General features: G+C 32.2%; 2 protein-coding genes, 1 long non-coding RNA gene and 3 pseudogenes across 3 annotated transcripts; 2 read left to right on the forward strand and 4 right to left on the reverse strand.

Annotated features, from left to right (window-relative positions):
- Window positions 1–5315: 5315 nt before the first annotated feature.
- LOC120126400 lies at window positions 5316–7521 on the reverse strand (annotated as a pseudogene).
- A 3668-nt stretch (window positions 7522–11189) lies between these two features.
- On the reverse strand, window positions 11190–13280 carry LOC120126347 (annotated as a pseudogene).
- Window positions 11714–28907, forward strand: LOC120126348. The gene is made up of 3 exons (XR_005516453.1): window positions 11714–11846; window positions 22878–22880; window positions 28897–28907. It is a non-coding gene; the product is annotated as an uncharacterized LOC120126348 (long non-coding RNA).
- Window positions 28908–33229: 4322 nt separating this feature from the next.
- LOC120126345 lies at window positions 33230–35882 on the reverse strand (annotated as a pseudogene).
- An 8941-nt stretch (window positions 35883–44823) lies between these two features.
- Window positions 44824–45864, forward strand: LOC120126371 (zinc finger protein CONSTANS-LIKE 3-like). Its single transcript, XM_039144581.1, has 4 exons — window positions 44824–45203; window positions 45296–45436; window positions 45539–45697; window positions 45776–45864. The coding sequence occupies exons 1-4, from the start codon at window positions 44832–44834 to the stop codon at window positions 45800–45802; spliced, it is 699 nt and encodes a 232-aa protein (XP_039000512.1). The 5' UTR covers window positions 44824–44831; the 3' UTR covers window positions 45803–45864.
- A 2905-nt stretch (window positions 45865–48769) lies between these two features.
- Window positions 48770–52006, reverse strand: LOC120126372 (LOB domain-containing protein 4-like). Its single transcript, XM_039144582.1, has 2 exons — window positions 51772–52006; window positions 48770–49142 (listed from the first exon to the last, which is right to left on the reverse strand). The coding sequence occupies exons 1-2, from the start codon at window positions 51946–51948 to the stop codon at window positions 48828–48830; spliced, it is 492 nt and encodes a 163-aa protein (XP_039000513.1). The 5' UTR covers window positions 51949–52006; the 3' UTR covers window positions 48770–48827.
- Between the last annotated feature and the right edge of the window lie 20083 nt (window positions 52007–72089).

The following is a 72089-nucleotide window of genomic DNA, read 5'->3' on the forward strand; positions in this document are numbered from 1 at the left end:
CCAAAAACATTTTTGTTATTTTAAATAAAATTTAATTTTAATTAAAACAACAAGTTAAAGTTTGCGTTACCAAAATCGAGTTCGGGAGTCGGTTACGAGTGAGGAAGGATTAGCACCCCACAACGCCCTAAATCGGTACCTAGTCGATTAATTAACGTCTTTGCAATGAACTTTACAAATTCGAACTTAATTTGATTTTTGATCCCATAAAACAAATATGTGGATTTAATAATATTCAAAAGCACCCAAATAAATTAAATTAAAATTACCAAGTCGTTTTAGAAAGATAAAGAATGTTCGATTATTTACAAATATCGATACCAGATCTTAAAAGCTATAACAACCTTTTCTCTATAAATTTAAATAGCCGAACATTTCTTTTTCTTCTATTCCCAAATTTTAAAGTGATGGATCAATTTTTAGGCTTCACTAATGGGATACACTTTTATTTTAAAATCATTAAAAGCGGACCTCAAATGCATTATGACAACCCACTTAAAACAATTTTAAATTAAAAGTGTATTACCCCTAATCCAATTATGTAATATGTCGAGTTATGCACATGAGGATATCATACAAATTGTGAAAAAATGGATGTCATACCAAAATTAACTAAAAAATATTATAAATAGCATACAACGTGACATACAAAAAATTATATACATAAATTTTAATTAATAATCATAAATTATGCATATTGACATATAATGTACAAATGTGACTTAAATATAAAAATAAAACATGACATGCTAAACTACAAATGTTTTAGAAAATATATATACATCCATATTAAAGCAATGACTAAATTTAAACATACGTAAAATTAAACATGCTGACTAAAAATTAAAACAGAGACTTAAATAAAAACGAACATAAATATAAGGAATTTAAACCTAAATAACTCAAAATAGTAACTAAAACAAAAACTGGAAAATAACTAAATCGAGACAAATAAAAAAAATTCAAAAATTAAGCCCTGCATGTGACTAAATTATTAAAAAACGTTAAACTTAGGCGGATCTAAAGATACTTTACTCCTAAAGTTATAGTGACTAGACCCTAATTTACCCCAAAACATTTAATATATAAACTAACTTAAAAAAACCTAAGTTATTTGTTAAAACTAAATAACATAGCCACTTCCAGTACCCTTCTCCACTCTCCCTTTCTTCCACGCAAGGTGTTGCCTTACCCAAGCTACCATTACCGTCATTTTAGTCCCGATTGAAAACAAAAAGGATCCCAATACCACTATTTCAGCTATGGAAACCGTAAACCGCAACGTATAACTCACCAACAACTCAAAAGAAAACTATTAAATCATAAGAACACAATCCCTCAAATCACAGACAAATAGAAACGAAAAGGATTCGCATGTTACCTCCAATCATCGAGGCTCTCTTTCTGCCAGTGAGGAAAGTGAAGGGCTCTTTTAAAGGTGGGGTAAATCGTTTTGATTCGTTCTTTATTTTTGAATCGAAAATCCTCTATTTTTTGGTTCCTTAGCTGGTCGAATCGTTGGGTGCAAGGTTTGGCAAAAATGGCTTATTTCTCTCTTCTGTTTCGAATGGCTATGGATATGGGTTGTTGATGATTTTTTTTGGTCTGCTGATTCGAATGAAGGCTGATTTTTTTTACTGATGATGGTTGTTGTAAAGGATGAGGCTTTGGTGATGGAGGAAGCCCAAACAAACCCCTTTAACTCTAAAGTTTCAACCCCATTACTGCTAACAAAAAACCCTAAATGACTAAGGTGATGTCTTTAAAATCCTTACCCTCACTTCTCATTTCATTATTCTTTATAAACAACATATCAACAGAGAAAAAGAAATTAATACTGGAAATAACAATGAAACGGGAGTCGAAAAGAAATGAGAAAAAAAAACCTCTTGTATTGCTTCTACTATTTTTTTTCCGAAAATTAAGGTTGAATCCCTTTATTACACTGTTTGATCTTGTTGCTCTGTTGAGTAAAAAAACAATTGAAGAACAAACTCTTTCGTGCTTTTCTTACTTTTTCAAAAAACTGGCTTTTGTTTCCTCTCTTCGTTTTTCTCGTGTGAAATCTTTCTGGTTCTTTTTTTTATCCTCGCTGATAATCTCTCCCCTGTGCTAATGATCAGTTTTTTTCATAAAAAAATGCCTCTCCCTAAAACTGACCCTTTTCTATTTTTTTCCTTCCCCAATCATGCTCTTCTCCACTACCAAAATGGCTCCTAACTTGTTAACTCCTTCTAACCATTTTTGTTTTCCAGGCTTCACGTTGGCTAGTCTGCTCTGCTGAGGACTTGAATTGGGCCTTCAACTGGTTTGCAGTCGGGTTAAGTTTCCATTGCTTCGGGTCTGTTCCGACATAACCCCGGACAAATCGAATATCTACATACTGAAGATCTGTGTTTCTCTGCCTACAAGATTATCCAATACCTCTGAATAATATCTGTAAACACTAATGTGTTCCTTAATCACATGAATGTTTTATCTGATTTTCGATTTGAATTCTGTTCTGATACCTGACCTGAATTATGTTCTGATTTCTGATCTGGATTCTGTTATGATATTTGATCTGAATTCTTTTTGGATTTATGATATATCCATTTACTGATAGAAAAATGTTTTATTTAGGGGGTTATTGTTGGAGGAAGTATATATGCAGGCTCATCGGCTTTGTGCTTAGGGCCTTACTGGTTGTGTGGGTTGGGTGCATGGTTCTGGGGAACCTACACAAATAGATTGTGAAAGGATGGGGTTAGTGTTCATGTTTTTTTAATATGTTTAAAATATATATATATATGTATCTTTTCACTGGTTTTACGGGAACACACTAGATAACATATTCTGATCTCCTAAACCCAGTTATCCGAAATATTTCCATCTGAACTGAAAATTTTTGTCTGTTACTACCTGAGATATCAGTGAGACCTCATCTCAGTCTAAAAATTTGTATATGTCTGAACCAATAAGGAAATATATGCTTATAGGTTATATGCACGTTCTTCAGCATCATCTGGTAGTTCTGTATTACTAAGCTTTCCAAAGCTCACTCTGTTACTCACCTTTTCAGGTTAAAAGGATTGAACCAGTACAACTATCGACATCAGTAAGGGAGTTCTTCCAGTGTTGCTTGCAGAGTACGATACATGTGATTATGGGGCATGTAGGTTGTATTTTGTTTTATATACGAGTCTGAAAAATCTGTTTTATTTCTGAATACTGGTAAAGTTTACTTTTTTATTTATAAATGATTTTATGATTTTACATGTTTTAATAAAAGTTTTACATTTTCCGCTATTTTTACGGTGGGTCGCTCCTATGGTCCTAATGTGAAACCCCAGATAGGATCGAATTACCCTCATTGGTCTGAGGGGGTTATAGTAAAAACTTGTACAATGTAATCTTTTCCCTAACAGTGAATTTTTTTTAAAGAATTTTCACTCCAAACCCAATACATGAAACTTAAATGTGTCTATAGTTTTTTTTATATCTTTTTTTCCTAATAATGGAGTGTGTTTGTCTTGTTCCCAATACAATGAAAACTTGTACAATGAAATCTTTTCCCTAACAGTGAATTTGTTTAAAGAGTTTTCAATCCAAACCCAATATATGAAACTTAAATGTGTCTATAGTTTTTTTATATCTTTTTTCCTAATAATGGAGTGTGTTTGTCTCGTTTCCAATACAGTGAAAACTTGTACAATGTAATCTTTTCCCTGACAGTGAATTTTTTTTAAAGAGTTTTCAATCCAAACCCAATACATGAAACTTAAACGTGTCTATAGTTTTTTTTTATATATTTTTTCCTAATAATGGAGTGTGTTTGTCTCGTTCCCAATACAATGAAAACTTGTACAATGTAATCTTTTCCCTAACAGTGAATTTTTTTAAAGAGTTTTCAATCCAAACCCAATTCATGAAACTTAAATGTGTCTATAGTTTCTCTTTATATATATATATATATTTTTCCTAATAATGGAGTGTGTGTGTCTCGTTCCCAATACAATGAAAACTTGTACAATGTAATCTTTTCCCTAACAGTGAATTTTTTTAAAGAGTTTTCAATCCAAACCCAATACATGAAACTTAAATGTGTCTATAGTTTTTTTATATCTTTTTTTCCTAATAATGGAGTGTGTTTGTCTCATTCTCATTTTTGTTCAAAATTTTTTACCATTTTTTTCTATTTTTTAGCTTATCACTTTACTAACGTTGTCAGTTCATCGCCTAATCCATTAGCAAATCTATATCCCATAATTAAAAGATGTTTCAAAGTTAGATGGCTCAGTTTTAGATATGAAGATCACGTTATTAAACAACATATTAAATAAATATGTCATTTCAATCATCTCATAATTGATATTTAGACATATTTTATCATATTAAACATTTATTTACGATTTAGTATAATTCGATTAAACAATTTATAATTATAGATTTTGATTACAGAGTAAATTCACTTCAACTGTGTAATTTTTTGTTAACTTGTATGCACTCACTCTCAACCAAACTATATCTTTATATAAGGTGTGTAGCATGCCTATGTAGAGTTGATCCTTATTTCCTGAAGCCTTCTGATAATCATCAATGATCCGATCATAATCTCTAGATCAAAGTCAATAGAAAATCACCAAAGAATGAGCCAATAAAATTGCAAATTGCAATGTTAATTTATTTGAGAATTAATGAGATAGTTTCATAAATTATTAGGGCGTGATCTAGGTTAATTTCTCAAAATAAAAGTACATATCTGGAAAAAAAAAATTGAGTAAACCATGTCATTTTCAAAAGGGATCAATTGAGATTTTTAAACAAAGCACTCAGTTTAAATAAATTTACATCCATGAAAGGATCTTATTTGAAAGTAATTCCGAACACGTAAATTTCAATATCAAAACAACATATGATTGACAAGATATCAAGTTTGGACTTTGTAGCGTGAGTTATATTAATTCATAGAAAATTCTACCTCATGTCGATGTATAAAGATTATCTTAGATCATAGGGAAAAATGATAAGACATATAAAACAAAAAATCTACATCATGTTGATGTAGAAAGAAACTTAATTTTAGATCATTGCACTTGCCATTCACTCTCAAGTCTTCAAAAATCTCCAAATTGTAGAATTAAGTTTTAAAAAAACACCATTTATGACCGTAATACAAAAAGATCGTACATCATATATTACTCGAATATTCAACAACATAAATGGATCCTACGTCCAATTTATTCTAGTACCACACTAGTTGGTATCACATAGAACACATCGAATAAGATAATTTGAACACACTTAAATATGCATGGTCAAGCACAAGAAAGTAGGAAAATGATAGTCTTTAAATAGGTATTGGATCAACGAACAAAGCACGGATGTCATCTTTCACATATTCCGGATGTGTGTATCCATCTCCATGTTTGTAAAACAAATATGATGCTCGAGCGAAGTTCAAATGTCGTAAGAGCAGATCTCTTGGGATACATGTTGGTCTCATGCATTCTTCATTTACATCCTTCCATGCATCCTCCAGCAGTTTCTCAAATGCTTTAAGCGTAAGTTGCTCTGAAAGGTTGTGTTGCTTCATGTAGCATTCAACGCTGGAAGGTGCATGCTCTCTCAATTGCTCGAACTTCAATTAGAATGAGCCACCAAAATAATTGTTAAATTCTGTACAAGACATTCAAATAAATCTTTTTATTAAATGATTACCTTATGTGATACTATGTCATTCATGAGACGACCAATAACATTTGTAGCCTGCATAATTTTGGGATCGTTTCGCTGCCATTCAAATGCTTCTATCCCTGCAATTTTTCCCATTCCTATGAATGATATTGTTATTAAGGGATCAAAGGTAGACGTCTTCATTGCAACGCTCATATACTACTCAAATGTTGGTACATAACCATCATGGTACCATTTCACCTCAGCTTGATAGTTGGTCACCAGTCCAATGAACTAATTATGCGACCAATGTTAAAACATGAACAGATATAAGTTACAATTAAATACAAGAACCAGTTGATAGTTGATCTTACAGCATCTCTTGCATAAGGGACACCGTAAGATCTTCCTTCCTTCCTAGCCTCCTCAGCTATTTCATCAAAAACAACTAGCACAGTCTTGCAAATAACTTTGGTGTAATCATGCAACTCATCAAGAGCACTAATGTCCCATCTGAATATTAGAATGGATATGCATGAATATTAACTCTGGTATTATTGAGATGACTAACCATCGCATAGTAAGAATTAGAATCATATGCATCTCATTACATTTTTAACGCGTCTATAAGACGTTGAAGCTCTTGAGGTGTCCCATAAGCATCAAATGTGTCATCTAAAATTGATAGAAGTAAGATCATCTTAGTAAGAATTATCCGCCACTTTGTGTAGCAAGGTTCAAAAATAGGTAATTAATCCATGTGTAGATCTCCACATATCTCTCCCTTGCATAAGAAAGTTCAGAGGAAAACTTATTTTCCTCCCAAAACCTGCAACATAAAAGTCCCTTTAACATGCATGCAAAAAGTCATCAGGAATCAATCCTCAAAGTCATACAAAAAGATTTATATATATACCTTGTGATTTGGCTGACCTCCTGTTTATGAAGAATTTGTACTTGATTAAAGTCTAGCTTTGCAAACTTAAGAAGGGGCTCATCTCTGGACTCCTCTTCCTCATAGAAAGAGATATAGGTCCTTGCCGCTAGCCTTGGAGAGGATTTGTTCAATGGCTGATCAAGGGCGTTGGTTATTAGCTTGGCAACAAGCGGGGAAAATTTCTTTGCCGATGAGTTCAAGTTTGCAGTGGTGAATGCAAGGGCTTCCTCTAGTACACATTCCCCATGAACTCTCAGATGGCTAGCTTCGTACAGACTTAACATTCCCTTAGCATCATCGATCAGAATTTCTTTCAACTTACCATCAATGTCTTTGAATTTGTTGAAAACATCTGATATTCGCAAATTGGATTGGATAATAACATTCATAGTTATTTCAGTATTCACATGCGAATGTTGTTATTCTTACCGCAAGACATTTTGAAACCATATTGTCTGAAAACTCGAAAGACAATAGAAGTAGAGTTTAAGTCAAGGTCATTTCCTGCAACAAGAACACTTTGGAGGGAACTGAAAATGCTTTCCAATTGGTTTTGAATATCATTCTCAAAGTGATATGAAACACCAAGGCGGAGCAGAGTATCTATGAGTTTAACATTCTCAATGGGATCAGCCGTAGAAGCCTTCAGCATGTCCTTCACTTTCTCCTTCAATGGATCTATTTCTTTGGTGAAAGAATCAAAGACCTGAGACTGCTTGAAAAATTAAGTAGAATACACATCATAAATAAGAAGGTAAAGTACATGTGTTTGCAAAAATATGTAGAAGATTACCAAGTCGCCAGTTGGAGGAAATTGATCTCTCCATATGTTTTTGGAGAAAGATGGCATTGGACGGAGAACTTCGCCCTCCTCTACGGACTGCATATTTCCTAGGAATATAATTGATAAGTAGAAAATTCTTTATCTTTGTTTTTTCATCCTTCTTCCCAAAACCCGGGACATATTTATAGACATTTATATATATTTTAAAATGTTAACTACATCATTTATCATTCAACTTTAGACGACATATTGTTTATAACACTGAATTTTCAATTACTTTAATTATAACATTAAAATTTAATTTTCATTTCAATCAGTCTGTTTAATCATCTTTGAGTCGAATGTTCAATTTGCTTTGGGAGGAAGCTTTCCAACTGTAGAGCCAGTGGATTCTGTTTAATATATTCATAATATTATATTTTAAAGAAAGTATTTTGAGAGTAAAATATTGATGAGAGTATAAAGGAGCCAATGAATTGATGGGAATAAAAAAAATTACAAACAATTGTATTCAAAAGACCAAAATGAGTAAAATGCAAAGTTAAAGGACCAAAAAGGAGATTACAATTTTAGTAAAAACTTAATAATTGAAGTTACATACGTATTCTATTGTGGTATATGAGCATTTAGTTCAAATTTGGTAAAAACAAACTTAAAATAAAGGACGAATTGAAGAAATAAGGAAATTACGAAAAAATTGAGGGATTAAATTGAAAAATAAAAAATTTGTTATAAAAAGGAGGAATTGAAAGTACACATGTATTCTACGATAGTTTATGAGCATGTAGCTCAAATTTGGTAAAAAATAAAAATGGAGTTAAAATGGAGAAAATTAAGAAATAATGAAATCAAAAACTAAATCGTAAAACTATCAAAATACTTAATCAAATTTTTGATTTTCTGAGTAACTCAAAATTTCAAAATTTCAACTTGACTCGAACTTGAAAACCGAATTGACAATTATAGTTGAATTGAATAACACGAATAACTCAAAATTGAACAAAATCAATTTTTCGAGTCGAATTAAATCTTGATCAGCCCTAATTACTTATGCGTTTTCAATAGCAAAATATTTAATGCAAGAATAATTAACCCCAAAGTTTAATGCCAAACTATCTTTTGTGTGGTTTTGGGAACAGATTCCAAACTTTTACATAACATAAGTGAAACTTGTACGATATAATATTTTCCATTGTTTATTTATTTATTTCTCCGCATCTTCCTTCATTACCATTTTTAAAGAGTTTTTAATCCGAACCCAATAGCGGAAACTTAAGTGTGTCTATAGTTTTTTATATCTTTTTTTTTCCTAATAATGGAATGTGTTTGTCTCATTTCCAATATAGTGAAAATTTGTACAATGTAATCTTTTCCCTAACAGTGAATTTTTTTTAAAGAATTTTCAATCCAAACCCAATTCATGAAACTTAAACGTGTCTATAGTTTTTATATCTTTTTTCCCCTAATAATGGAATGTGTTTGTCTCATTTCCAATACAGTGAAAACTTGTACAATGTAATCTTTTCCCTAACAGTGAAGTTTTTTTAAAGAGTTTTCAATCCAAACCCAGTACCTAAAACTTAAACGTGTTTATAATTTTTTATATATTTTTCCTAATAATGGAGTGTTTGCCTCGTTCCCAATACAGTGAAAACGTGTACAATGTAATCTTTTCCATAACAATGATTTTTTTTTTTAATTCAATCCAAACCCAATACATGAAACTTAAACGTGTCTATAGTTTTTTTATATCTTTTTTTCCCTAATAATGGAGTGTGTTTGTCTCGTTCCCAATACAGTGAAAACTTGTACAATGTAATCTTTTCCCTGTGAATTTTTTTAAAGAGTTTTCAATCCAAACCCAATTCATGAAACTTAAACATGTCTATAGTTTTTTTATATCTTGTTTTTTCCTAATAATGGAGTGTGTTTGTCTCGTTCTCAATACACTGAAAGTTTGTACAATATAATCTTTTCCATAACAGTGAATTTTTTTTAAAGAGTTTTCAATCCAAACCTAATACATGAAACTTAAACGTGTCTCTAGTTTTTTTATATATTTTTTCCTAATAATGGAGTATGTTTGTCTCATTCTGAATACAGTGAAAACTTGTACAATGTAATCTTTTTCATAACAGCGAATTTTTTAAAGAGTTTTCAATCCAAACCCAATACATGAAACTTAAACGTGTCTATAGTTTTTTATATCTTTTTTTCCTAATAATGGAGTGTGTTTGTCTTGTTCCCAATACAGTGAAAACTTGTACAATGTAATATTTTCCCTAACAGTGAATTTGTTTTAAAGAGTTTTCAATTCAAACCCAATACATGAAACTTAAACGCGTCTATAGTTTTTTTATATCTTTTTTCCTAATAATGGAGTGTGTTTGTCTCGTTTCCAATACAGTAAAAATTTGTACAATGTAATCTTTTCCCTAACATTGATTTTTTTAAAGAGTTTTCAATCCAAACCCAATACATGAAATTTAAACGTGTCTATAGTTTTTTCTATATCTTTTTTTCCCCTAATAATGGTGTGTGTTTGTCTCGTTCCCAATACAGTGAAAACTTGTACAATGTAATCTTTTCCCTAACAGTGATTTTTTAAAGAGTTTTCAATCCAACCCCAATACATGAAACTTAAATGTGTCTATAGTTTTTCTTATATCTTTTTTCCCTAATAATGGAGTGTGTTTGTCTCGTTCTCATTTTAAAAAAAAAATCTATATCCCATAATTAAAAGATGTTTCAAAGTTAGATGGCTCAGTTTTAGATATGAAGATCACGTTATTAAACAACATATTAAATAAATATGTCATTTCAATCATCTCATAATTGATATTTAGACATATTTTATCATATTAAACATTTATTTACGATTTAGTATAATTCGTTAAACAATTTATAATTAGATTTTGATTACAGAGTAAATTCACTTCAACTGTGTAATTTTTTGTTAACTTGTATGCATCACTCTCAACCAAACTATATCTTTATATAAGGTGTGTAGCATGCCTATGTAGAGTTGATCCTTATTTCCTGAAGCCTTCTGATAATCATCAATGATCCGATCATAATCTCTAGATCAAAGTCAATAGAAAATCACCAAAGAATGAGCCAATAAAATTGCAAATTGCAATGTTAATTTATTTGAGAATTAATGAGATAGTTTCATAAATTATTAGGGCGTGATCTAGGTTAATTTCTCAAAATAAAAGTACATATCTGGAAAAAAAAAATTGAGTAAACCATGTCATTTTCAAAAGGGATCAATTGAGATTTTTAAACAAAGCACTCAGTTTAAATAAATTTACATCCATGAAAGGATCTTATTTGAAAGTAATTCCGAACACGTAAATTTCAATATCAAAACAACATATGATTGACAAGATATCAAGTTTGGACTTTGTAGCGTGAGTTATATTAATTCATAGAAAATTCTACCTCATGTCGATGTATAAAGATTATCTTAGATCATAGGGAAAAATGATAAGACATATAAAACAAAAAATCTACATCATGTTGATGTAGAAAGAAACTTAATTTTAGATCATTGCACTTGCCATTCACTCTCAAGTCTTCAAAAATCTCCAAATTGTAGAATTAAAGTTTTAAAAAAAACACCATTTATGACCGTAATACAAAAAGATCGTACATCATATATACTCGAATATTCAACAACATAATGGATCCTACGTCCAATTTATTCTAGTACCACACTAGTTGGTATCACATAGAACACATCGAATAAGATAATTTGAACACACTTAAATATGCATGGTCAAGCACAAGAAAGTAGGAAAATGATAGTCTTTAAATAGGTATTGGATCAACGAACAAAGCACGGATGTCATCTTCACATATTCCGGATGTGTGTATCCATCTCCATGTTTGTAAAACAAATATGATGCTCGAGCGAAGTTCAAATGTCGTAAGAGCAGATCTCTTGGGATACATGTTGGTCTCATGCATTCTTCATTTACATCCTTCCATGCATCCTCCAGCAGTTTCTCAAATGCTTTAAGCGTAAGTTGCTCTGAAAGGTTGTGTTGCTTCATGTAGCATTCAACGCTGGAAGGTGCATGCTCTCTCAATTGCTCGAACTTCAATTAGAATGAGCCACCAAAATAATTGTTAAATTCTGTACAAGACATTCAAATAAATCTTTTTATTAAATGATTACCTTATGTGATACTATGTCATCATGAGACGACCAATAACATTTGTAGCCTGCATAATTTTGGGATCGTTTCGCTGCCATTCAAATGCTTCTATCCCTGCAATTTTTCCCATTCCTATGAATGATATTGTTATTAAGGGATCAAAGGTAGACGTCTTCATTGCAACGCTCATATACTACTCAAATGTTGGTACATAACCATCATGGTACCATTTCACCTCAGCTTGATAGTTGGTCACCAGTCCAATGAACTAATTATGCGACCAATGTTAAAACATGAACAGATATAAGTTACAATTAAATACAAGAACCAGTTGATAGTTGATCTTACAGCATCTCTTGCATAAGGGACACCGTAAGATCTTCCTTCCTTCCTAGCCTCCTCAGCTATTTCATCAAAAACAACTAGCACAGTCTTGCAAATAACTTTGGTGTAATCATGCAACTCATCAAGAGCACTAATGTCCCATCTGAATATTAGAATGGATATGCATGAATATTAACTCTGGTATTATTGAGATGACTAACCATCGCATAGTAAGAATTAGAATCATATGCATCTCATTACATTTTTAACGCGTCTATAAGACGTTGAAGCTCTTGAGGTGTCCCATAAGCATCAAATGTGTCATCTAAAATTGATAGAAGTAAGATCATCTTAGTAAGAATTATCCGCCACTTTGTGTAGCAAGGTTCAAAAAATAGGTAATTAATCCATGTGTAGATCTCCACATATCTCTCCCTTGCATAAGAAAGTTCAGAGGAAAACTTATTTTCCTCCCAAAACCTGCAACATAAAAGTCCCTTTAACATGCATGCAAAAAGTCATCAGGAATCAATCCTCAAAGTCATACAAAAAGATTTATATATATACCTTGTGATTTGGCTGACCTCCTGTTTATGAAGAATTTGTACTTGATTAAAGTCTAGCTTTGCAAACTTAAGAAGGGGCTCATCTCTGGACTCCTCTTCCTCATAGAAAGAGATATAGGTCCTTGCCGCTAGCCTTGGAGAGGATTTGTTCAATGGCTGATCAAGGGCGTTGGTTATTAGCTTGGCAACAAGCGGGGAAAATTTCTTTGCCGATGAGTTCAAGTTTGCAGTGGTGAATGCAAGGGCTTCCTCTAGTACACATTCCCCATGAACTCTCAGATGGCTAGCTTCGTACAGACTTAACATTCCCTTAGCATCATCGATCAGAATTTCTTTCAACTTACCATCAATGTCTTTGAATTTGTTGAAAACATCTGATATTCGCAAATTGGATTGGATAATAACATTCATAGTTATTTCAGTATTCACATGCGAATGTTGTTATTCTTACCGCAAGACATTTTGAAACCATATTGTCTGAAAACTCGAAAGACAATAGAAGTAGAGTTTAAGTCAAGGTCATTTCCTGCAACAAGAACACTTTGGAGGGAACTGAAAATGCTTTCCAATTGGTTTTGAATATCATTCTCAAAGTGATATGAAACACCAAGGCGGAGCAGAGTATCTATGAGTTTAACATTCTCAATGGGATCAGCCGTAGAAGCCTTCAGCATGTCCTTCACTTTCTCCTTCAATGGATCTATTTCTTTGGTGAAAGAATCAAAGACCTGAGACTGCTTGAAAAATTAAGTAGAATACACATCATAAATAAGAAGGTAAAGTACATGTGTTTGCAAAAATATGTAGAAGATTACCAAGTCGCCAGTTGGAGGAAATGATCTCTCCATATGTTTTTGGAGAAAGATGGCATTGGACGGAGAACTTCGCCCTCCTCTACGGACTGCATATTTCCTAGGAATATAATTGATAAGTAGAAAATTCTTTATCTTTGTTTTTTCATCCTTCTTCCCAAAACCCGGGACATATTTATAGACATTTATATATATTTTAAAATGTTAACTACATCATTTATCATTCAACTTTAGACGACATATTGTTTATAACACTGAATTTTCAATTACTTTAATTATAACATTAAAATTTAATTTTCATTTCAATCAGTCTGTTTAATCATCTTTGAGTCGAATGTTCAATTTGCTTTGGGAGGAAGCTTTCCAACTGTAGAGCCAGTGGATTCTGTTTAATATATTCATAATATTATATTTTAAAGAAAGTATTTTGAGAGTAAAATATTGATGAGAGTATAAAGGAGCCAATGAATTGATGGGAATAAAAAAAATTACAAACAATTGTATTCAAAAGACCAAAATGAGTAAAATGCAAAGTTAAAGGACCAAAAAGGAGATTACAATTTTAGTAAAAACTTAATAATTGAAGTTACATACGTATTCTATTGTGGTATATGAGCATTAGTTCAAATTTGGTAAAAAAACAAACTTAAAATAAAGGACGAATTGAAGAAATAAGGAAATTACGAAAAAATTGAGGGATTAAATTGAAAAATAAAAAATTTGTTATAAAAAGGAGGAATTGAAAGTACACATGTATTCTACGATAGTTTAGGAGCATGTAGCTCAAATTTGGTAAAAAATAAAAATGGAGTTAAAATGGAGAAAATTAAGAAATAATGAAATCAAAAACTAAATCGTAAAACTATCAAAATACTTAATCAAATTTTTGATTTTCTGAGTAACTCAAAATTTCAAAATTTCAACTTGACTCGAACTTCAAAACCGAATTGACAATTATAGTTGAATTGAATAACACGAATAACTAAAAATTGAACAAAATCAATTTTTCAAGTTGAATTAAATTTTGCTCACCCCTATTTACTTCTGCGTCTTCAATAGAAAAATATTTAATGCAAGAATAATTAACCCAAAAGTTTAATGCCAAACTATCTTTTGGTGGTTTTGGGAACGGCTTCCAAACTTTTACATAATACACTACAAGAAATTTCTATTGTTATAATAAAATTATTTATCACTAAAAGTAATAAATTTGTCACGATATATTTATTTTGATGAATTTTATTGTTACCATGTTTGTTAGAATAACTTCGTTATGTAAAGTATATTGTGACGAAATTGTGTTTGTTACCATTTTATATTATTTATTGTAATGATGAAATTTTGTTACTATAATTAACTTATCATGACAAAGTATTTGTCACAATCAATTAACTATTTCGTTATGAGAAATACGTTTTGTCATAATTAACTTGCATTTTAACATCAAACGTGAGGGTTTTTGTGACAAAAATACATATTGCAATTAAAAATAATTTCTCATCATTTATATTTCGTCAATAAATATAATTTATAGAAATAACATATTTGTTAAATTAAAATATTTATTTTATTACAAAAATAAATTTTGTCAGAATTAACTTAAATTATAACATATAATAAAAAGGTTTTCGTGACAAAAAGACATATTACAGTAAAATTTAATTTCTCATTACTTTTATTTCGTGACGAAATAAATTTTACTTAATTTCTTATTTTGACTAAATTTAATAAGTTACTTTGACTAAATAATTTTTTACAGCTTATTATTGTGAAATAATATTATTTGTCATAATTTTATATTGATAAATTAATATGTGTTTAAATTGTTATTATGACAAAATAAATTTGTCATAATTTATTATTATGAGAAAATATTGTAACTAAATAAATTTGAAATATTTTTTATTTGGACTAAATTTGATATGTTATTCTAACTAAATAAATTTATCGTAATTTGTAAATGTTGCAAAAATAATTTATGGCATAATTTATTTATGTTACAAAATAGCATTAGTTAAAATTTATTATGATAACTAACAATATATTTAAAATATTATAATAATAAAATTAATACTGAATATTATTAGAATAAACATAAAATGTTTAGAATAAAATTTACTAAAAGCATAAAGTCATTTTCTAGAAATACAAATAAGTTAAATCCATCATGACGATCCATAAATTCTTCTGCACTTACATTTAAATAAAAAAATAAATTAAATTAGACTTTTAAAAAGTATTTTAAAATATCATATAGAATATATTTTATTATTAAAAAATAAATTATAATTTTTACCTTGAACTTTGATTGGGAAAAATATCAATATTTTGATTGCTGAAAATAACATTATTTGAACCTATCCATATTATAATAAATAAGTGTGAGAAAAGAAAATAAAAAAATTAATAAATTAATAAATCAATAATAATATTAATAATACTAATAAATTAATAAATAAATAATATTAGATTAGTCTAGAACTTTTTTATTATTATGAAAGGGATCGTATTTTATTAATACAGGAAATAAAGATATAACTAAGCCCTAAAGAAAAGGCAACCAGTGGACTCCAAAAAAAAAAAGATGAAAAAAAAATAGTTAGAGAAAATATAACACAAAAGAAAAAAAACTCTAATAGATGAAAGAAAGTTATAACTTCTTACTCTGAAAACTAAAACAAAGTAATCATACAATTACTTCTAGATTATGAAAAATATTTGTTGCAATTTGATCTACTAACTACCATTGATCTTGATGAGCTTAAATCTTTATATATGAGGTTCACACTATATTAATTATCTATTCTCAAAAACACCACAACAACGACTCCCTAAGAACATTAAAACCAAAATACAGTCCTAGGTCCAAAAAATAATTCACAAAAATAACCCTAAGAACATGCAAAGCAAAACACAATCTCAAACCAAATAAAATAATTCAAGTTATATTGAAGCTATATACTGTTTTTCCTTAATAAATATATTTGTTCTTTTGTCTTTATTCAGTTCACACTATACATTCATAAAATAAGAACAATTTGTTCTCATTCTCACCTCTCCTACCTTAATTGATCATTGACTCATCATTTGTATTGGATTTTGATTGTTTTTGTTGATTACGATCAATCATAATGAACGAGGTAACTTTCACTCTCTTGCTTTTATATATGATTTTCTAGAAAGAACACAAATATAAACTATAATTATGATTATAGATCAAATATAAAAAGAAAAGCAAAGAAGAATTTATTGTTTTTTCCCTTCACGTTGAAGAAGAAAGAAAAAAGATGAAGTAATGACCTAGAACGGTTAAACAAAAATATAATTAAGGTTTGAAAACATATTATTTATAAGATAAATATAAATAAAAGTTTCTCTAAAAATTAGTTTCCACTAAGAGAAAAAAGAGAAAAATTTACCTCTCAAATTACTTATTTATTTTTTTAAAAATATATTATTTAATAATATTATTAAGAAAAACTTCAAAATTCCTAAAAATCATATTTGAAATTCGTGAAAAAATTTATTATATATATAATATATATATATATATATAATATATATATATATTCTAAATCAAATAAACAAATAATAATAACAAAATTTATAAAAAAATAGTTTATTTAAAAATAAAAAAATAAAACTAAATTTATAAACCCTTGCAATTCAAAAAAATATTACAATTTTTTTATCATCTATATCAGTACATGATTTTTTTATCATTCATACTAAAATAAAATATATTAATATATATTAAAAAATACATAATCAATAATCCATATAAAAACTATATTTAAAACATAATTCAAATACATTATATGAAATTAGATCCGATAAACTTGATCCATATCGAATATTATATTTATAATTAAACATAATCATTAATTTATTATTTTTTCTTATTCAAGGAAAAATATTATATAGATAATTAAATATTAAGAACTAGTTAAAATTTAAATTTATAAATAAATTTTTCATTTTTCACCAAATAAATCAGATCGTAAATTTTTTGAACCAAAATGATATGAAAATGGTCACAAACTCTAACACGTCTTATAGGTCGGTTTAAGTTAAATTATTATCCCTGAATGATAATTTAATTTGAATGAGGTTGAGCCTAAATGATAATATATATTAATTAACCGTTACTTACGAATACAATTCTCCTATCCTCATTTTATACCCCTATATATGTGTTCATCACTCATTATAACACGTGTAATATAATTGTTCAATAACTTAATGAAGTTTGTCATTTTTATTTTTTATTTTTCATTTAATAATTTCTTTTGTCATGTAAAATAAAATTTTTAATAAATTTTTATCAATTGTATTAAATTTATTATATTTGATTTATCTATTATTTTATAAATTATATTCTTAATTTATAATTAAATTTGTTTTATAAAATGTTGAATATTTTATTATAATTCATTTGGATTAATTTTATTTTTTATTTTTATTTTAAATTTTAACTTTTTGTATTTTATTTTAAAAATATTTTGTTTTATGTTTTCCTGATATTACGTGATAAAATTTTAAGTTTTTTATAAATATTTTTCAAATAAATAGTTTTAAATTAAATAAAAACAATTAATAATTTTCATATATTATGTTAAGTTTATTTTGATTGTTTTAGATAGAAATACCTTTCTATCAAAAAAATAATTAAAAAGAAATAAAAACAAAATTTGATTTAATTTGTAGTGATTATTTTATGAGAAAATAACCTCACTGACCAAAAATGCCTTATAATATACTATTTTAATCAACTTTTTTTGTATTTGCCAAAATGACCAACTAAATCGCAATGCGATCGATAATTCGCAACGCGATCTCCGGTATCGCAAATCAGTTTCCAGATTCGCAACGCGAACTTCGACTATCGCATTGCGATTTACATATTCGCATTGCGATAGTCCAAGTGTTGCGATAGTCGAAGTTCGCGTTGCGATTTATTCCAAATTCGTTGCGATAGTCGAAGTTCGCGTTGCGATTTTCCAAATTCGTTGCGATAGTCGAAGTTCGCGTTGCGATTTACATATTCGCGTTGCGAAAGTCATACTCGCATTGCGATAGTCATACTCGCATTGCGATAGTCATACTCGCATTGCGATAGTCGGAAAATCACAACGCGAATTTGAAAAATCGCAATGCGATAGTCAGAATCGCGTTGCGAATCTTGAAACTGATTTGCGAATCTCATTATTTTTTGTGATAATTTTTTCTTGTCATAATTACTAAAACTTATAGTCACAAAATTTGTCACTATATGTCATATTTTTCTGCGCCAAAAAATGGAGGAAAATATTTGTGACAAAAAATAGTAACAAAATATATTTTGTCACCATATGCTACACAAGTTTACTAATTATGAAAAAAAATATTACAACGATTTTAGTTTTTTCACAATTATATATATTTTTCTTATTTTATGTGATGCTTATTTATTTTCTCACAAAAAATTATTAGTAGTGAAAAAAATAATTTTGACAAAATTAAATTTACACAATAATAGAAATTTTTTGTAGTGACAGTGAAAATTTGTACAATGTAATCTTTACCTTGTTTATTTATTTATTTATTTCTCTGTATATTCTTTCATTGCCATTTTTTAAAGAGTTTTTAATCCAAACCCAATACATGAAACTTAAACGTGTTTATTATTTTTTTATATCTTTTTTTTCCTAATAATGGAGTGTGTTTGTCTCGTTCTCATTTTTTAACCTTTTTTTCTATTTTTTTAGCTTGTCACTTTACTAACTTAGTCCGTTCATCATCACCTAATCCATTAACAAATCTATATCCCATAATTAAAAGATGTCTCAAAGTTAGATAGCTCAGTTTTAGATATGAAGATCTTGTTAGATCGCCGGTAACGGAAAAGTAATTATTGTTTAGAGGAATTGAACTGGCATTGAGTTGTGGAGGAATCTGCTGCGCTGTTATTTTCGCTGTTAGGGTTCTTGCATGAGCTCACGTTTTATGAGTGAAATGACTGTTATATAAGAGGGTCATCCCTATTCTCAAAATGAATGAACTCTTTTGTTTTAGCTTCACTATTCTATAAAACTCTCGTGCTCTCTAAATTCTATTTTATCAACAATGCAAGATTTCACACAAGGACTCGAGTCTGAGATATTGTTTAAGTGATATCAAATTGCTTACCACTTGAACCAACCCCTGTTAATAATAAATATAAACAATACATATATATTCTCTTATATTTTTTCATATGCTATATACATATATCATACAGAGTCGAGGGACTCGACTCAAACTTAAAAACCAATCCACTAATTACTAAAAATTTTGAGTTACTATTCGATTTGTATTTTACAACTCGATTTGAACTTGAAATTTTTTTAGTCGAGTCGAGTTTATGAAATTAAAACTCAAAGTTAATTCGAGTCAAATTTTCTCGAGTCGAATGGAATCAAAAATCAATTTTTCAGGTGAGTCGAGTTTTGTTTACCCCTAAAAAAGGCAACCGATGATAACAAATAAATAGAGAATAATAATTTTTTTATTAACTGTAGAAATGAATTACAATAGATGATCAACACATTACAATGATTGTGTATTTATAATATAATATTAACAAATCTAACAAATTCTTAATTAATTGCCAACTATCATCAAACTATTAACTGTCTAACATTTACCCTACTTCTTCGACCTTGTTGAGGTAAACATGAGAACTTAAGTTGGTTCTTGATATTGAAAAAAAATGTATTCTCTTCATTTACCATCCTATCATCGAGAATCGAAAGTACAATGTTTCAGTTCGTTCTACTTTAAACGAGAATCAAAAGTGTGACACTTCCTTCTATTCTACTTTATTCACCTTTTTTTCTTCTTTCATCTGGAAACTCCTTGTTGAATCAAAATTGTTTTTCCCTTGAAAACAACACAATTATGTTTCCAAAAACCAATAACTCAATTCATGTGTATCAAGCACTCAATAACCAACTTAGCATCAAGCCAACAACAACATCCAACAAAAACAAGTCATTTAAGAAGATTGAAGCAACTGAATTAAACTAACAAAGAGTAAACTAAGAACAACTCTCATGATAAAAACAACTTCCAGTAAACTATACCATGATTCAACAAAATGAAGAACCATAGAGTAATGTGGAGTAATCCAGATCCCTTACCAGAAACTGAAAACAAACACGTACAACTGATGAGAACAGATCCAATTTGAAGAGAATCACCATATCAATGGCTCAACAATCGAACCACAAACAACAGACTAATCTAACATTAATCTACTAACAGTATCTGTTGAAAAGTCTTAATGCACTTTCGGTGCATGTTGAAAAAAAATGAATTAAAAATGGGGCACCAAAAAATTAGTTGGGTTTTAGTTGAATTTGGACAATGGTAAAATCACAATTTAGTCATTGTGCTTTAGGGTATTTACAAGATTAGTTCTTAAGCTTCAACTATAAATACCCTAACCCATTTAACTTCAAAACCATCCCAAAGCATTCTAGCTTTCTCTCAATACTAGAGAATTTAGAGAGTTTCTTGAAAGTTATTTTCTCCTTTTCATCAAGATAGAATTATCATTGTTTTCGCCTTGTTAGATCGAGAGAAGTTGTAATTCCTATTTTCTCATAGTGAAATTCTTCTACCGGTGCCCATGGTTTTTACCCTATATTATTTAGGGGTTTTCCACGTAAAATTTGTGTCTTCTTTATCTTCATTTTTATTTTCTCAAATTATCAGTTACGATTTTGCTCTATCCGATAGTCGTATTCCATAATAATTGGCATCAGAGCCAGATTAGAGTGTGTAATATCTACTTATTATCTTTGTGGTTGCCACTAAAAGGTGGATCCTCCAACATAAGAAAGTAAGAAGGTATTACCCATTCTTTAAAGGTTCCAGAGAACTATTCACGATATTGAAATAGTGGGAGCTATCCGTAATAGAAGCTATGGCAACGAAATTTGATATTGAAAAGTTCAATGGGAGAAATTTCTCATTGTGGAAATTGAAGATGAAGGTCATCATGAGGAAAGACGGTTGTCTAGCAGCAATAAGTGAAAGGCTTGTAGATTTCACAAATGACAACAAATGGATCGAAATAGAGGGGAATGCTATGGCAAACTTTCATCTAGCATTAGCAGATGAAGTATTTTCAAGCATCGAGGAGAAGAAGACAGCTAAGGAGATATGGGATCATCTCACCAAATTGTATGAGGCCACATCGTTGCACAATAAAATTTTCCTTAAGAGGAAATTGTACACTCTCCGGATGCCAGAATCTACTTCAGTGACGGAGCATTTAAACACACTGAACACTTTATTTTCTTAGCTTACATCCGTAAGATGTATAATAGGAGAACAAGAATGGGTTGAACTTCTACTTCAAAGTCTACCTGATTCGTATAATCAACTCATCATCAACTTGACAAACAGTAATGTCACCAGTATAGTCTTCGATGACGTTGCAACTGTTGTTCTACAAGAAGAAAATCGGTGCAAGAACAAGGAAGAAAGACAAGTAAATCTGCAACAAGCAGAATCGTTGACAACGATGAGAGGGAGATCAACGGAACGTGGCCAAAGCAGCAGTCACAAACATGGTAGATCAAAGTCAAGAAGCAAGAAGAATTTAAAGTGCTACAACTGTGGAAAGAAGGGTCACTTGAAGAAGGATTGTTGGAGTCTAAATAAAAACTTCAATCCACAAGGCAATACCGCAAACACTTCAGATGATGAAGATGATCTGTGTTGTGAAGCGTCAACCACCGTGAAAGGTAGAAAAAGATTTACAGATATATGGCTCATTGATTCGAGAGCAACATATCACATGACCTCAAGAAGATAATAGTTTCATCATTATGAACCTTTCTCAGGAGGATCTGTGTATAGTTGCAATGATCATGCCTTAGAGATCGTTGGCGTGGGAACCATCAAATTGAATATGTATGATGAAACAATTAAAGTTGTTCAAGATGTGCGACACGTGAAAGGCCTGAAGAAAATTTTATTATCCTACGGATTGTTGGATAATAATGCAAGCAAGATTGAAACACGGAAAGGAATCATGAAGGTGTTCTGTGTTGCGCTTGTGGTGATGAAAGGCGAAAAGATAGCAACAAACTTGTACATGCTGAAAGGAGAGACTTTGCTAGAAGCAGAAGCCTCTGTTGCCTCATGTAGTTCAGATTCTACAATGCTATGACATCAGAAACTTGGACACATGTCAGAACAAGGAATAAAAGTCCTTGTAGAGAAAAAGCTACTTCCAAGCTTAACAAAGGTATCACTTACTTTGTGTGAGCATTGCATAACAAGTAAGCAGTACCGATTGAAATTCAACAAGTCAAATTCTAGAGGCAAAAGTGTTCTAGAATTGGTTCATTCTAATATATGGCAAGCACCAGTTACATCCCTAGGCGGAGCAAAATACTTTGTCTCATTTATTGATGACTACTCTAGGAGATATTGGGTGTACTCTATTAAGAAGAAGTCATACATGTTTTCAACTTTCAAAAACTTCAAAGCGCTGGTGGAACTTGATTCTGGAAATAATATCAAGTGTTTTAGAACATATAATGGAGGAGAATATACAAGTAAAGAATTTGATGACTTTTGTAGGAAAGAATGCATCAAAAGATAGTTCCCAGTGGCGAACACTCCTCAACAAAATGGAGTGTCAGAGCAGATGAACAGAACCTTGTTAGAAAGAACAAGAGCAATATTGAGAGATGCATGCCTAGAAAAATCATTCTGGGTAGAAGCAGTCAATACCGCCTGTTATTTGGTGAATCGAGCTCCATCAACTGCAATAGAGCTGAAGACACCAATGGAGATGTGGACTGGTAAACCATTTGATTATTCAAACCTCTATGTATTTGGAAGTATCGTGTAAGTGATGTACAACTCCCAATAAATTTCAAAGTTGGATCCAAAATCCAGGAAATGCAAATTCTTGGGGTATATTGATGGAGTAAAGGGGTATCAATTGTGGGATCTCACTATCCGCAAAGTGATCATCAGCAGGGATGTTATCTTTGTAGACGATAAACTACAAAGAAAAGAAGACGATGATAGTGCTAAAAATTCAGAGACTACACATATACATGTGGAAAAGAGGTTGAACAAGGATATTATTTTGAAGCAGAACCAACACATGATGAACAAGAACCAGAGAGTTCTGAAGCTCCAACAACTGGTCAATCAGATCATGTGAGAAGACGTCCCAATTGGCACTCAGATTATTTTATAGAAGGAAATATTGCATGATGCATTTTAACAGAGGACGGTGAGCCATCAACATACTAGAAGGCAATAAACAGCTCAGATGCTTCACTGTGGATGATGGCGATGCAAGAAGAAATTGAAGCCCTTCATAAAAATAATACATGGGACCTTGTGCCACTACCACGAGGAATGAAGCCAATTGGTAACAAATGAGTTTTCAAAATCAAGCGAAATGGTGACGATCAAGTGGAGAGGTATCATGCAAGACTGTTGGTCAAAAGACATGCTCAAAAAAAAGGTACTGATTTTAATGAAATATTTTCTCCTATGGTTCGACTAACAACAGTTCGAGTAGTTTTGGCAATGTGTGCTAAATTGAACTTACATCTAGAGCAGCTAGATGTTAAAACAACTTTTCTTCATAGAAATCTTGAAGAAGAGATTTATATGCTTCAGCCTGAGGGTTTTGAAAAAAAAGAAAAAAAGAACTTGGTTTGCATGTTGAACAAATCTCTGTACGGTCTAAAGCAGGTGCCAAGATGTTGGTATAAGAGATTTGATTCCTTCATTATGTTCCTTGGATACAACAAACTTAATGCAGACCCTTGTGCTTATTTCAAGAGGTTTGGTGATAGCGATTTTGTTATATTGATGTTGTATGTGGATGACATGTTGCTTGCAGGACTCAACAAAGATCATATTGAATAATTGAAGGCACAACTGGCTAGGGAATTTGAAATAAAGGACTTGGGATCAGCAAACAAGATTATATGGATGCAAATTTACCGAGACAGAAATAATAGGAATATTTGCCTCTTACAAAAGAATTATTTGAAGAAGATCTTGTCAAGATTCAACATGCAAGATTGTAATCCAATTTTTACCCATCTTCCTATCAACTTCAAATTATCCTCCAGTATGAGTCCTAGCAGTGAAGAAGAGAGGATGGAGATGTCTCGAGTACCGTATGCATCGGCAGTGAGAAGTTTAATGTTCGCTATGATATGCACAAGACCAGACATTGCACAAGTTGTGGGAATGGTTAGTCGGTACATTGTAAATCCAGGCAAAGAGCATTGTAATACAGTAAAGAGGATCCTGAGATACATCAAAGGGACCTCAAATGTTGCATTATGTTACAGAGGATCAAATTTCCTTATCAATTGGTATGTTGATTCTGACTATGCAAGGGATTTGGATAAAAGCAAATCTACTACATGATATGTGTTCAAAGTTGCTGGTGGAGCTGTAAGTTGGGTTTCAAAATTGCAATAAGTTGTGGCTACATCCACAACAGAGGTAGAATATGTAGCAGCTACACAAACCAGTAAATAAGCAATTTGGTTGAAGATGCTATTGAAGAAGCTTGATAGGGCCGGTTTTGGGACTGTGCGGGCTGCCCAACCGCACAGGGCCCAATTTTTGTAAGGGCCTCCAAAATTTTTTAAGTCTTTTGTATATATGTGTATTTAGGATGTTTGGCCCAAGAATTTTCAAGTCCAAGGCCTACATTATTACATGAAGATATTTTTTACTACTATTTAACGTTTTCTTATAGTTATAATAAATTTTAAAATATTAGTGAACTTCTTTATATACCTAATATTTTATTTTTAAAAGGCCTATTTTACTGTTATGGCATAGGGCCACCAAAATTTACAAGACGGCCCTGGAGCTTGGGCACAATCAAGAGTATGTCTCTCTCTTTTGTGACAGTCAACGCGCCATCTAGCAAGGAATCCAACATTTCATTCAAGGACAAAGCACATACGAGTTCAATATTATTTCATTCGTGAAAAGGTGGAAGAAGGGACGGTAGATATGCAGAAGATCCATACAAAAGACAATATGACAGATTTCATGACGAAGGCGATCAATGTTTATAAATTTACTTGGTGTCGATCCTCTTGTGACCTGTCAGAAACGTAAGCAACATGATGGTACAAGGTAGAAAAATGGTGTGAAGATGTGATTGTTTCAATCAAATCTTCAAGTGAGAGATTGTTGAAAAGTCTTAATGCACTTTCGGTGCATGTTGAAAAAAAAATGAATTAAAAATGGGGCAACGAAAATTAGTTGGGTTTTAGTTGAATTTGGACAATGGTAAAATCACAATTTAGTCATTATACTTTAGGGTATTTATAAGATTAGTCCTTAAGCTTCAACTATAAATACTCTAACCCATTTAGTTTTAAAACCATCCCAAAACATTCTAGTTTTCTTCCAATACTAGAGAATTTAAAGAGTTTCTTGAGAGTTGTTTTCTCCTTTTTATCAAGAGAGAATTATCATTGTTTTCTCCTTGTTAGATCGAGAGAAATTGTAATTCCTATTTTCTCATAGTGAAATTCTTCTACCGTTGTCCGTAATTTTTACCCTATATTATTTAGGGGTTTTCCACGTAAAATTTGTGTCGTATTTATCTTTATTTTTATTTTCTCATATTATCAGTTGCGATTTTGTTCTATTCGATAGACATATTCCGCAACAGTATCAACATATTCTTCTTGAAACAAAGATGTGTAACATCAAAGAAGAAAGCAACACTGTTGCACAATCTCGTATACACCTAAACGCTCATTCATGCATTTTGACAAACAGTTTACACGCAGTAAATGCTCAATTGAAACAATGTTAACTTTGATGAACAGAAACAGGCCAAGCAAGAGAGCAAAAAGATCTCATAACAGCACAAATGAACAACAAATTGGCGTTCGAGGAACAATCGGAGATAACATGGACACGACAACAAGACAGCGGTAAATCTGATATATGAGAGTAATCTGCAGCAGTGACTGCGAAGACATTATCAACAATAAGAGGGTGACTAACGGCAGTGGAAGCAGTCACGATGGCGCCAGCAAACTCCAAATAACGTAAGAAAAACAACGTTAGGGCCGTTTGTCGAATGATACCATGATGAAATCTTGATGATCCAGTACAAAAGTCGAGCATTACTAAACCACAGTACTTAATGAAGAAGAAAAAGGTAATCAATGATAACAAATAAATGGGGAGTAATAAGTTTTTTACTAATGGGATAAATGAATTACAATAAATGATTAACACATTCGAATAATTGAGTATTTATAACCAAATATTAATAATCTAACAAATTCTTAACTAATTATCAACAAACATCAAACTATTAACTGTGTAGCAATTGCTCACAATAAATATCGGTAATACAATAGATAAAAAATTGCGAAATAATATTGACAAAGATCAGCGAGGATATTTTAAAATGGCAAAAATATGATAAATTAATCTATGTTTAATTGATTGAACTCACGTGGTGAAATTTTAATTCAATGTTTTTGAATGACATCAATCACCATCAAATTAAGACCTAATTGACTATGAAATGTTAATTTTTATAGTATCATAACTATTATATGCGATTTGAGTTTCATACATATTATTATAATTTTTCTACCTGAGTTTTAGTATTGTTCGACTTTCATCATAAAAATAAAACGAAGAAATCATTTAGTGATTTTAGAGATAAAAGAAAAATTCATCTTCTTAGAAGTTCTGGATTTAAGTTGTGAAGTACATAGGATTTGGGTGCATTATTAATAAATTAAGAAAATTTTGAACAAATACTACGTTATAATCTTCATACTATTAAAAACAACTCTCTCATTCATTTTTTCTTCACACTCACAAACTCTCTTAACCTTTCTTTTTCTTTTTTCTCTCCACTCTTTCTCAAAAACCTTTTTTTCGAAGGGGGAATTTTTCTATGTTATTCATTGATTCGAATTGCATACAAAACAACATCAAATCGATCGGGGTCTCTTTAAAAAATCTCCTGAAACCTATGTAGAGGAAAAAGTGTGTCCACACTCCAATGACAAAAACCGAACGTGAGCAATACACTTACAACATTGAACCCATACAAAATCACCAGCCAGCCCACAAAATCCTCAAGAAACCAACCAAATAGAATAGCAACCAATGTCCAAAGACGAGAGGATACCTAAGCTGGTGTGGCCTTGATTAATACCACACTCGGGGTCGAACGCACCGAGAACCAAACAATTCATCAAACCCAACTTTTCAGAAACTAGCATTAGGTTAGGGATGTAAAAAGCTGACCCGGCCTGTAAAACAACTGAAATCAACTCGAGTTAAAACTATTTTTGACATGAGTTGTGGCGATCAGAAACCGATACGTGTCGAAACTGGTGTTGACTTGAACCCGAGTTGGACCTGAAATTGTAGATCTGAACCCGACCTGTACCCTATTTGAGAACGACCTGAACTCGAATTGAATTGAAAATATGATAACCGAACTCGACTTGCATCCGACTGATATGAACTCGAACCCGAGACTAACTGGTAAATAAATGGTATTATCCGACCTGTTTTCAACCTGACCTGTTATGAATCTGACCTATAATTGACTCAACCTGTAAATGATCTGACTTGTTATTGAACTGATATGATATTTACCTGACTTATATATTACCGTTGATGAAATTATAAGATTTTAATGAAGTTGTGAGATTTTGAGTTTAAAGTAAATCAAGCTAATTAATATGATTAATTTTTATATGTTATAATAAAATATTAATTATTATAATTAAATTCATAAATTGACTTATTATATTAATTATAATTCTTTAATTATGATTCTTATGTTATAAATCTTCAATATAATCATTAATTTTATTTTATTAAGTAATTTATTGGCATTGAACATGATTAATAAAATTAATTTAAATGTAAACTATATAGTTTAATTTATGTTTTATGTAATAATTAATTAATAATGTAAAGAAAATTTATCTAAAAATTATAACATACATATATAACATAATATAAAATATGAATTTAATTGATATTGAAAATATGAGTAACATTTGATTGAAAGTTTGAATAACATAAAATATATGACAGTTCAATACAATAAAATGAATAAAAACAAAGTTAAAATTTAAGCTCTCAGATTTTCAAATAAAAGTTTTATAAGGTTAAAAGTCTTACTTTGCTACCAGAAATTTCTTCATCGAGTTTTTGTATCAAAATATCTAAATGTTGCCAATATTGTTAAATTACGGGCAACTTTTCAACTTTAAAAGTCAAAATGTCACCAACATAATTTAACATGAATAACTATTTAGAAAAGAATTTACAAGTTACAACAATTTATTTAACTCAAACCAACAATAATTTAGAAGGCAACAACAGGCAGCATGCAGCAACAACCAACTGGCAACAATAGGCAGCAGGCAACCAACTGGCAACAATAGGCAGCAGGCACCATTTCTACATTAAACAAGCATGCAATTAGTGATACAACCAAAGGAAATACAATGGCCAATAGTATCAAACATTTCCGACTTTACCAAACCCTTACAGAATCAAACATTCAACAAACATTTAATAACATAAACAATATCAAGTAGAATCAGGAAAAAAACAGCAAGAAGCATTTATAATGATGCTTATTGTAACTAGTAAGGCACCGTACAACAAACAAAAACATTAATAAACATATCGAAAAATTAATTAAATAAACATAATAGATATAAAAATTAATGAATATATATATATATATTAATAATATATATAATATATAGTTCATATATATTTGTTCATATAGTTTATACATATAGTTTATAGTTTATATAGTTTATATATATAATTTATACATATAATTTATCTATTTAGATTATATATATAGTTTATATAAATAGTTTACATAATTTATAGTAATAAACTATATAGTTTATATATAGTTCATATATACTTTATATTGTTTATATATAGTTCATTAATAAATTATATAGTGTATATGGTTTATATATATAGTATATATAATATACAATTAGTATATAATTAGTTTATACATTGTATGTAAATATAAACTATATAGTTTATATATAGTTCATATATAGTTTATATTAATAAACTATGTAGTTTATATATATTATAATTGTTTTAATTTTTTAACTTTTGAAATGAATGTAATTTACTATATTTTCTTCATATTTTACAATTATTTCGATTACATCCTTTTGTGTTCTTTAATTTATTTAAATTTTAATTCGTTTACTTTTATATTTATTCAATTTAATCCTTAAATTTATATTTGCATATGAATTTGGCCCATTCTTATTTCTTATTTATATTTTTATAATTGGCTTACTTCTTATTTATATTTTTATATTTGGCCCATATATTTTTTAAATGGGTATAATTTAGTCATTTTTATATTAATTTAAATCTCACATTTTAAAATTATTTCGATCCGATCCCTCATCAATGCGCGTTGTTTAATTTATTTAAATTTTTATTTATAATTTCATGTTTTTTCAATTTAGTCCTTAAATATATATTTTTTATAAAAAGTGAACCATCATTATTTATATTTTTAGAATTTACTCTAAATCATATACAATTACAAATTACAATTCAACGCTCATGAAAGGCAAAAAATAATTAATTCAAAAATAAAAAAATGACTCGACTTGAACTCAATATGTATTTGATCAAGATTTGACCTGAATTTTATCTGTCAATGATGTGAACCAATCTGAACGAGATCCGACTGAAGTCTATCTGAACCTGAATTAACTTGGTGTTTAACTGCTCCAGACATGAACTAACATCGAACCACACTGAAATTAACCCGACCTGAACCCGAACTGAATCTGGTGTCAAATCAACCTAAAAATGACCCAAACTGATTTAACCTGGATCCGATTTGATCTGAGTTGAACCATCAAATTGACCTGACATGACCTATATCCGATTTTACCTGACCTGACAGGATCTGACTAAAACCTGAACGATTATCCGATTTTAGATCCCCACGTCAGGTGATGCGCCGAACATCAACTACACCATCAAGCTATGCAACAGGCAAGATAGAACATCGAACATCTCCTGATGCTCACTACCACAAGAGCAAAGCCCCTCAGGAATATACAAACCAAAGCAAGCACATATACTTCACAGCAGAATAGCAGAAATCAGTTTTACTAAAGCACCCAAACCACCCAGATATATCAACATACGACGCCAAGAGAACAGTAAAATTATTAAACAGTATTAGATTATCTTCTTACAGAGATAAAAGCATTTGTAACCCTTCTAAAATCACTAGAAGAATAGCACAAGTCAGGCCAGTTCCAATTACTCCCACAACCAATCCTCGACTCATATAAATGATCTTCGTTACATCCGCTCTTATTGGACATAACATCGTTCATGCATGACCAAATATACCAAATGAAACCAAAAAAGCTAAATTATTGATCATTTTACTTGATTTGTTGATTGGATGGTCAACCAAATATGAAAAAAAGACTCGAACTTCTCCTTGACACACAACATGAAAATGTCAGTTAGAGAATCATCTTTTCCATGCTCCACAAACTACCTCACATTGACAAAATAGATGGTTCACCATCTCCTGTTCCTTAAGGCATAGAACACAGCTGCAAGAACCCAAATTCCATATGCCTCTTTTTTCTAATTTCACAAGAACCAACAGCCTTTGTGAGACAGCTCTCCCCGTAAGGAACTCTACTTTCAGTGGAGCTAGATTGGCCCACACAAGCTTCCAAAGATTATCACACTCCGACACATCAATTGCTATAATAGAGCAAAATCTTCCCGGAGTATACAACCCATCCAAAGATCCCAACCAATATAATCTATCTGCCTCAAGGCATCCTTGTGCCGCTACATTAAAAGTTTGTAAAAAGTCATCCTAAGAGTGGATTTCCCAAGAAAATAGGTCTCTCCATGTTCTACTTCCCCTTACCATTAGTCCTGTAGCTGAACTCCGATACCATTCTGGATTTCCTGATCTCTAGGCCATATATCCTAGGAAAAGCCACATCTAATGAAAGGACGCTAGTCCAAAAATCAATGGAATTCATCTCCCCTAGAGAGACTCAAATGTCCTTCTTAAACATATCATCCTCCTTATTCAAGGGCTGCATAATACCCCTTCACACCCACGACATTTTATTCGAAGCCAGTAGTAGGGTAGGAATCAATGAATCAAGCGCGTAACCATGCTTTGCCACAACCACTTATCTCTACAAGCTGTCAGGTTCACGACCAAACCTCCAAATCCACTTGTTAAGAAGGACACGATTCTTAAGGTGAATGTTGATAATACCCACGCCACCATGTAGCTTTGGCTTACATAAACTCTCCCACTTCACCCAATGAATGGGTCTGTCACTGTTCGAGCCCCATAGAAAGTTCGATATGATGCTATTCAACTTAGAGACCACACAAATTTACGAAAACAAATTTTATCAATGTTAGTCGACCCCATATGATAATAGTTTTCCTTTTCATCCGGCAAGACGACACAGAAATTTGTCCACAATAAGCTTCTAGAGGTGAAATTTCCTCAATTGAGCAAAAGGCCAAGATAAATTGTTGGGAGCTTCTTCCAATCACATTTGATTACTTCCGCCCAAGACGAAACATAATTACGAATAGACTAAAGAGGCTCTTAACACCACAAAAACAAGGGACCAGCCAACACTACTAAATATACGACCATCGCCTGAGCTAGTACAGCTGCTAGTACAGGACGCAAACAAGAGGAAAACAGAAAACGCCAACAAGATCACCATCACGCCTGTTTAATGCAAATAAAATCAATTTTTCGAGTTGATTTAAATTTTGCTCGCCCCTAATTACTTATGTGTCTTCAATAGCAAAATATTTAATGAAAGAATAATTAACCCAAAAGTTTAAAGCCAAACTATCTTTTGTGTGGTTTTAGGAACAGCTTCCAAATTTTTACTAATAGTGAAAACTTGTACAATGCAATCTTTTCCCTTGTTTATTTATTTATTTTTCCGCATCTTCCTTCATTGCCATTTTTTTAAAGAGTTATTAATCCAAACCCAATACATGAAACTTAAACATGTCTATTGTTTTTTTATATCTTTTTTCCCCTAATAATGGAGTGTGTTTGTCTAATTCTCATTTTTTAACCATTTTTTCCTATTTTTTTAGCTTATCATTTAATTAACGTAGTCAGTTCATCACCTAATCCATGAGCAAAAATCTATATCCCATAATTAAAAGATGTCTCAAAGTTAGATAGCTCAGCTTTAGATAAGAAGATCATATTATTAAACAACTTCTTAAATAAATATGTCATTTCAATCATCTCATAATTGATATTTAGACATATTTTATTAGATTAAACATTGATTCACGATTTAGTATAATTCGTTTAAACAATTTATGTTTATAGATTTTGATTAGAGAGTAAATTCAGTTCAACTGTGTAATTTTTTGTTAACTTGTATGCACTCACTCTCAACCATATTTTAATATTTACGATGGAAGCCAAAATTTTAAAGCTTTTGGTACACAGAATTTTGAGGACTTCGATGGAGGCGAGGCTCTGTCTTGGTTGCCGGCAACTTCCATGGTTTTATCAGTTTCTAGGGTTGAAACGAATGTGTTTTTTCCCCTTTTTCTCAGCAATATGTAATTTTTATTATAACTTAGAGATTAAAATCTCTCAAACCGAGAGCCTCATTAAAAACCCCCTAAACCTAGATGGGGAAAAGAGTACTCAACAGGTGGGGTACAAATAACCGAACCAAAAAAGGACACGAAAACAACTCTCGTCATGCTTTCAAGAACATAAATGGATCCTACGTCCAATTTATTCTAGTACCACACTAGTTGGTATTATATAGAACACATCGAATAAGATAATTTAAACACACTTAAATATTCATGACCGAGCACAAGAAAGTAGGAAATGATAGTCTTTAAATAAGTATTGGATCAACGAACAAAGCACGGATGTCATCTTTCACATATTCCGGATGTGTGTATCCATCTCCATGTTTGTAAAACAAATATGATGCTCGAGCGAAGTTCAAATGTCGTAAGAGCAGATCTCTTGGGATACATGTTGGTCTCATGCATTCTTCATTTACATCCTTCCATGCATCCTCCAGCAGTTTCTCAAATGCTTTAAGCGTAAGTTGCTCTGAAAGGTTGTGTTGCTTCATGTAGCATTCAACGCTGGAAGGTGCATGCTCTCTCAATTACTCGAACTTCAATTAGAATGAGCCACCAAAATAATTGCTAAATTCTGTACAAGACAAATTCAAATAAATCTTTTTATTAAATGACTACCTTATGTGATACTATGTCATCCATGAGACGACCAATAACGTTTAAAGCCTGCATAATTTTGGGATCGTTTCGCTGCCATTCGAATGTTTCTATCCCTGCAATTTTTCCCATTCCTATGAATGATATTGTTATTAAGGGATCAAAGGTAGACGTCTTCATTGCGACGCTCATATACTCCTCAAATATTGGCACATAACCATCATGGTACCATTTCACCTCAGCTTGATAGTTGGTCACCAGTCCAATGAGCTAATCATGCGACCAATGTTAAAATACGAACAGATATATGTTACAATTAAATACAAGAACCAGTTGATAGTTGATCTTACAGCATCTTTTGCATAAGGGACACCGTAAGGTCTTCCTTCCTTCCTAGCCTCCTCAGCTATTTCATCAAAAACAACTAGCACAGTCTTGCAAATAACTTTGGTGTAATCATGCAACTCATCAAGAGCACTAGTGTCCCATCTGAATATTAGAATGGATATGCATGAATATTGACTCTAGTATTATGGAGATGACTAAGCATAGCATGGTAAGAATTAGAATCATGTGTATCTCATTACATTTTTAACGCATCTATAAGACGTTGAAGCTCTTGAGGTGTCCCATAAGCATCAAATGTGTCATCTAAAATTGATATAAGTACCATCATCTTAGTAAGAATTATCCGCCACTTTGTGTAGCAAGGTTCAAAAAATAGGGAATTAATCCATGTGTAGATCTCCACATATCTCTCCCTTGCATACGAAAGTTCAGAGGAAAACTTATTTCCCTCCCAAAACCTGCAACATAAAAGTCCCTTTAACATGCATGCAAAAGTCATCAGGAAATCAATCCTCAAAGTTATACCAAAGATATATATATATATACCTTGTGATTTGGCAGACCTCCTGTTTATGAAGAATTTGTACTCGATTAAAGTCTAGCTTTGCAAACTTAAGAAGGGACTCATCTCCGGACTCCTCTTCCTCATAAAAAGAGATATAGGTCCTTGCCGCTAGCCTTGGAGGGGATTTGTTCAATGGCTGATCAAGGGCGTTGGTTACAAGCTTGGCAACAAGCGGGGAAAATTTCTTTGCCGATGAGTTCAAGTTTGCGGTGGTGAATGCAAGGGCTTCCTCTAAGTACACATTCCCCATGAACTCTCATATGGCTAGCTTCGTACAAACTTAACATTCCCTTAGCATCATCGATTCGAATTTCATTCAACTTACCATCAATGTCTTTGAATTTGTTGAAAACATCTGATATTCGAAAATTGGATTGGTTAATAACATCCATAGTTATTTCTAGGGTGTAAACGAGCCAAGTCGAACTCGACTCGACTCGAAAACTCTGAAATTGAGTTCGACTCGACTCGAAAACTCGCAAGCTTAAAATTTATAAGCTCAACTCGAACTCGAAATCCTGAACAGAAGCTTGTGAACAGCTCGAAATGAAAAAAATCTTAAACTTAACTAGATTAAAACCTCAAACTCGAACCTAAACTTTAAATACATGAAAGTCTTTCTATATATTTTTTTTAAAAATCAATACATAAATATTAATATTATTAATAATTTATTTTAAAAAATAAAATCTTAATATATTATATTTTCGAGCTACTCACGAGTTCTTCGAGTCGAGTATCAAATAGATTCGATCTGAGTATTTATCGAGCCTTGACCGAATCGATCTCGAGTAACTCGCGATCTATCTCGTCTCATTTACAATTCTAAATATTTCAGTATTCACATGAGAATGTTGTTAACCTTACCGCATGACATTTTGAAACCATATTGTCTGAAAACTCGAAAGACAATAGAAGTAGAGTTTAAGTCAAGGTCATTTCCGGCAACAAGAACACTTTGGAGGGAACTGAAAATGCTTTCCAATTGGTTTTGAATATCATTCTCAAAGTGATATGAAACACCAAGGCGGAGCAGAGTATCTATGAGTTTAACATTCTCAATGGGATCAGCCGTAGAAGCCTTCAGCATGTCCTTCACTTTCTCCTTCAATGGATCTATTTCTTTGGTGAAAGAATCAAAGACCTGAGACTGCTTGAAAAATTAAGTAGAATACACATCATAAATAAGAAGGTAAAGTACATGTGTTTGCAAAAATATGTAGAAGATTACCAAGTCGCCAGTTGGAGGAAATTGATCTCTCCATATGTTTTTGGAGAAAGATGCCATTGGACGGAGAACTTGGCCCTCCTCTACGAACTGCATATTTCCTAGGAATATAATTGGTAAGTAGAAAATTCTTTATCTTTGTCTTTTCATCATTCTTCCCAAAACCCGGGACATATTTATCGACATTTTGTAATCACCGTTCTTTTTTCTCCAAGCCTCCACGTCAGCAGCTCCACCCGTGGTCTTCCATGCTCCACGTCCATGGCCTCATCACCAAGCAATGCAAACAAGAGGACAAAACATCAGCAGCACTCTTTTTATTTATTTTACAAATGTAAAAGGGCTAATATAAAACCCAAGAGAGAGGAATGAAAGGAGGCTTCCTCCCCCCACTCCCGATTTTTCGGTGCTAAAAAAAACAGATTGTAAACTCTACTTCCCCATTACTTTTTCATTGGAAATAGACAATCAATTGTGTGGTTTTAGGAACAGCTTCCAAACTTTTATATAACAGTGAAAACTTGTTCAATGTAACATTTTCCCTTGTTTATTTATTTATTTATTTCTCCGCATCTTCCTTCATTGCCATTTTTTTTAAAGAGTTTTTAATCCAAACCCAATACATGAAACTTAAACATGTCTATTGTTTTTTTAAATCTTTTTTTCCCTAATAATGGAGTGTGTTTCTCTCGTTCTATTTTTTTTACCAGTTTTCTCTATTTTTTTAGCTTATCACTTTACTAACGTAGTCAGTTCATCATCTAATCCATGAGCAAATCTATATCCCATAATTAAAAGATGTCTAGTTAGATAGCTCAGTTTTAGATATGAAGATCATGTTAGATAGCCGTTAATGGAAAAGAAATTGAATAGAGGGGCAATGGAAAAATTTATAAACAACAATCTCAATGCTTCGTATTATCAAACAAGTTTTTTCATGAAAGTAACTAATTTTATTTAAAATTGGAAATATCTCAAATTATAATAAAAGTTTATAATCACAATTGTAAATCGTAAATTAAGAACATAATTAGAAAAATTCTCTATAATTATTCAAGCAAAACTAGTAACTTAAGATCATATAAGGACCATACAAGGAAAGATTAAATTTAACCAAGAAACTCAAACAAATATAGACACAAACAGATTTGATCGCATCGACAAACGAACCACAAAAGGCGATCAAGCTATTGAAAGACCATCGACAAACCACAAATCAGACTCGAGTGGCGTGAAAAGCTACCTGCGAACGTAAATTGGGTATCCAAATCCAATCTGAGGATCTAATGCAAGGAAGATCAACAAGATATTAAATAAGCGTATCTTGATCAACCGTAGCGATGTCAAATCAATCCTTAGAAAAAGGATAAATGAAAAAATAACAAAAAACCGAAAATATGTCAAAAAGTATAGGAAAACGTGTCATAGAGACGGATGAAAATGTGCAACACAGACATACTTATTGAAAATAAAAAAAAATAAAAAAAATAAAGATATGATATAGAGAAGAAAAGAACAATAAAGAATACCGGCGGTCGTCAACCAACATTAAAGTCGGTATTAACAAAGACGAAAAAGAAAAGAAATAAACAGTACACCAATATATTATCAAACAAGTATTGACTAGGCACCAAGTATTGACCACACATTTATGCATGAGCTCACGTTTTATGAGTGAAATAGCTGTTATATAAGAGGGCCATCCCTATTCTCAAAATGAAAGAATCCTTTTGTTTTAGCCTCACTATTCTCTAAAACTCTCGTGCTCTCTAAATTCTATTTTATCTAACAATGCAAGATTTCACATATGGCCATTTAACTTACTAGAGTTATGATGTTGTATTCTTCAACTTTTATGCTGTTGTGATGTTTTCTTTCTATTATAAACTAGATTTAACCAAATTGTTTAACTTCAAAATTAATAAAGAATCAAACTAGATTGCATTAATAAAATTAAATTATTTAACTTCAAAATTAACATTTTAGTCCTTAACTTTGCTTAATTTTTTGTTTGTTCAATCCTTTTTATTTTAACTTTATTTTAATCAAATTTGAACAATATACTCTTCAATCACTGTAGAATACTTATATAGCTTCAATTCCTATTTTCGACAATAAATTTCCTTTATTCACTCTTCTTAATTTGCATGGTTTACTTATTTATTCATTCCTCTTTCATTTTAATTGTATTTTTTCACCAAATTTGAACTATATGTTCCTCAACCACCATGAAAATAGTAGATTGCCTATGTAGCTTTAATTCCTATTTTTGACAATAGTTTTACTGTATTTGTTATTTAGTCCCTTAATTTTGTATGATTTCTTTGTTTCTTCAATCCTCTTTCCTTTTAGATGCACTTTTTTACCAAATTTAAACAACATACTCCTTAACCATGGTAGAACACTGTTGCGGAAGACGGCTATCGAATAGAGCAAAATCGCAACTGATAATTTGAAAAAATAAAAATGAAGATAAAGAAGACACAAAATTTACGTGGAAAACCCCTAAATAATATAGGGTAAAAACCACGGGCAACGGTAGAAGAATTTCACTATGAGAAAATAGGAATTACAACCTCTCTCGATCTACTAAGGAGAAAACAATGATAATTCTCTATTGATAAAAAGGAGAAAACAACTGTCAAGAAACTCTCTAAATTCTCTCTAGTATTGGAAGAAAGCTATAATACTTTGGGATGATTTTGAAGCTAAATGAGCTAGGGTATTTATAGTTGAAACTTAAGGACTAATTTATAAATACCCTAAATTACAATGACTAAAAATGATTTTACCATTTCCAAAAAATTCAGCAAATGCCATGTGCCATTAATTGTGCCCACTTTCGGTGCATTGTTAAATCCACCTTTCGGTGGATTTGTTTAGTTTTCAACAATCTCCCACTTGAAGATTTGATTGGAACAATTATATCTTCACACCATTCTTTCTACCTTGTACCATCATGTTGCTTACGTCTCTGACAGGCCACAAGAGGATCGACACCAAGTAAATTTATCAGCGTTGATCGCCTTCGTCATGAAATCTGCTATGTTGTCTTTGGTATGAATCTTCTGTATATCTATCATTCCTTTTTCCACCTTTTCACGAATGAAATGGTATTGAACTCGTATGTTCTTTGTCCTTGAATGAAATGTTGGATTCCTTGCTAAATGCAAGGGGCTTTGACTGTCACAAAATAGAGAGACATACTCTTGATTGTGTCCAAGCTCCTCCAATAGCATCTTCAACCAAATTGCTTCTTTACTGGCTTGTGTAGTTGCTACATATTCTGCTTCTGTTGTGGATGTAGCCACAACTGACTGCAATTTTGAAACCCAGCTTACAGCTCCACCAACAACTTTGAACACATATCCTGTAGTAGATTTGCTTTTATCCAAATCTTCTGCATAGTCAGAATCTACATACCCATTGATTAGTAAGTTTGATCCTCCGTAACATAATGCAACATTTGAGGTCCCTTTGATGTATCTCAGGATCCTCTTTACTGTATTCCAATGCTCTTTGCCTGGATTCGCCATGTACAGACTAACCACTCCCACTGCTTGTGCAATGTCTAGTCTTGTGCATATCATAGCGAACATTAAACTTCCCACTACTGATGCATACGGTACTCGAGACATCTTCATCCTCTCTTCTTCACTGCTATGACTCATACTGGAGGATAATTTGAAGTTAATAGGAAGAGGGGTAGAAATTGGCTTACAATCTTGCATGTTGAATCGTGACAAGATCTTCTTCAAGTAATTCTTTTGTGAAAGCCAAATCTTCCTATTACTTATGTCTCGGTGAATTTGCATCCCTAGAATCTTGTTTCCTGGTCCCAAGTCCTTCATTTCAAATTCCCTAGCCAGTTGTTCCTTCAATTCTTCAATATGATCTTTGTTGGGCCCTGCAACCAACATGTCATCCACATATAACATCAATATAACAAAATCGTTATCACCAGACCTCTTGAAATAAGTACAAGGGTCTGCATTAAGTCTGTTGTATCCAAGGCACATAATGAAGGAATCAAATCTCTTATACCAATACCTCGACGCCTGCTTTAGACCGTACAGAGATTTGTTCAACCTGAAAACCAAGTTCTTCTTTTCTTTTTTTTCAAATCCTTCAGGCTGGAGCATGTAAATCTCTTCTTCAAGCTTTCCATGAAGAAAAGCCGTTTTAACATCTAGCTGCTCTAGATATAAGTTCAATGTAGCACATATTGCCAAAACTACTCGAACTATTGTTAGTCGAACCACAGGAGAAAATATTTCATTGAAATCAATACATTCTTTTTGAGCATATCCTTTGACCACCAGTCTTACACGATACCTCTCAACTTGATCGTCACCATTTCGCTTGATTTTGAAGACCCATTTGTTACCAATTGGCTTCCTTCCTTGTGGTAGTGGCACAAGGTCCCATGTATTATTTATATGAAGGGCTTCAATTTCTTTTTGCATCGCCATCATCCACAGTGAAGCATCTGAGCTGTTTATTGCCTCCTCGTATATTGATGGCTCACCGTCCTCTGTTAAAAGGCAGTATGTAATATTTTCTTCTATAACATAATCTGAGTGCCAATTAGGACGTCCTCTCACACGATCTGATTGACGAGTTGTTGGAGCTTCAGAACTCTCTGGTTCTTGTTCATCATGTGCTAGTTCTGCTTCAGAAGAATCTCCTTCTTCAACCTCCTTTTCCACATGTATTTGTGTAGTCTCTGACTTTTCAGTGCTATCATTGTCTTCTTTTCTTTATAGTTTATCTTCTATAAAGATAACATCCCTGTTGATGATCACTTTGCGGGCAGTGGGATCCCACAAGCGATACCCTTTGACTCCATCAGCATACCCTAAGAATTTGCATTTCCTGAATTTTGGATCCAGCTTTGAGATTTCTTCAGAGTTGTACATCACGTACACAATACATCCAAATACTTGGAGGTTTGAATAATCAGCTGGTTTACCAGTCCACATCTCCATTGGTGTCTTCAGCTCTATTGCAGTTGATAGAGCTCGATTCACCAAATAACAGGCGGTATTGACTGCTTCTGCCCAGAATGATTTTTCTAGGCCTGCATCCCTTAATATTGCTCTTGTTCTTTCTAACAAGGTTCTGTTCATCCGCTCTGCCACTCCATTTTGTTGAGGAGTGTTCGCCACTGTGAACTGTCTTTTGATGCCTTCTTTCATGCAAAAGTCATCAAATTCTTCGCTTGTGTATTCTCCTCTATTATCTGTTCTGAAACACTTGATATTATTTCCAGAATCAAGTTCCACCCGCGCTTTGAAGTTTTTGAAAGTAGAAAACACATCTGACTTCTTCTTAATAGGGTACACCCAACATCTCCTGGAGTAGTCATCAATAAATAAGACAAAGTATTTTGCTCCGCCTAGGGATGTAACTGGTGCTTGCCATACGTCATAGTGAACTAATTCTAGAACACTTTTGCCTCTAGAATTTGATTTGTTGAATTTCAACCGGTGTTGCTTACTTGTTATGCAATGCTCACACAAAGGAAGTGATACCTTTGTTAAGTCTGGAAGTAGCTTTTGCTCCACAAGGACTTTCATTCCTTGTTCTGACATGTGTCCAAGTTTCTGATGCCATAGCATTGCAGAATCTGAACTACATGAGGCAACAGAGGCTTCTCCTTCTAGCAAAGTCTCTCCCTTCAGCATGTACAAGTTTTCTGCTATCTTTTCACCTTTCAGTACCACAAGCGCTCCATGGAACACCTTCATGATTCCTTTCTGTGTTTCAATCTTACTTGTATTATTATCCAACAATCCGTAGGATAATAAATTTTTCTTCAAGCCTTTCACGTGCCGCACATCTCGAACAACTTTAATTGTTTCATCATACATCTTCAATTTGATGGTTCCCACGCCAATGATCTCTAAGGCATGATCATTGCAACTATACATAGATCCTCCTGAGACAGGTTCATAATGATGGAACCATTCTCTTCTTGAGGTCATGTGATATGTTGCTCCCAAATCAATGAGCCATATGTCTACATATCTCTTTCTACCTTCCACGATGGTTGACGCTTCATAGCATAGAGCATCTCCATCATCTGAAGTGTTTGCAGTATTGCCTTGTGGATTGGAGTTTTTATTTAGACTCCAACAATCCTTCTTCAAGTGACACTTCTTTCCACAGTTGTAGCACTTTAAATTCTTCTTGCTTCTTGACTTTGATCTACCATGTTTGTGACTGCCGCTTTGGCCACGTTCTGTTGATCTTCCTCTCATCGTTGTCAACGCTTCTACTTGTTGCAGATTTACTTGTATGTCTTCCTTATTCTTGCACCAATTTTCTTCTTGTAGAACAGCAGCTGCAACGTCATCGAAGACTAGACTGGTGGCATTACTGTTTGTCAAGTTGATGATGAGTTGATCATACGAATCCGGTAGACTTTGAAGTATAAGTTCAGTATGTTCTTGTTCTCATATTTTACAGCTTAAGGATGTAAGCTGAGAAAATAATGTATTCAGTGTATTTAAGTGCTCCGTCACTGAAGTAGATTCTAGCATACGGAGAGTGTACAATTTTCTCTTAAGGAAAATTTTATTGTGCAGCGATGTGGCCTCGTACAATTTGGTGAGATGATCCCATATCTCCTTAGCTGTCTTCTTCTCCTTGATGCTTGACAATACTTCATCAGCTAATGCTAGATGAAAGTTTTCCATAGCATTCCCGTCCATTTCGATCCATTTGTTGTCGTCTGTGAAATCTACCGGCCTTTCACTGATAGCTGCTAGACAACCGTCTTTCCTCAGGATGGCCTTCATCTTCAATTTCCACAATGAGAAATTTCTCCCATTGAATTTTTCGATATCAAATTTCGTTGCCATAGCTTTTTTACGGATAGCTCCCACTATTTCACTATCGTGAATAGTTCTCTAAAACTTTCAAAAAATGGGTAATAACTTCTTATTTTCTTATGTTGGAGGATCCACCTTTTGGTGGCAACCATAAAGACAATAAGCAGATATTACACACTCTAATCTGGCTCGGATACCAATTGTTGCGGAAGACGGCTATCGAATAGAGCAAAATCGCAACTGATAATTTGAAAAAATAAAAATGAAGATAAAGAAGACACAAAATTTACATGGAAAACCCCTAAATAATATAGGTTAAAAACCACGGGCAATGGTAGAAGAATTTCACTATGAGAAAATAGGAATTACAACCTCTCTCGATCTATCAAGGAGAAAACAATGATAATTCTCTCTTGATAAAAAAGGAGAAAACAACTCTCAAGAAACTCTCTAAATTCTCTCTAGTATTGGAAGAAATCTAGAATGCTTTGGGATGATTTTGAAGCTAAATGAGCTAGGGTATTTATAGTTGAAACTTAAGGACTAATTTGTAAATACCCTAAATTACAATGACTAAAAATGATTTAGCATTTCCAAAAAATTCAACAAATGCCATGTGCCATTAATTGTGCCCACTTTCGGTGCATTGTTTAATCCACCTTTAAGTGGATTTGTTTAGTTTTCAACAAACACTTATTTAGATTCAATTCCTAGTTTTGAAAAAGAAAATAAACTCCCATCTCTCTTAAGCGGTTATCTTTCTTTGCTACCGGTTGTCCCACGTTTTATTTTTGGGGTAGCAGTGGTGGTCGTTCACGACCACCTCCCTGTCCTTTGCTCCATTTTCCTTTCGTTTTTTATATACTTTTTCTAGTTTTCAATGTTAGTTTAACTTAGTTTCTAATAATGTTTCTCTGGTATAATGACTATCGGTGTTTATGGACTTCTGGTGTAGGTTTTTTTATTGGTTTTTCTTCTCGTTTTGTGATTTTACATGAATTCATAGTTGGTTGCTTTCCTGATGCCTAGTTCCTCTATTCGTTTGTATAAGACGATTCATTAATTATTGCATATATGTGCCGATTGGGATTGTCGTTAAGGGGAGATCGTTTTTTCTGTTGGCTTTTTTTGTTATTCTTCAAGTTTCTCTCCTCCATGTTTGATGCTCGACCGTTGGTATGATCAGTTTATTCTGTAATTGGCAAGACGTTTGTTGATGCGTCTTTCGATAAATGAATATATCCTAGTTATTTTTTTTAAATTTAGTTTTGAAAACAAATTTTCTATTTTTCATTTAAGTCCCTTAACTTTATATGGTTCGCTTGTTTCTTCAATTTCTTCTTTGTTTTAAGTACTTTTCTTTTACCAAATTCTACATGTATGTTACTTCATTTTCTATTATTTAATACAAAATTCCTATTTCTTTTTAATTTAGTCTCTCAACCTTGTATTTTATTTAATTTGATCATTTGATTGCAACTCTTTGCAAATTCTTTATTCCCACCAGTTTCTTAACTTATTTATACTATCGTCAATAATTTTTTCTCGAAATCTCTCATTTAAAAAATATTATAAATATATTATATGATTTTAGATGATATTTGAATTATTAAATAACATTATAAATTTTATTTATACATGCAAAAAAGAATATAGAGAAATATATATGTATATCGTATATGGTTAGAGAAAATTGTTTAAATTCAAACTAATTGGTACATGATAGAAGCACTAAGTATGAACCAAGCAATCTCGGTGGTAAAAGAATTGTTGATATTCCTTGAGGTATCGGGTTCACGCTAGGAATGTTAGGGGCATTAATATTCAATGTCAAATAATTGAGAGTTTTCTTTGAATATATATTACCTTTTACTTATCACATATTAATAAAAATAAAATAGAAATTTGAAAAACTACTTTTAATTCGACCCAACTCTAAAAAGACTTTAAATGATAAAATGATACATGTAAATTAGACTAACTCATTTTTTCATGTGACTCGACCAGATCGAATACTCAGCATTAATAAACTTCTTTCCAAATTCAAGTTAAAATTTTTTCTATTCTAATTTGACTCAAATTCATCATTCAAAAGATAATATCTTTTGAGTGTCACAGCCGCAACAACTTGCACTGCCATATTCCCTACATATAGTCTGCGAATAAAACTAGCACTCAAAATCATATATACAACACCACAATCCAAACAAATTTACCCATCATTCGATTTCCCTTCTCAATCTTTCCTGCTTCTTCTTCCTCCTATGGCTTCTGTTCCAGAATTCTCCTCCGATTATTCATTTTCCGATGATTTCCCTCCGTTTCAAAACCCACTGCTGATCCCCCAAGAAAACTGCATTGATGGTACAGGTGGTGCGATTCACAGCTCTGCAACATGCGGTGAAGAAATGAGTTTCCCCATGTTTTTGGACAATGGTGGAGTCGCTGTTTTCCAACAAGAACACGGTACTCTTTCACCTTCAGTCCCAACAGCTGTTTTTCCCGACGACAACGTCTCTGGTGGTTGTGGCATTGATGGCGGATATCAATTGCAAGATGTCTGTGATGAGTTTGGAGAAGAATGCAATAGGATTCTTCATCAGGATTTCAAGCAAGTAAACATGGGAGACAGCTGGGTATATGGTTTTATCTGAACCGTTGATTAGAGAAATTATGAATACTTAATTTTCTTAAATGAATACATGTTTTTTCTTTTTTCATCTGACAGGGAGTTCAAGGCAATGGAATGGTGCCGACAGTGCAAGACAACAATCATAAGGCTGTTCGGTATTCGGTAGAAGAAAGGAAAGACAGAATTCTTAGATATTTGAAGAAGAGAAACCAAAGAAACTTCAACAAGACAATTAAGGTCTCTTCTCATCACTTTATCCTACAAAAAAACCATCGAATGTTGTTCTTCTTAGAGGAGCATTTATTATCATGATCAATTATAATTCATGAACAAACACAGTATGCATGTCGAAAAACACTGGCCGACAGAAGGGTTAGAGTTCGAGGAAGATTCGCAAGGAACAACACTGAACTACATGAAGATGAAGTAGACATGAGAAAGGAAGATGACAACTCTTCACCAATTGACAAAAACTTGAATTACTGTGATGCTGTACAGGTACTTCATTAATCTCCCACTTCCCCCCCCCCCCTTAAGTTATCACTTCAAACAATGATGTTGCCTTCATATCTGCAGATCAAGCATGATGAGCTGGATGAGTGACTTCAAGAGGCTATGGCAAATCTCATCTATTTACCACATATTGCTGGTTAATTAATATCTATGTTCAAAGCTTATGCTATTCGGATTATTTAAAAGTACCGAGTGATCATTTGAATATATAAAGAAAGAATAATTATAACCAAATTACAGATTTTGAATACGGAAAACAAAAGCTCTTTCATTCCCACTAACGATGATAATGTTGGGGCTGTTTTCAAATTAACTTTATTCGAATATGGAAGTACAAGCAAAAAGGTTCTTAAATTCCCGACTCCGTTGCCAAGTACATTACCAGTAGTAAGGTTAAAATGACAATATGTTTATCAATTGTCATTTCTTTCCTTTTAGACTTTTTCTTTAAAAGGTTTAGGGTTGTTTATTATATGATGAGAGAAGTATCAATGGCACAGTTGGGGTTGTTTATTATCGGATATTTGAAGTTTGAGTATCATATTTTTCGGCTATCGAAGTAATTGGTATGTGTATTAGTCCATAAAAATTGGGTTTCTATAGAATTGGCTAATTCAAATAACAAAATATTCACTTGAATCAACTTATTTAAGTGGTTAAAAAGATTGTTATTGTTTCTAGAGATCACGAGTTCGAATACCAACAGTTACAGAAAGGTGATTGATCGTTTATTGTCAAATGATGAGAGTATTTAAAACAAATAATACTTTATATTTATCTTAGAGTTTAAATGGGATTTTGTAGTTCAAGCTAAACTAGTAAAAATTAGCGGGTTACTATTCAACCTGAATTTTTTAAAATATATATCTAATAATTTTTAATCAGGTGGACGAATCGGATAATACAAGTAAAATATTCTTAACACCCCTAGACACAGCATCTCAATTTTAAAGTGTATCACATACTAATTTTATATATATCCTAATCTTTTAAAGATTCGAATCTGACAGATTTCGATCTAACTCGATCCAATCGGATCAATTTTTTTAAAATTCAATTTCGGATTTATGGTGAAAAATGCTCGGCCCGACCCGACCAACCCAAAAAAATTGTATTTTTACCTATATATTTAGGGATAATTGCAATAATATCCATCTATATATTATTTTCTTTCAATGAAACCATTATTTTTATTGAATAAAAATAATATTTTAATAAATATATTATTTCGAGTCGATTCGAATTTTATCTCAAAAACCGGTTTGGGTTCGAGTGTAAATTTTTAGTCAGATTAAGGTAGGGTCAGATGGACCGAAAATCCAACCCGACCCATGCCCATGCCCATCCCTATATATATATATATATATATATAATCCTTGTTAATAGAATAAAGGTGTGAAATAGTAAGAAAGGTCCTAAGATTGTGAAATAAAAGGGAATATTTGACTGAATTAGCCTTGTAGCAGTGGCTCAAGTTCAATATTCCAATCAATTTATCCATTTGATGCCAAAATCATCACTTCATTTCTTACTTCTTAAATCACTCTTATGATCAAAACTTAGCTTCTCATCTATCAAGAATTCATTGAGTGGCCATTTTATTCTCCCTATATATATAGGTTTAAGTAGTTGCGCATGTAGAGTTTATATGCGTTGTCAATGATTAACAAAATTATAATAACTATTATTTTGTAAGCACCATAAGACTATTAATATATATATATATATATATATATATATATATATATAAATATATCTTCCAAGAAACTAACTTATACAAATTATTTTAATTTCATATGTATTCATGTAAATTATTCCATTAATACTTAATCTTGTTTATTTTAAATTAAAAACGACTTCGATGACCAATAGGGGTTGATTCAAGTGATAAACAGTTTGATTCTGCTTAAGCAAGGTCTCCGGTTCGAGTCCTTGTGTATGTAGAAAGTCATTGTCGGGAGACTCACCCACCAAAGCCATGTGTGTGATGCGGGTTGTCCGAATTAGTCAAGGCAAAGCCTTGGAAACCAGGAGGAAAAAACCGACTTTGGTGAATATATCTAATTAATTTAAACTACTCAAATTAATTTCTCTACTATTTAGTGGATCAATTTAATTCCATTTCCTCCGTTATAGAGACTGATTCAAACCATTTTCTTGGTTATTAAATGGATCAAATAAAGCTGCATAACAAAGCTATGAATCTAAAACAAAAAAAATTATTTGCAAAATCATAAAAGTTTTAGAAATTTTAACTCTACTAAACAATAAATGGAACTTTTAAATAAATGTTAACAATATTAAAATTTAATCATATTAGAATATTTTTACTAATGTAAGGATTAAACTAATCCATTTAATAGTAGATAGACTAATTTAAATAGATTTATGTAGTAGAGGGACCTCCCAAATGCTTTCACCCAACGATTTCAAATATATTTTTGTAAGGATATGAAGAGATATCTACTCAGGTTAGCCCATTATTTGCACAGACGTTCACATTAGAGAGGCCCATTAGATCACTCTCCATGTTAGCCCCACCTTCCACTCCCTTCATCAAATGACTCACAACTTTTGGAAAATGTCAAATTAATCACGGAAGGACATATGCACGATTTTATATTAGATGTGTGAATTTAGGAAGTTATATTAAAAATTTAGAGTTTAAGTGAAAATTAGGTCATCAATAGAAAATACCTAAATTATACGGGAATTTGAAATTTTCAAAGGTACAACTACACCCCAACACACTCTCGATCTATCCCTGATCACATGTCATCATGTATTTTTTAAAAATAAATAAATAAACACACTAAATTATTTGAAAAAGTTAATGCAAAAAAGTTAATTTCAAGATGAAAAATACATAGATAATGGGGGGTGAAATGAGAGAAGCATAGTTATACTAATGAACATGTACAAGGAAGCAATACAAAAGGTCGCTAGTGATAATGTAAATTAAGTCCTAATAATCATTTACAATATTTTAATGGTCATAATGATCACCATCATCGTATTAATCAAATCCACCTGGGTCAGGTAGAACTGGGGTATATAATATATGTGAGAAAAAGGAAGCAACCATAAAAGCATAACAAGCAAAGCACAATCCACTCTAGTATGACCATAAAGACTCGGCCATATTAGCCTGATCAGCCATGTCCATACAAAAAAGGGACTTGGACTGATGAGGCGGCAAGTTCTCGGGCGAGCCGGTGCCGGGGTTCGACGACGGCGTCGAACCGAATTGGCGCATCCTCATCTGAATCACCTCGGCTTGAGCAAGTGCCAATTGAGTTTGCAGAGAATCGACCTGTCGTTGCAACGACGAAATCGCTCCGACACAGCCGTACACGGGGTCACGAACCCTGGCGTTTGCCTCGTACACCATGGAACTCACTGCATCGCTTCGTTGGTGTTCCGGCAATTCCTGCAAAGATTAGCCAATCTTTGTTTAGGAAAATCTATCGTTTTCAATCATCATTGCAGCTTCTTTTTCTTTCTCTTGTTGGATGTCAAGCAGATTTCCCACTTTGGGTCAGTTTCGTTTTCATGATTTTGCATAATAAATTATTAAGCATATATGAAGATATTGTTGCTGGCTTGCACACGCATGCATGTCTTCCTTTTGAGTGGCCCAAAAAGTTATTTGATAACAGGATACCATGAATTCATTGTTGCCCAATACATACATATATATATATATATATAATTCTTTATTTTTTTTAATAAATATATTCTCATTTTCTACTGTTACTATAATTTTTAATTTCTCATTTTTAATGATTTTTTTACATTAATAATACACTAAATAATATATCTTTATTTAATTTAAAGATTGCATAAAATAACAAAAAAATATTAAAACAATACGTATTATAACTCAAATAAGAATAAATAGATAATTTTCAACTAGTCAATTAACCAATAACATAAGATATAATCAGACTTTTAAATATAATATTTGATTATTAATGTCACCTTCACACATCATATTGTGCAATAATATCAATGCAATTAAACCAGTGTTTGATAATTCAAAATTTGTTTGCTTGCAACAAATATCACGTCCTTTTACGACCTAATTTCATACCTACCACTATCAAAGTAATTAAAACAATGTTTTTAAAGCTTCCATTTACATGTATTTTCTATAATAATAATCATGACTTTGGCTGGGTTTAAAAAATTCAAAAGTTTCCAAAGTGGCAAGAAAGTTGAAGATAAGCACTATAGTAGTCTTAAGCTTTAAACCTCTTCACATGTAAACCTGCCTTCCTAAAAAGCTAAAGCCAAAGTTAAAATTATATTTAACCCATTATTCCTTTTTTTTCTCTCTTTTTATTTGCAGGAATCTTATGATAAAATATTGATTTTACTATTTGGTTAAAGAATATAAGATTAACAGTAAACCGTTAAAAAATCGGTCAGGCTGCTGTAATTAATATCCTTAGAAAAAAATGAGAAAGAGATGAAAAAAATGTAGCTTTTCTTATATATTTGCATCTGAATGTGTTTAAGTGTATTTAAAGCGTGAATTTAAGAAAATGCCAATTAAACTAAAACTCAATTTCTTTATTGTCCAGTGGCAGAACATCATGGGGCCAAGGGTATTATTTTTTTAAGTAATAATTAATATTAATTTTTTAAAAAAAAAATAAATAAATTATTAGATCCCTCAAATTAAAATAAATTGCATTTATGGAAAATAAAAATATTTTAACTCCGTTGTATTAAATTAAATTCCTAGTTTCACTTCTGATTACGTTTTTTCATTTATGACATGAAACCTAACATACTCTTCTATCAGATGATCACCTAAACACAAGACAAATTATAATACTGTAAGAATTTCTGTTATAAACAGTTCTAAACACTTAATGCATAATTATAAAATTAGAAAAGAAAAAGAAAAGCTTGCGTGGAGTTGATTTTCTGCTTAAAATTCATTATCCAAAAGAAAATTAAAAAAAAAACAACGAAACATATGGATTTTCAAGACATAACTAGAGGAAACATAAATACGATGAATAAAAGCTTTTATCCTGTCATCTTCATTAAAATAAAAAAGGACCGTTCTTTTCGATTTTTTCAAGGAAAAAAAAAGAAGACCGTTCTTTACGATTTTTTCAAGACATAATCACTTTTCTTTAGCATGCTTAGTTTTCCTTTCGGAAAGATGATTAAGATTAGAGGTGATCATCGACCAGGTCGATGGTGAGTTGGGCAGTGTTTGACTCGTGCTCATTAAAAAATTTATTTCTAGACTCAACTCGTTGTTCGTTAAAATTTTGTTCGACTCGTGTTCACTAAAAAAATTATTACTCGTCTCGTTATTCATTAAGTTTACCGAACTTTTACCTATAGGTAAAATTTTCTAATACTATATAGAGATTAATATAAACATAAATTAATAAATTTAACTAAAAAATTATCAAAAGAATGTACTAAGTGATTTTAAAGTCTAAATTACAAAATAACAATTCACCAATACATTAAAATAATAGATAATCTTTGATTTTTGGTGTACTAAAATGTCAATTAATAATTTAGTATTTTTTACTATTTATTATAAAATTAATAGATTAACAGTTTATCATTTTTTACTCCCTATTGGTAAATTAGTAATTTTTTGTTAAGATAACTACTAAAAAAGTATATTAAAAATATTAATATTTTTACCTAGTCGCAAACTTATCGAGTTGAATTTGATTTTGTTCAAATCAACTTGTCAAGGTCTCGTGTCAAGCTCGAGCTAGGGTTCGAGCCAACCTAAATGAGTTTTATCAAAATTTAACCGAATCGAATTCAAACTGCTCACAAGTTACTCAATTCATTAATCACCCATAATGAAGATGCATTTGCTTTCCCAATCTTTTTCAGTCTTTTGGCCAACTAACAACAATAGACAAACCCTTTTCATGGTGCTCATGCATGCCTGCAATCTTGTGCTAAAACCCTAAAACTGTGGAAGAACATGCTACAAAATTCACTTAAATAAAAATGTAAATTTCCAGATTATTTTAACAAGTTATTAGCCAACGGAGAAAGTAACGAACCTGTAACATCTTGTTAACATTGCTAGCACCAAACACCTTATGGACACTAGCAAACTTGTGAGGCTCATCGGCCGGAAAATAGGGAGCGAAAACACAGTCCGGCGCACATCTCCGTCTGAGTAACTTGCACGCTGCGCATGGCGATAAAGCCCCGTGCTTTTTACCGTTCTCCTTCATTCCCCTTCTTCTTGATAAGCCTGCAACAAACTAACCCTAGAAGCTTTCACACTGAGAAGAGAAGATGTAGGAAGGGGACCCGAGAGTTGGAGGGGGTTGGGTGTTATATAGAGAGATTCTTCTGTGACACCAAATCTAGTGGGGGCCAAAAAAGCAAAGCCCTAGATTTCCTGGACAAAAACATCGTTTTTCATTAGATCTTTAGGTCCATTCTTGTATGATATTTTTTCCTCAAAAGAAAATAATTAATTTGCAACGAAAATAAGTTATTGGTTTAGAAATAAAACAATTTCCTTATGATTTCTTTCAATTTTAATTGATTGGTATATAGAATTCATTGAATAGTTAAAAAATATTTGTCTCCCTATAATTTAAATATAGTTAACTTTTTAAGGGATGTAAATTCTATTTTATTTTAACGATGAGTTTCAACAACATATTATTATTCATCATCAATTTTATAATTGCTGGTGTATTAAATTAACTCTTATAATATTCATGAATCAACTTACCTCGGTGATTAAAGAAATCGTTGTAATTTCTAATGTCACGGGTTTGAGCCCTAGCGGTTGCAACATGGTGATTCAGTGTTTATTGTTAAATTATTAAAAGTATTTAGAACATATATTAATTTATAATCTTATCTTAATAAAAAAAACTCTTATAATTTGAAAAAATGGCTAAATTTATAATAGTCACTCGATTGTTAACACTTCTTTCTTCTGGTGATACGTAAAAAATTATAAAATAATTTCTTGATATTTTTATTTAGTAACAAGAAGATATAACTGTTTCAACCGAAGGACTTCAGTGGTAAAAGAATTATTGTTATTCTTTGAGGTCTTGGGTTCAAGCACCACAAATACTAGGGGTGCGAGCGTTCAATGTCAAATGATTGAGAGTTATCTTCGAACAAATACTACATTTTATACATACCCTATATTAATAAAAAAAACTTTTTCTTAACTTGGTAAAAATAAGATAACGAGTCTTTAAATTTTACATTTTGTCAATTTGGTCCTAGTTTTAAAATTTTTAACATTTTCCGTTTGTACGATGATATCATAAAGTTCATGTTTTTCTTTCTGGGTTTATTATAATGATGAAAGAACAGCCATCTGATTAGTTTTTGTTGATTCAGTTGTTCTGCAGTACATAAAGTTTAGTTCTCTCTGCAACTGCTTCTGCCGCCCTCATAGTTGAAGGTGTGCAGAATTATTCAATACTAAAAACTCGGACAAAATTATTCTGAATCATGAATCCGATACTAATACTAGCCGGGGAATATTGATATCTTTTCTATATCGATACTAAATAATCAATATCAGTATTGGATAATCCAATATTATTATTATGATGTGAAAAATACAGATTTTTGTATTCTAAATGACGCAACATGTATTTAAATCCAAATATACAGGTAAGTGATTAACGACACAACATATACGTAAAAAGAACTTAAAATGTAACAATCGAGTCATTATTAGACTGATGAATCAATTATCTGATAGTGAATGATTTTAATGAAGTGAAACGTGGAAGATGAGAAGAAAGTGAAATAGAAAGAAATAGGGTTTACTTTCAAGAAAAGTGATTCAAAAGATTAAAAAGAAAAGAATGGGGTTCAAAGGAAATCTCTTATTTCAACTAAAATCTTCCTTAAATATTCTTTCCAATAAAAAATTGTTTCTAACACCAACGATATCAAATCTTTAGTGTACCGTTTTACTGCACAAAACAACTAGCTTTTCTCCTGTGATATGACATAATTTACTTGTAACGTTCACCCTTTGTATTATTAGCCAATTGTTTTTCAATAGGATGCTATTTTATTTTATATATGTAATTTATATTTGGTTTAAATATGTTAAATATTCGTGTACTATTTTAAATTATACTAAATATTCATGTACCATAAACCCATCGATCAAGCGGCTTTAGTGATAAAAAGGAGTGTTCTCTCTAAAGATTCCGAGTTCGAGTACGATACATATGTAATATGTGTCTATTGTTAATAATTTAAAAAGATTTTAAACATATATAATCTTATAATTATCACATCTTATTAAAAATATATATTCATGTATACTATTTAACGTGTATTAATGTTTATTTAATTATGAATGGGGAGAGCTTTTCACGAGCTTTACAAAATGGTATGTAAAATCATATTTTATATGAAATTGAAAGCTCAAGAAAAATTCTAAAATAGACTAAGTACCCTGTGATAGGATGCAAATGACATGATAGGAATCAAAATATTATATATACTATACAATATGCAAATGCATGAACTCAAACTTTGATTAGTGGAAATCTTTTCCAAAGAGAGTGACGGATTTAAAAATATTTTTAGGGTAGGTACATATATTTAACAACGTAAACTTTTACCCTAAGTATCGATACCCTCATTTACCTCTACAACTCTTCTTGCTTTAAAGCTCAAACCTTACCCTTGGTATCGATGATTCCCTTACAGTATCGATACCCTCACTTCAGTATCGATACCTCACTCAAGGTATTGATACCCTACTACTAAAATGCTTTGAAAGAAAGAGGGAGTATTTATACTTGCATGGGAGTATTGATACTCCCTAGAGTACCAAAACCAAAATGGCATTCTGGACTCTCAGTCTCAAAACCGAGCACCCTGGTCTTGATACCAGACCCTCAGTATCGATACTCCTCTAAGGGGTATCGATACTGCTCCTCAAAACTATTGATTTTCTACCTGAAACATGAACATTATCGATGGTGCTTCTTGCAGTATCGATACTCACCCTTAAACATGCCTTATTTAGGCACAAATTTACCTATTAAACTCTCTAATTTTCTACATTAAGGTTCCCAATGTATTATTAAGTCTTATTTGATCTTGGGGGATCATAAAGAAGGCTTTGATACGTGCTAAAAACATAAATTATACAATCTACCATGAAAATCTACTTAACATGTTCATACTCAACTTTCTAGCTATCTTGCATTTCTAATGACCCACTAAGGGTATGAAAGAGTTGTGGGTGTTACATGGCTTTCTTGGTTGCTAAATTTTCTCTTAATTCAACTAGAAATCACCTTCTTCTGATCATTTTCTTTAAAACTCACTTCTTCCTCTTTAGCTAAACCAAGCAAGGAAATGGATTACTACTCAACTAGAGGTTGGGTTAAGCTTAAATACAACTCTTATAACTCAAATATACCCAAAAGCAACTTAAAACGTTTGATTTATTTCAACTACCAAAAACCCATGTTCTCAAACCTTATTCTCTAAAACCTAAGATTTGGGTTTTAAATTGAAGCTTGAGAGAAGGAGATTAAGATTCTTATCTTGGTTAACTCTAATTTGGTTTGGAATCTCAAAATCACTCATTTGTTTCTTGCTTTTGGGAAGAAAAAAGAGGAAATGGAAGATATTTTTTGGGGCTTTGTTTCACGTGGAAATCTCTAAACATAAGGAGTTTTTATCCTTTAAAACATGTTATGGGTAAACTACACTTTTAGTCCTTCACATTTTTACCTCTAACTAAAGTCATCACTTGCCTTTACCTTTTGGGCCAACCTTAAGCCCAAAACTCTCATAAAATGGTCCAAACTATCTTAGGAGGTCTAATGGGCTCAACTTATGGGTATCGGGTTGACTCAAACTATTGACCTGAGATTCGGGGTATTACGACTCTCTCATCCTACAAGAAATTTTGTCCCCAAAATTTCCCTAAAGAAATGTTTCATTCTAAAACACTATTGGGCATCTACGATAGATCTCGACCACTAGAACATCTAAATCTAAGGGCTGGAAACTCTAACTCCTATCTTAAGATCATCGGCTGAAACTTTCTCTCGAACTAGGTCATAAAGAATAGGGGAATCCTTATGGCACTTCAAAACTCACTGCTAACACTAAATCTTTTCTTTACTAACTCACTTAATCAAGTTGACTTACAGCACAACCTGATAACCTCTTCTATCCAATGGGCAAAGAAAACTCTGAGACCTTATGGCACTTACCAAATCTTTCTCTATAATTGACCTCTATGTTTCTATTGTGCAACTCTATTTAATACTTCTCTGCGCTAACCGATTTCTTTCTTAACCCTGTTCTTTACTAATTCACTTAATCAAGTTGACTTATAGCACAACCTGATAAACTCTTCTATCCACTAGGCAAAGACAACTCGAGACCTTATGACACTTACCAAATCTTCCACTATAGTCTACCTCTATGTTTCTACTGCATAACTATAATTTAATACTTCTCTGCACTAATTGACTACTTTCTCAACCCTATGGTTCCTCCACATAACTTTCACTAGAGAAATCCTTTTATGCCCTGATGGTTGACACTATCCTTAAGCTCTAGGCTTCTCATTAAACACTACTATCCTAGTCTTGCCTTTTTCTTATCTTTAAGCCGTCGATGTGCCTTGCGCACTTATTGTCGCACATCTGGGTTAGGATATCACACCTTCCAACCCACCCCTCACGGGTGTTAGGCCTCGCGCCCATTAAGTAAAACTGCAACATTGCCTCGGGCACTTGCTTCAGGTGTTCTCCGATACCATGTACCTCTCTATTGAGGCCTGAGCTCTCTATTATTACAGATGCAGAAGTACGAGATAACTCTGTAGGGAATGTATACTCATAAAATCTTTACCAAAACTAACCGACACTAATATGTGAGTTCTAGTAACGCCTATACCTTTGTCCTGATACCACTAAATATAACACCCTAAACCAGTACGATACACAGTCGATCAATTAGGGTGCTACACGGAACCACTAGAGTGGTTGACTAACTATTTACTCATTATTTTAACTTTAACACGACTATTTTAAAATCCTTTTAAATACATAAACATCCACAAATATAATTAAAAACTTACAAATTAAAACTCTCAAAATAAATAATATACAGACTAACTCTTAACTGACTTTATAACTTAACTTTACAACTAAGTGTACAAATATACATGTCCTTAAAAAATTATTGATGACATACTCTCTTCTACACTGGATTTGGACCTCGGTCACTCCAGATATACTCGAATTGTTGATTTATAAACCTCCCAACGGAAACATCTGAAAGTTGAGCTAACTAGCTCAATGCCACAATAACAACTAGGATATGCTAAAAGTTCATCACTGAAAGACTCGTGCTATAAAGTATACTACTTTGCTATCAAGTATACCAGTATACTCACTCTCTACTCTATGGTAGACATCATGGTGTGGCTGAGGGGTTGCATCTCAGAGCTCACACACCCCTCTAGTCTACAGAAGATATGGCTCACAGAGTCTCTGCATTGGACATCATACCCTCGACTAACCCTCCTTTTGCGAGTGTCAAGCCTCGGCCTTAGTTAGTCAGCTTGAAGTGCCTTGTGTTACTAACATAACGTCTCGACCCTATTGTTATGTGAAGCGACACTTGAATGGGACAACTCCCAAACAAGTCAACCTTTCCCAACATAGATCCAAGCCTCAAATCAGCTCATCATGAAGCCAAGCCACATTGGTTAAGAATCATCCCTCAGTTCATTAGTTGATCCCACAATACCTTGTCCAAATATACAAGCCACATATTAGTCCTCAAGCCATAATATAATCCTAAAGCCATAAGTACACTTGGAAGAGAGGTCTTGTAGGGCATAACAGATGCTAGGTTACAACCTCACTCCTCAACCAAGAACGCGATATGACACCCTCTGGCCCCAAACCATCCCTAGGTATCATCCTAGAGAGACATCGTACCATCTTCTTGGTCCCAATGCCCGCACACCAAGGTTCTACATGAACCTAGGAAAAGTTTGGTTACACCATGGTAGCTTCACATGCTAGCTCAGTGTGTGGGGGATGGTGGAGACCAAACACCAGATCACTTCCCCCTAAAGAGCTAAAGAAACTTACCAGCTATGACACCAGTACACGTTGAAATGTCTGAAAGGAGACCATTACCTTGACAACCCCTTCATCTTCATTCTTCAAGCATTTCCTTGGCTCACGATCATAAATACTTGACCCACCATCGGGTTACTGCCGGGGTAATCTCATGGAAATGAGATGTCTCTGGCATCCTCCCTCACTCACTTTGGTCGATGTTTTTCTCATGAGGTCTAATGATTTCCCTTATGAACTAAGATCATGATTCGTTCCATGGGATGCCAAACTCATAGCTTTAGGTAGCGTGAACCCTCTTACCTTTATTTTTCTCTTATTGCCATTTAAGCTTATTCTTTCTAAGTATATAACCTTGAGGAACCATCTTTGTTATGTCTAACATTCTGAACACCATCACATATTCTAAACCATATGACGCATTACTTAGTGTGTTACCCCTTGCGTACCTATCGTTTTGCGGCATCTCAAACGATGTGTTCCATATAAAAAGATCTAGGTAATCACTCCCAAATATACCATATTGGCTCAAAACATATGGGCATTCAATTATGTTACATGTCCCAACTCAAGTTCTCTCGAGACTTCATAAACGCCACGCCTAAATTTGGTCCATTTGGCTCACGATTGCTCACTTGCAACGGATAAAGGCTACCCACTTTTATTTTAGTCTAAGCCAACCTCAATAGTAATGACATTCTTGCTCAAACACTAAACACCACACCACCACTAACAAACATTTGTTAGCCCAATAATTATAATACGACTCCAAATACATCGTCTCAAGAACATTTTCTAATATAAATATAACATAAATCCAAATACCTCATACTAAGATACCAAAATACCTTAAGTTTACTATTCTCTATGATTCTCACTTATTGACAACATGCTAAGTGATTTGCCTAGCTCAAATTTTCTTTTTGAACCTGTATCCTGCAACTCCGTCTTCTCCCCCACTCGTTCTTATGACGACCTTGTCATAAACGTCATTGTGCCTCATTCTCATAAATTGTACACTTAATACATTCATGTATGCCTCGATCTTTTCTCCCACCCAACTTTTGGCGATGTCCTCGTCATAAGTCCCATCATGTTTTATGGTATTTTTCCTACAATCAATAAAAAATCAAATAATATTTTATTGATACAATTACCTCTTTGTACCCTTTTGCCTCAAACTCAATGCCTTAGCCACAAAGATGTATTGACTGTATAAATAGCCAATTCCCACATGTATAGTTATCCATTTGATTTGGTCACCTAGTAACCTGGACATTATTAGGGCCACCATCAAGACCTTCTGTAATTCAATGATTTCCTCAACCCACTTTGGCTATTAAAGATCCTTCACGTTGTTATGGTCCCCTGACCTATTGACTCATGTTCCTAATTTTCTCAAAAACTCAATAAGCACCAACATTCTCAAAAGAACGAGCATCAACTAATGAACACATATATGCCAAAACAACATGGAACTTTGCGTGAATCTCAAACAAGCACCTCCGTGCTAAAAGAATACGCGCCCCTGCGTGAATAATACAAATATGCGTCCTAACGCGAACTTCACAAAATAAGCACCTATGCAATATCAAATTATTTCACCCTTCTTACTCTACATGTCAGAGCACTCGACGTAAAATCAGGTCATCTTACCTACTCCCCTCTAGAAGTGCTCGTCATGAACTCTGTCTCATCTGCCTACTCCCAACGTTAAAACGCTCGTCGTAAAATAGAATACCTTACCTAATCCACACGTTAGAGCGTTCGGCGTAAGATCAGGTCATCCCACCTACTCCCCTCTCTAAGCACTCGGTATGAACTCTGTCTCCCCTGTCTACTCTTAACGTTGAAGAACTTGGCGTAAAATAGGAACACCTGCGTACTCCACACGTCATAGCGTTCAGTATAAGATAATGTCATACTGCATACTCCCCTATGGAAGCGCTTGACATGAACTTTGTCCCCTTGCCTAGTCCTAACGCTGAAGGGCTCGACGTGAATCCTCAAAAGGAACAAAGAACACAAATTATCCACCACAAATCATTCTGCTCTGATACTAAGTGTCACGGACGTAACATCTCGACCCAATTTTTATGTCGTTTAGCACTTGAATGTGATAACTCCTAGATAAGTCAGTCTTTCCCAACACATATCCAAGCCTCAAATCAACTCATCATAAAGCCAAGCCACATTGGTTAAGAATCATTCCTCAGTTCATTAGTCGATCCCATAGTACCCTGTCCAAATAGGCAAGCCACGTATTAGTTCCCAAGCCATAATATAATCCCAAAGCCATAAGTACTCTTGAAGGAGGTCCCGCGGGATATAGCGGATGCTAGCTTGCAACCCCACTCCTTAACTAAGAGCACGATATGGGGCCTATTAGCCCCAAACCATCCCTAGATATCATCCGAGAGAGACATCGTACCATTCACTTGGTCCCAATACCCGAACACCTAGGTTTCACATGAACCTAGGAGAAGGTCGCTTACACCATGGTAGCTCCACAGGCTAGCTCAGAGTGAGGGGGATGATGGAGACCCAACACCAGATCATTTCCCCTTAAAGAGCTAAAGAACCTTACCAACTATGACACCAGTACACGTTGGAATGTCTAAACTGAGGTCATTACCTTGATAACCCCTCCATCTTCATTCTTCAAGCATTTCATTGGCTCACGATCACATCTACTTGACCCACCATCCGGTTACTATTGGGGTAATCTCGTGGAAATGTGATGTCCCTCACACCTTGCACACTCTCTAAGAATATATGGACTGAATCTATATTTTTGACTCCACTAGCTTTTCTAAAGGAACTCGAGTGTCTTGGTCGTTTCCCGAGCATTCAAACAAGGCTAAACTTATTTCATCTTACTTATTTTCATTTCTATGTTTGATCAAGTATTGTTATTGTTCTCACTTGTAATCTTATTCGGGAGTAATTATAAGCTTTTGGTAAACCTTACTTGCTTCTATTCTCCTAAACTAAAGCCCATTTCTTACCCTAACTATCGATATTGGCCTTAAACTATCGATACCTTTATTTACATCAACAATTCTTGTTGCTTTAAAGCTTAAACCTTTCCCTTGGTATCAATACTACCATTACAATACCGATACACTCACTTCAGTATCGATACCCCGCTCAAGGTATCAATACCCTACTGTTAAAATGCTTCAAAAGAAAAAGGGAGTATCGATACTCGCATAGGAGTATCGATGCTAGGATCTTGGGTATCGATACTCTATAGAGTACTTATACCAAAATGGCATTCTAGACTCTCGATATCAAACTCCATGGTCTCGATACCAGACCCTCAGTATCGATACTCCTCGAATGGGTATCGATATTATCCTAAAATTATTTATTTCTGTCTGAAATAGGAATAATATCGATATTTCTTCTTGTAATATCGATACTCACCCTTAAACATGCCTTATTTAGGCACAAATTTACCCCTTAAAACTCTTTAATCAAATTTACCCATTAAACATGCCTTAAAGTTTTCCAATGTGTTATTAAGTCATATTTGATCGTAGGGGTCATAAAGAAGGCCTTGATACATAGGGGTCATAAAAAAGGTTTTTAATGTGTTATTAAGTCTTATTTGATCTACCATGAAAATATAACTAACATGCTCATACTCAACTTTCTAGCTATTGCATTTCTAATGACCCACTAAGGTTATGAAAGAGTTTTGAGTACGTTACTTGACTTTCTTGGTTGCTGAAGCTTCTCTTAATTCAACTAGAAATCACCTTCTTCTTATTATTTGCTTTAAAACTCTCTTCAATCTCTTTAACTAAACCAAGCAAGGAAATGCATTAGTACTCAACTAGAGGTTGGGTTAAGCTTAAATACAACTTCTATAACTCAAATATACCCAAAAGAAACTTAAAACACTTGATTTCTTTCAACTCCCAAAAACTCATTTTCTCAAACCTTACCCAAAACCTAAATTTGGGACTTGTTTTGAAGCTTGAGAAAAGAAGATTAAGACTCTTACCATGGTTGACTCTAATTTGGCTTGGAATCTCAAAAGCTCTAAACTTTTTCTTGCTCTTGGGAAGAAAGAAGAAGAGATAAAACAAAAATGAAAGGGAATATATTTTTGGGGGCTTTGTTTCACATGGAAACCTCTAGACATAAGGGGTTTTTATCCTTTAAAACATGTTATGGGTACACTACACTTTTAGTCATTCACTTTTTTACCTCCAACTAAAGTCATCATTTACCTTTAACTTTTAAGCCAACCTTAAGCCCAAAACTCTCATAAACTGGTCCAAACTATCTTAGGTGGTAAAATGGGCTCAACTTATGGATCTCGGGTTGACTCAAACAACTGACCCAGGATTCGAGGTATTATATTTTAAGATGCCAAACTCTGGGGTTTTGACTAATCCATTCTTCATTTGGAGTCATGTACTTCACACTTTTTGTTGGACATCGGTATAGCAGGTAAACTGCACATCAAACTGCTTCAGTACATGCTCCTTATCATATCAAGAATTGTGCAATTCTTCTTCAGTTACTCAATTTTGTTGAGGCGTGTATCAAACTGTAACTGATGGATGATGTCATTTTTTTTGTAAAATTCTTTAAATAAATATGATGTATACTCGTCTCCTCTATCATATCTGAGTATCTTTAAATATTGACCACTTTGTTTTTCCACCATCGCTTTAAATTCTTTTAATTTTATCAGTGCTTCAGACTTTTCTTTCAAAATATATACCCAACATTTTCTACTAAAATCATTGATAAAGGTTAGGTAGTACCTGTTACCTCCAAGTGATGTGATGTCATAAGGACCAGATATGTCTGTGTGCATAATCTCCAATGGTCTTCGGGCTCGTCAGGATCTTTCAACTTCAAAGCTTTTTCTATGTTGTTTTCCTTTTATATAGGAATCACGTAACTGATTTGGAGGGTTGATCTCTGGCTTCCTTTCACCATATTTTCTTTTGATAATAACTTTAGACCCGAAAATCTAAAATGTTTATATCGTAGATGACACAACCGTGAGTTATCTTTTATTTTCATCTTCATGCACTTAACTTCTCTGACTCAATATTGTTGGTTAAGAGACTATTTCGAGTCATGTTTACTTTGGCAATTAGTTCTCCATCTTTTTTTTATGATAAGGGAGTGATTCTTCATCTGAACTTGTGATTTATTTCTCTATTGATATCTACTTTGGCCACGAGCTCGATCTCTAAATACTCATCCACGGACTGATGTTTGGGTGTTTTCACTTGTTGGAGCAGTGTCATATGATCGACCACCATGACCACGAGTTCTTCGTCCACCTCTAAATCTTCCACAATAACCACATCGATTTCCTTGGCCTCGTGTGTAGCTGTTGCTACTTTCTTCTTTATTAACATTTATCTTGATTTGCAAGGCTTGCTCTAAATTTTTAGAATCATCATTTTGTTTCATTTTCTGCTCATGGGCTTGGAGTGAACTCACAAGCTAATATATCGATATCTGTGATAAATTTTCGATTTTTCGATTTCCACGACCACGTAGTCTAATTTTTGTATCAGCGATCACAAATTTTTTTCAATCACTCTGACTTCATTGAGTGATTCTCTATTCCTTTTCATTTACAACCATTTTTGCACGGCTAACATAATCATCTATACTTTTTGTAATTTTTATTTTTGATATTTCGAATTCAACTCTAAGCGATTGTAAACGTACATTTTTCTCCTTTTCTGCGCCTTGAAGATATATTTGTAAAATTTCCCATGCTTGTTTTGCGGTCTTTGCATATGAGATTTTTTCAAAGGTTGATTTTTAACTCCTTGAAAAATAAAGAATAGTACCTTTTTGTCTTTCTTACATGATTCCTTCAATACACGTTTTTCTTCATTGGTCAACGCTGCTTCTGCTGCTGCATTTTCTGGTTCGGCATAACCATCTTCAACAATGTCCTATCAGTCTTGGGAACCAATTAGTGCCTTCGTTTGAATGCTCCAGTTGACATAATTTGACTTTGTCAATTTCATGATTTACGGTTGGATCATATTGGTCATTTTCATCGTTATCGCGTAAACTCGTACCAACCTCGAACCAAGCTCTGATACCATTTATTGGAAGCGTAGTGGGCACTCGATATACTTTATAACTCAAACTATTATTGATACAATAAAAATTCAATACAACGACGTTACCCCAACACTTTAACACTAGTTGCTACTAGTTTACAAATACCACCAATATAGCTTCGCTATGCTTTCTTAATCTCTCTTATTTTTCACTCGTTCATGTATTACATTCTAAAACTAAGCTAAAACACATGTATTTATAGAGTAAATAAACCGCCTAGTATCTTTGTACAGTTGAGTTTGACTTCCAACAATAATTACACATTTTATCAATTTACTCATAATGTTAACTCAATTAAATAAATTTAATATCCAATTAGATGATGCATGTGTCATTAAATGATCGGATGATTTTTTATAACTTTAATTTATTTAATCTAAGGAAATAAGATGTTGCTGAGCGGATTCGAACCAGGGATAAAAAAACCGCGCACTTAAACCATCCAATCAACTCTAATTTGTAATATAATGTTACAAAAACTTTTATAAATCCTGCTATAGTTAATGAAAGAAAAAAATGAAGTTAAAATACTAATAGAATTTCGAATTTCAAACTTAAATCAGAGATGAAAGCACCTTGACTACTAACCCATATATATATTTGAAGTTTAATTATAACATTGTTCTATTATTCTATATATGATTAATTTTTAATTACAAAACTTTTAGTTATTAATTTAGTTATATAATCTTTAAAAAATTTAGATTAGGTCACAACCTTATAATATTATGTTTTTAATATAAACTTTTTATTTATTTTCATTATTAATATAAACTTTTTTTTATAAAAGTTAGATCATTTTTACTTTTAATAAAAAATTATTAAAAACAATATATATATATATATATATTCTTTTTATGATAATTCTAAATATCACATCAAATGATGACATGTTTGTTTTTAATATAAATTTTTAGTTAGATTACAACAATTTTATTTTTAATAAAAAAAATATTATTAGAAAAGTTTAAAAATCGCAATCTAACTAAAATTACTAAAATCAGTATAAAATTATTTCATATTTTAAAAGAAAAACATAATATTATATACAATAACAAAAATAAATGTAAAATTTATATCAAGTATTAGAGTAAATTATACCTATTAATAAAAATTAATAATATATAAAACAATGTTGTATTTATGTTTCTAATATATGTTTAGGCTAGTAGTAAAGTTTCAAGTTTGAAACCTTCTATTTGCATTTTAGTTTCATTTTTTTCTAATTAACTGCTACAGGATATATAAAAAATATTGTAATATTATACCAAGAATTGGAGTTGGCTGAGTGGTTTCGATGTGCATTCACTTTTTTGTCCTTTGTTTGAATTCGCCCACCAACATTTTATTTTCCCTCCCAATGTTTTCCTTTAATAAGGTAGTGACACATATCACTACCTTATTCACTACCTTATTGGAAATTAAATAAATTAGATTAAATAAATTAAAATTTAAAAAAATCCTCCAATCATTTAATGGCACATGTTACCATCTATTTGGATATTAAATTTATTTAATTAAATTAAAATGATGACTAAATTGATAGAATGTATAAATATTAAGGACCAAATTTATAATTATGTCAAATTTTAACTGACATATCACTATCTCTATTAAATGTTAATGCTAGTGGTATGGTTGAAGTATTTAAATAGTTAAATGGTCTGATTGATTAAATCGAAACTCGACGGTAAAAATAAAAAGGAAAAAATAGTATAGTGATCATCCATATAGTTTACCCTCAAGTAAATACTAAAAAAATAAATATTAGATATGATTAAATTATTTGATAAATATAAATTTAAAAGAAGATATATTAAAAAGGTAAAAAATAATAAACATTTATTCGTTAAGTGGTAAATATATCCTTATATATTATTATGCTCTATATTTTTTATTAAAAAACTATAATAAATATTTTTTATTCTAAATTATAAAATATATTTAAAATTTTAATTTTCAGGAAACTAATTTTTTAAAACAAAATTTCGAATAAAACCTTGGATTCATATTTCTTATAACTTAATTATTAGTCGTACGGAGAGAATAAAAATAATTAAATAAAACAAGTAGCAGTGCGCCCACCAATGTAATGGTGGCTTGGCTTTTTTATATTATATAATCGAATGAATCATAGAAGCAGCAGCTCAAAACAAAATCGTGGCAACTTGCACGTGCAATGTGTCGACATATGCAGTAAATCTCATGTTTCTTGACAGATTACTATTGTTGATATAATTAATGTCGATAGACCTACGAGTAATTCATATTAATTCTGACAAGAGATTTATTTCAAAAAGGCTTAATTCTCAAATAAGTGTCAAAATTATATTTTTGTGCTGAATTGATGCCCACGATATTTTTTGACTAATCCATGTGACTAACGTTACAAACGTGATTATTTTAGGTGTTCGGGCCGTCAACGACGTTAAATTCATCCGTTAAGTGAAACGTGTCATAGTATGATAATTTTGAAATTTACTGCTTTGAAAATATATTAAAATTATTATTATATTTATAAAAAACCTTATTTCTTTTAAATTACAAAAAAGTCTCAAAATCTTCAAAACCTTATTTCTTTCATGCCACAGCTATCATCGCTGAAGTAGTCATTGTCATCATCCTAGTTATATGCCACCGTAATTGTCACGGATTCGTCATCGGGATCGAGATTTTCATCATAGGGTTCGTGGGGTATAAAACGTCGATTTGTTGTTGGTCGGCTATCGACCGATCACAGTTTCATAGGGGTTTTGGTCGTCGGGAGGAGGGGAGATCGGGTGAAATTTCTTCGACGGCAAAAGGTTGTGGTCAACGTGTGTTTAAGGCACCTACAATGGTCAAGTTTGTAACATTAAGCACTTAAATGGATCCAAAAAATATCGTAGGCACCTATTCGACACAAAAAGTATAGTATGAGAACTTATTTGGGAACTAAGCCCTTCAAAAAAATTAAGAAAAAGAATAAAAGAATAATTAATGTTGCGATGGAATCTAAGAAAAAAATGTGTGGTTCAAACTTTACCATTACTTAAGAGAAGTTTTCTCCGAAAAAACCTAGTTTTTTCTTATTGGTATGTCACTCATCTCTTTTTTTTTTATCTTTGCTGATCGACGAAGACATCAACTTTAATGTTGGTTGCCGACCACTGATATTCTTCATTGCCTTTTTCTTTTCCATATCGTATCTTTCTTTTCTTTTTTCAATAAGTATGTTTGTGTTGCACATTTTCATATGCCTTTATAGCACATTTTCTTATGTTTTTTAGTATGTTTTTCGGTTCTTTGATTGTATTTTCATTTATCATTTTTTCTAAGGGTTGATTTGACATCGTCACGACTGATCAAGATGACACTTATCTAATATCTTGTGATCTTCCCTTCTTTTTTACACTCGAATTAGATTTGGGTATCCGATTTGCGTTCGTGGATAGCTTTTCACGTCGCTTGAGTCTGATTTGCGTTTGTCGGTGGTCTTTCAATAACACTATCCTCTTTTGTGGTTCGTTTACCGACGCAATGAGATATATTTGTATATATCTTTGTTCGAGTTTATTGGTTAGATTTAATCTTTCCTTGCATGATCCTTATGTGATCTTAAGTTGCTAGTTTTTTTTCATTGATTATAGAATTTTTTCTAATTATGTGTTTAATTTACGATTGTAATTGTAAATATTTATTGTAATTTGAGATATTTCTATTTTGAACAAAATCAGTTGCTTCTTTCAAAAGAAAGAAAGAAATGTGTGGATCTGGCACATCATAGCTAAGGATAAAATATATTTTCATCCATCAATTATGATCATATTTTTGTTTTGATCATTAAACCTAGAAAAAAATAATTTTGGTATTTAACTTCAGAATTATTCCGTTCTTGGGCAAAAAATCAGAAACAACAGGATTGTGTATACTGTGTTTTTACGGGGATTGTTTTCTGTTAACATGAAAGTTATCGTATTTATTCTTTTTTTTTATTATTATGTTATCTTTTCAATAACTTTAGACTCATAAAATTTTATATTCATATCACATCATCGTCCTCTAATTATTTTTTAAAAATTTCCTCAAAATCTTTTTACAACTCATGAAATTTTAACACAAAGGCTAGAGAAAAACAACTCTAATCTATAATTCCACCATTCAATCACTGTGAAATCATGATATATTACAAGTCTTCTCTTTCTCCACCTCTCCGTTATTAAGATTTGAAAGAATATACTTCGACATCAGTAACACAAGGAAAATACGATCAAAACAAGAATATGATTGAAATTGAATGGTGAAATTTATAGTTTAGCCTTTAACAAATTCTGAAAGAACTTTCCCTATATCACAAATACCATGTGTTAAACTTGTTATTACATGTTGCAGTAATCATGAAAAAGTATGCTTCAAGTTGCTTGGGAAACCCCTAGGCAGTGACTTGCATTCTGTATAATGCAAAACTTTTGAATGAAATGATAACTTGATAAGATAGATATAGGGAAACAATGAATGAAATATTATGCATTACCCAGTTCATTTGATGGAGCGAAAATATCGAATAAAATTAAAACTACTTTTTCTCGAGGGTAAAATCATGTGATTTTATAAGAATGTACCCTTTTGTGCTTAAAACTATCCAAAAAGAGGCGAAAAAGTTGAAACTATAAGGACCAAAGCATGGAGTGATAACCCAGCAAGAACATGGATTGGATTATGACTGAATGAAAAGGATCCCAGAGGTCAATCAAATGAGCTGGCCTGCAATCAGTTTCTAATTATGTTACCAATAGTGCTGAAAATTGAATTATAACATTTGGATTTGGGATGCTTAAACATAGACTTATATATGGGGTAGGCTATTTGTCCAAATCTCAAGTTCACATAAATTATTTAAATTTTAAAAAGATATAAACAAAAATTTAAAATCGAAAAAAATTGATTTGAACAAAAATAAATACGTTTAAAGTAAGTAGTTTCTTCATATATCGAGAAGGGAATAACAACCCGTTGGTTTAGTGTGATGAGGCATTAGATCTCTTAAGCAATGTCAGGGGTTCGAATTCTGACGATTGCTTTCGTAACCGATTTTCAGAGGAAAGACCGATCCGATGTTTTGGAAATAAATATAAGTTATGAAAAGATGAGAGTCGTCACCAATCACCTTTAAGTTGAGATTGAAACACCTAAAATAAGGTAATTTTAATAAAATATGTTATTTTATTAAATATCATGTTTTGGTATGCGAAATCAGAAATCAGGTTCGGTAGTCAGTTACGTGTGCGGAAGGATTAACACCCCACAGTGCCCAAAATTGGTACCTAGTCAATTACCATATACTCTAAAATTGGAAGTTTTGAGTTTGGAATTTTATTTAATTTAAAAACATTATGTATGCATATTTTAAAAAGGATGTCGATTTACCAAGATTAATAACGACTACCCCAAGCACAAGCGAAAGCTTCGTTATCAACCCCAATAAATGAACATTGCCTTGAAATTTTAAAATCATGATATGGAGTTTTGAAAAGGATGTTGATTTACTTTGGAAATCAATAGCGGTCACCCTGGGAAAAAGCGGAAGGTACACTACTAACCCCCAATAAATGATCATTGCCTTATGTTGAAATCAAAATGCAATCAAGCAATGATTTATTGAACCTAATTATACTAAGTGTGTTAATTAAGGTTTCCCTCTAATTTAAAGTGTCAAATTATGATATTTTAAAGAACCTAAAAGATTAAACCTAGAATGTAGGCTCTAATATTAACCTAATCAAATTTACAATTTATTGAATCGAATAATTAAAATGGAACTTCGAGCATAAAGGCGATGACCATGTTAAAAATTCTCCTAAATTAAAGGACTAAGATGAAATTAAAACTGAGATGAATGCTCTAATATTAATTCTAAATAGATTTTATTTTTTAATTGAATAATTAAAACAGTACCCCGAGCATAAGCGGAGACTATTTTAAAATTTCTCCTAATTTAATCTCAGACAAATAACCTAATCGGAGACTTAAATTTAAAAAATAAATTACACATCGAAAATTAAATAAATAAAAAAAACGAAACAAATAATATGCAAAAGAAAAAGGAATCTAAAAATATATATAATGCAAAGAAATAATGGAAACTTTTTAAAGGAAAGGAAAAGTTATAAACATAGAAACGGGAATTTAAATTAAAAGAAATAAGAATAAGAAAAGACTAAGTTGAACCCATAAGCATGAATTAAGCAATTTTTAAAGAAATTTAAAATTTAAGAAAAGGAAAATATGATCTAAGAGTGACAAAATTAAATTCTCAAGATTTAAAAGGGAAACAAGGAATTAAAATAAATTAGGAAAACGATTTAGGAATAATAATAAAGGGCAAAAATTAAAGCTTGATTAAAATTAAAGGACACAAACCGTGAAATTAATGGAAATTAAGGCAAATAAATAATTAAAAGATAGCTAACTTTATGAAATTGAGTACAAATTAAGAAAATATTAAAATAATAAATAGCTAGAATTAAAAAAAAATTAACATGTAGGGACTATACTAAAGGGAATTACATTAAAGCTAATTTAAAGGGACTGGGGACTAAAATGGAAACTACTAAAATAAAATGTTGAATGTTAAAATAACATAAAACAGAAAAGAAACAACAAAAATGGCTAAAATAAAATAAAGAAAAAGTAAAAGGCATAAATTAAAAAAACTGAAAAAATATAAAGGCATAAAAGTAAAGGCTGAAAATTAAAGTACTGAAAAGTAAATGAATAAAAAATAATAGGACAACAATATAAATGCATAAAGTAAAATGCTGAAAAATAAAGAAAATAAGGGTGCTGGAATGTAAATGAAGAAAACAAAGTGCAAAAAATAAAATAAAAAATTAAATAATGACTAAAATTGTATAAAATAAATATTAGTGGTTATATGTTATGAGTTACCAAAGTTAGTAATAGAAATTAGTAAAGTCTGGATCGTAATATTGCGGATCATACCCCAGATTGGGTCACCATAAGATCGAATCGAATATTGTAGTAATAAAATTAAATAAGCAATGACTAAAGTGCAATAAAATAAAAAGTTAGTAGTTAATTCGAAATAAAAAAAATAAATAAGTGACTAAATTAAAATAAAGCAAAGTAAGGGGCCAAAATCATAATAAATAAAACAAAAGAAAAGAGTATGGACCAAAATGTAAAAACAAAACTAAAGTGGAGGGACCCATGGGTGATTTACCCCTAGCCTAGTGACCAGATCGTAAAAACACGCCTAACTTACGGGGACCCCATCATGATTTAACCCTAAACTAGTGACTAGAATGTAAATAGGTGGGTAAAGTAGAAGGACCATTGCGCGAATAACCCATAAACTTTACTAAACACCCTAGATATTTTCTATTTTTGGTTAAAAAATAAACCCTAAAAAGACGACTAACCATTTCATCTTTTTCTCTCTCAAGCCTCTTCCCCCAACATCCCACACGACCGACAGTACCTCACCCCACGCATGGACGAATGACGACCACACGACGACGACCCTCTCCACTTTCTAGCACCAATATCAACACGGGTAACCAAAGGGGCCACCCAAAAAGGACCCAAACCCCTTTCTCTCTCTATCTCTCTTCTTCTTTCACGCAAAGAACCTCCCCACGCCTTCAACCGCCGCCGAAATTAGCACTACTCATCACCGGCCACCACCCATAGTGGTCAATTATTCCTTGAACTCCTAAATCCTAGTCGAACAACTCGCTTTGCTGTGAAGAAGGGATAAACCAAGACCTAGAACCAACTAAAACTCAACCCCCATTCCAAACGACCTACATGTCTCTAGGCCACTGACCGCCTCACCTGTAATATCCCAAACATCGGGTCAGTGACTAAAGTGTAAGAATTCCAAATTTAGTGGTTTGATTTTGATAAATTGAAAGGTTCAAGGATTGATTTGGAAATTTTTGTTTAGTTAATTATCAAATATTGAATGATAGAAGGGCAAAATGGTCTTTTGGCATGAAATGAATTTAAAATTCATTTTAAGTTTATTTAACATGTGATGGAATTGAATGAAAGGAAAAGAAAAACCTAGAAGCTCTTCATCTTCTCTTCTTCCTTTTTCTACAGTGAACTCCATTGCTAAGGTAAGA

Source organism: Hibiscus syriacus, unplaced genomic scaffold (genome assembly GCF_006381635.1).
Source record: "Hibiscus syriacus cultivar Baekdansim isolate YM2019G1 unplaced genomic scaffold, ASM638163v2 tig00110458_pilon, whole genome shotgun sequence".
NCBI lineage: Eukaryota > Viridiplantae > Streptophyta > Magnoliopsida > Malvales > Malvaceae > Hibiscus > Hibiscus syriacus.

What these genes read in the sequence shown, in the direction of transcription:
- LOC120126372 (XM_039144582.1), bottom strand. Translation starts at nt 51,948, where the DNA reads ATGAAGGAGAACGGTAAAAAGCACGGGGCTTTATCGCCATGCGCAGCG. An exon ending in ATGTTAACAAGATGTTACAG is followed by an intron (nt 49,143 to 51,771) that starts GTTCGTTACTTT and finishes TAATCTTTGCAG; the next exon opens with GAATTGCCGGAACACCAACG.
- LOC120126371 (XM_039144581.1), top strand. Translation starts at nt 44,832, where the DNA reads ATGGCTTCTGTTCCAGAATTCTCCTCCGATTATTCATTTTCCGATGAT. An exon ending in ACTTCAACAAGACAATTAAG is followed by an intron (nt 45,437 to 45,538) that starts GTCTCTTCTCAT and finishes GAACAAACACAG; the next exon opens with TATGCATGTCGAAAAACACT. An exon ending in ATTACTGTGATGCTGTACAG is followed by an intron (nt 45,698 to 45,775) that starts GTACTTCATTAA and finishes TCATATCTGCAG; the next exon opens with ATCAAGCATGATGAGCTGGA.